The 72,089-nt window shown below is 47.5% G+C and overlaps 1 protein-coding gene across 3 annotated transcripts; it reads left to right on the plus strand.

The window, feature by feature from the left end:
- The first annotated feature begins 13,287 nt into the window (after nucleotides 1–13,287).
- On the plus strand, nucleotides 13,288–33,686 carry LOC149355657 (uncharacterized). 3 transcript variants are annotated; one of them, XM_089583971.1, is made up of 6 exons: nucleotides 13,288–15,673; nucleotides 16,566–16,647; nucleotides 17,219–17,293; nucleotides 21,543–21,673; nucleotides 29,623–29,731; nucleotides 33,619–33,686. In XM_089583971.1, exons 1-6 carry the CDS (start codon nucleotides 15,658–15,660, stop codon nucleotides 33,662–33,664), a joined length of 459 nt encoding a protein of 152 aa, XP_089440097.1. In that variant the 5' UTR covers nucleotides 13,288–15,657; the 3' UTR covers nucleotides 33,665–33,686. The 3 variants fall into 3 exon arrangements, with proteins under 3 accessions (XP_089440097.1, XP_089440099.1, XP_089440098.1); XM_089583973.1 differs by having other exon boundaries at nucleotides 13,289–15,673; nucleotides 33,614–33,686; XM_089583972.1 differs by having other exon boundaries at nucleotides 13,289–15,673; nucleotides 16,569–16,647.
- The last annotated feature ends 38,403 nt before the right edge of the window (nucleotides 33,687–72,089 follow it).

Here is a 72,089-nt window from a genome sequence, read left to right on the forward strand (position 1 = left end):
GCCATACTTGACACGAACTAACGTCTTTCGCTGCTCATTCTTTCCGGATGCTATTGAGCACTGGAATAAACTGCCCGCTCACGTTGCTGAGTCTACAGGTGTAGCGGCATTCTTGAATGCACTTGGGGATTCCGTCTAGGCATGGGATTCTTGTAGATGGGCGCGTAACTGATTGTCCAATATTGCTTTTTGTATAGCAGGTGGTTCTACAGTGGTGTGAACTGTATTGCGTTTCAATGCTCTCTTGTATTGTATGCTCAAAGAAGCTTGTTCATTCATGGTTATATGTGCATTTCTTTGTCTCTTCACTTTCCCTCCCTGTAATGACCCTCAAATGAGGGTTGACAGTATTCATAAATAAATAAAATAAAATTATGCACTCGCACAGTTTTGACACGTCGTGAAGCCCTTGTTTCACGTTGAGCGACCAGGTGAAATCAAACAACAAGGACCAAAGCACAAGGAGACCGAGTGTGAGTACCTCAGCTCTTCAGAGCTCCCTTGCTTCGCCCTGTTTGCGTTACACTTGCATTCGAATACATTGAAGTTGTTTCGTACTGCTCTGCGGTGAAATTGCATCCGCAGTTACGATTTCCTTTCAATATCCCCTGCTGCGAAAGGCTGCATAAAGCGGTGGAAGCCACCTCCGCTTCTCGTAAATTCATGCCTCTTGATTCCCCATTGCAGAAGATAATAGCTCATGCGTCTGAAGAGTTGTCTGGCTCGAGAGCGTGTCATGACAGGCCTCTCGAGGTACTCCTTTGAAGTCATTGTTATTCTATGTTTAAAAAATCCCTCTCGTGCTTTTTTTTGCTGTTGTTGCCATCTTCGCACCACCGTTTTGAGAGATTTTCTTTTTTCACGTGGTTTTCATTCTGCCGCCGTACTGGAGTTGCTGTGATATCACAGCAGCAGTGGTGGGAATTTAGTTATTTTTTCTTAGCACTTTATGCAGGGCTTCAATAGTTATTTAAGACATTGTTTCGCCAGAAAATGCGCATTTTGCTAATTACCATGCAACCCTTAAGCTAGAGAGTCGCTTTCGATTTTTCTGGGTGATTATCTACCCCAACACGCCCACAGTGGTGAAGCATGCCACTATCGACTATGCCGCCATGATCGGAGCAGGCACAGGTACGGGATGCGTGCTGTAAGACATTATCGGCAACCGAATCCTTCTGCTACTAAGCGTGTGGCATGTGCTACGGTTATATTGGCAGGACAACCATAGACGAGATTCTTGTGCTGCCAATGGACGCCGTCATTTTCAGGGCAATGGCGAGATGCGGTGGGGATGTTTGATGAGGGGCTGACGGACTGCAGAAACATCGCGGCCACGCATGCATGATGTCTAAAACGTACTGACTTTATGGCGGTGAGAAACATCGCTTAGGCTCTGTACGTCACTGTAATGTTAGAGCACACATCAGTCGACTTTTGCACGATCTCAAATGAAATCGATATTTGGGAAATGAAATGCGTAGTTTCACACTTGTCGCGATTGTCCCGGCGATCTCTGCCCGTTCACGCAATCGTTGCCGCCTTGGATTGCTTTATGGGCCAAAGTTTCTAAGACAATTGCAAGATTTGAAGTGCTTCTAACTACCCTTCTGATTATCAGGCTACCCAGCCGATGGGCCTCAAATATCAGGAATATGGGCAGTGACCGATATCAAATTATCTGTAGCTTAGCGTGGCAGCCACGCTCCGTTTCGGTGGTGAAAGAAGACGACGACTACCCTGAGGTCTGAAGCTGGCTCGCTGATAGAACGCTGGGCCAGGACTGTTCCCAGACGCCTCAAGAGACTCGGATTCAACTGAGCCCTAAACTCCTTTACTGTGGCTTCTGCGAATCAGAGATTGTAACTGGCGATGCATCTAAAGACGGCGCACAGAAAACACGCAAAACACAGGGATAACGGGCAGCACAAAAGCGCACTAGCAACTGAAGCTTGGTCGAAAAACACTTCTCACTCGGTAAGCATGCGCCAGGAAATTCAGCACGTGCCAACAATATAAAACCCAAACAAAAACGTGACGTTGCTGTACGATAGACAAACTTACTGAAAGAAGATAAAAAATTTAAAAAAATGTAAGACAAGAATAAATACATGAACGTATTCCCCTGTGTTGACCGAAGCACATAATCAGCACTGGTGATGAACAACAGCGATAAAAGTATTTGTTGATCAGCACCTCGGCGACACAAACAAAATTCACCGCCACACAGATGCCCCTGCTGCCTGAAAAAAGCTTCGAAGAGTCGCCCACGCGCACAGGTTATGGCGTCGTGTCGGGAACATTTCTGCGAGGGTAAAAGTTTCTTCATCTCATCTGTATTTCAAGCCTCCAATCATGCGTCAAAATTATGCCCCTCAGTATAGGTTCCTCAGTCGGTCAACGTGTATCGTCGCACTGTAACATAAAAAATAAGCTACCTTTGATTCTGCGCAAGCTTATCTTTTATACGACCAGCATGAATCTTCCTGCAAGCTGAAATCCTCCCTCATGCTTTAAGTCCCCTACATCTTTCGCCTCTACGCCTTTCAATGTGCGCACGACGATGAAATATATCACTTCGCAGTATTTGTCTATCCAGATTTTTTGATGCCATTTTTTTCTTTCTGATCGTTTTCAGCAATTTTTTTTATGCGTCCAGGTAATCCCCTGCGCAAGATAATCCACTGAGTTGTGCGCACACTGTTCCAGTACAGTTCCATTCAGTGCCTTGCAGCGGATCAGGCGGGGCGAGCTCGTGTCTATCGAATCACCTGCTCGTATTTTTGAGTAGGTATGTCTCAGTATGACGGGAGTGTTCAGTGTCTGATGACATTTATTTCTTCCAGGGGTGCCATCGTAAATCTGAGAGTGCGAACTCTGACTACAAAGGAAATAACGGCAACACTTCGCCTCTCCACCGCTTACCATATTTCTGCGAGACATGAGTGCAGTTTACCGTTTCTTTGCCATTGGTACCTGAAAGAACGATGGTTGATCCTTGGAGGCACTATATTTCCAACCCTATTGTTAGCTCTAAAAATAACCGAAGACAAGGTATAGTCCTTGCAAGCCAATGTGGCTGAGCGCATGGTAGGGAACATAATGTGGCGAAGCACTCTGAAGAAAATTAACTTGTTCCCCCTGAGCTTATTAACAATGCATCCTACTGGCATTAATGTCTGCAACAAAGAAAATGCATTTCATTTTAATTTCCAATTCCGAAATTAGATTGAAATATTTGGGCACCGTTCAACAAAAAAGGGCTGAGGCTTAACTTGGTTAAGCCTGGAGAATACGAAGCATCATCGTGTCGCGTAATTTGGAGGCGCACAACCACAGCGACGGCGCGAGGTGGGCCCCCGTTTCTCAACTGCCGTGACGTCATCGTGTCACGTGGTGTGGCATCATCGTGTCACGTGATTTGGAGGCGCACAACCACAGCGACGGCGCGAGGTTGGCCCGCGTTTCTCCACTGTCGTGACGTCATCGTGTCACATGGTGTGACGTCATGTATCACGTGATTTGGAGGCGCACAACCACAGCGACGGCGCGAGGTGGGCCCCCGTTTCTCCACTGTCGCGACGTCATCGTGTCACGTGCTGTGACGTCATGTATCACGTTATTTGGAGGCGCACAACCACAGCGACGGCGCGAAGTGGGCCCCCGTTTCTCTACTGTCGTGACGTCATCGTGTCACGTGGTGTGACGTCATGTATCACGAGATTTGGAGGCGCATAACCACGGTGAAGGGCTGAAGTGGTAGCTAAAGTAGTATGCTTCGCATAAAATGCATCATATCAGTTGTCGGAACGGAATCGAGTTATTACATCTGATTTCAGATCAAGACGAAGTGACTGACTTAGTGGGGGCATGGTCCGAAACGTCACCGGCAATCTTATGTAATGTACTGGAGAGGAGTTATTATAAGGTCCTGCTAGTTATTTTTATCTCTCGTTGTCGAATCCTTAATGCCTTTATGAAAGTACTGCTTTTCCGAGACAAGGTCACTAGGAAGTATATACAACGAGACATGAATTTTATTAATTTTTATGGATTAAGACACCCGAACAGGAGTTCTTTGCGGGGGTGCCTCGGAGTGGGCAGTGTATGACCTGCCCAAAGTTGATCTCTGTGTGAAAACGACCACTGTAAAAAATGCGCAAGGAAAAATCTAGCTCTAAACAAATGCTGAAACTTATCAGCTCTTTCAAAGAGAACAGTAATGGCAGCCAAAGACTCGATCAGTTCCAGCGTAGCGAGTGGGGATCCTCGATGCGAGTGCTTAACTATTTCTTGCTTATTTCTGTTGCTATATCCATCATAAGGCTCATTTTCGTTCTCTGAAAATAGTTCTATGCTGCGATTCACCACAAGCGCAACCTTGAGAGATCTGATAATGTGCAGGCTACATGTGAGAGAATAATGGCGTTTGCGTCGGTTGGGTGCGTTCCCAGCTAGCGTATTCGAGGCCCTCGTAGCTGCTTTCAAAGAGACGTCACTATCTCGGAGTTTCTAAACACACGCTTCTAATTTCCCTACAAAGAGGAGGGCTTTCCCTTTAAACTAGGACGCTCTTCATTTGCAGCCTATCCACACACGATCACAAGTACAACGACAGCTTCTCTGCTACGGTTGGGGTTGTCCCACGAGAGCACGACCAGGTGCTTTGCACGCTGTCTCGCACGCAACGCGAGAAAATGTTTTTCGGCCACTCGTGTGACGCGCAAACATTTCGCGCCAAGTGTACTTCACAAAAATTCACTTTTTCAAAATATTCTATTTTCATTCACTGCAGGTGTTCACGTGGCGTAAGCTGCAGAAAAAAGGTCATCGCAGATTTTCATCGTACGCACGGGTGGTGTACTTAACCAGTTGCCATCCACCGGCACAGCTACCCACATATGTCCTAACAGGAAGTGTCATGGACTTTCAGTCGGAATCTGATCTCGACGAAGTGACACATGGTGAGGAGGAGTGGCGAGGGGAAGTCGCGTGCACCATTTGCAGCCTAGAGAATGCTCACGCTCAAAGAAAGGTTCACTGGAGATCACTTTTTACAGTAGAGACAAGATTGAAATATATTACAAATCATTCACAATTGTGCAAGACAGAGCGACGCACACAGTGCAGTACTCTAGAAAGCCTAGAGCACAAAGAGATATTACAACAGCACACCAGTAAATCAGTAAGGCGAAAAAACAAACAAACATTAGTAACCGTGTTCTGCGAAATTCTGAGGACCGAAGGATGGGGGAAGACGAGCGCATTTTCTCTCGCTCGTTCGTGGCTGGCGCACTGATTTGTGGCCGCAGAAGTCGTGCGTTAGCGCTTTCTTGTAAGCGACCGAACTACATGTATACGCAGTTCATACGTGTATGCTGAGTTTTTTAGCAGCTTAATTTTTAGCAGTGTTTAGTAGTATATTTACAGAAACATCGAGCTTAGCAACTCTTTTTGTGGTCGCAATTTCGAAAGTTGCACCGTCTTTTCTTTTCGTTCTTCAGGGGTCTATAGTGGGTTCCTTGCCCCACTCAACATTCTCCTCCGTGGATACTGATCTCTGATGTTGCACAAAATATTAGCTTTGAATTCCGCACTGTTGGATGTGCTTTTGTGCGGTGCCTTCAATGCTTTATATAAGACTCTCAAGAATATTTATAGCCTCACTGGAAATTGCGGTCATAGATAATATATTGACACATGCCTTCCTTAGAAGACGAGGAAGAACGCAACGGGCCATTGGAGAAAGACGAAGTGACTCTGCTCCGTCTCGTGCTGACCTGACTGGCTGCCGGTGTTCCTCGGCGCAGGAGACTTCTTTGTAACGTTGCGTTACAAATATGGTGGAGGTCCGGAGTACGCTTCCAGCGCATAATCTACCTCTCACTACGGAGCTTACTCCGGTACATCAGCGCCTCGGCCGCCGCCTACGTGGAGAACCCCCGGAATTTGGACCCCTTCCGGCCGCTACCAGGTCGACGCAGCCTCGGGCCCCTGTAACACCTGCGGCAATGACATCTGAGAGTAGGCTTCCCGCAAACATCCTCGGCCATCAGCCGCGAACACCACCGTCTTTTCATGGAGACGTGTTCGAGGACGCCGAGGACTGGCTTGAGGCCTTCGAGCGTGTGGCACGTTATAACGGGTGGACCGATGAGCGTAAGCTCCACAACGTCTACTTTGCTCTTGAAGAGTCGGCGCGGACATGGTTTGAAAACCACGAGGCTTCCTTTCCATCCTGGGAAGCCTTCTGTCGTGACTTGAAGACCACTTTTCCAAGCGCCGACCGCCGGGAGCGAGCAGAAGCTGCGCTGCACTGGCGCAACCAGCGCCAAAACGGGAGCGTGCGCATGTTTTATGAGGACATGACGCGTCGTTTCAAGCGCGCAGACCCCCAGATGCCAGAAGACAAGAAGCTGCGCCACCTGATGCGAGGCGTGAAGCAAGAACTTTTCGCAGGACTAGTGCGCAGCCCACTGCGCACTGTTGCGGAATTCATCAGTGAGGCTACCACCATGGAGACGACGCTGCAACACCAGGCTCGTCAATACAATCGCGACGTGAACATCATTGGGTCCGACGCACTACCTATGCAGGGCGGAAGCGATATGGATGCATTACGCAACCTCGTCCGTTCTGTCGTGCGAGAAGAACTGCAAGCACTCCGGATGCCTTGCAACACGACGTCCTTTCCATCACTAGCTGAAGTCGTCCGGGACGAGGTGCGTATGGCAGCTGAGCGAGTTCCTGACGTTTCCTACCAGCTCGACGCGACACCCAGCTACGCGTCCGTCCTACGTAGGGCTCCCACGCAAGACCACAGTACCAATACCGCAGCTCCAGGAATGGAGCCGCAGGGTCCTCCTCGCTACACCCCTGCGCCAACCTATCAGCGACCCCGTAAGAGTCAAGTATGGCGGGCCCGCGACCGTCGGCCCCTCTGCTTCCATTGCGGTGAAGCAGGTCACCTCTACCGGGCGTGCCCGTACCGCCGCGTCGGCCTGCGGGGTTTCGCACCGGATGACCCCTGCCCTCAAAATGGCGAGCGGCCTACTGAAATCGCAAGCCACCTTGCTGCGCAACACCATCCTGTTACGTCCGGCTACCGAGAGCGTCGGTCTACGTCCCCAACAATTTACCGTTCCTCAAGTCCGAGCTATCCCCGACGCCGACGCTCTCCCAGCCCTCGCCGGGAAAACTAATGTCAGTGGCCTTCGGAGGCAGGGTCGCTGCTGTCGGGAAATGTGAAGATCCTCCGTCCTCGTCACGCTGACTCGACGAGATTTCGCTGGGGTCAGGTAGCAACAGCATCCGACGGGCTACCTTCGACCGATACGACGACATTCCGCTTGGGACAGGTGGCGACAGCGTCCGACACACTACCTCCGATTTGCGCGTAAAGATTGATGGAGCCGATATAACTGCGTTACTAGACACCGGTGCAGATTACTCGGTAATGAGCCACGGCCTCGCCCGCGAATTGAAGAAAGTTTTGACGCACTGGTCCGGCCCGAAAATTCGCACGGCGGGGAGTCACTTGATTACCCCTGTAGGCAAGTGCACAGCGCGTGTCGGCATCCGGGGTTTTGTGCATGTCGGAGAATTCGTCGTACTTCGCGAGTGTTCGAAAGACTTGATCCTTGGCCTAGACTTCCTGCAGACTAACGGCGCTGTCATTCACCTGAAAGAAGCGCGTGTGACGTTCTAGACGAAACGGGCCGTGGAGCACATTGGAATCGAGGATCCGGAACTCAACGTTCTGCGTATTGTCGACGATGACGTGAGGGTGTCAGCACGGTCTAGTGTGCTTGTTCTTGTGCTTCATGACTTGTTTCACGACTACGAGGGCATCGTGGATGGGCACCTCCCGCTACTTCTCGAGAAGGAGATAGCCGTTGCTCGAGGACTCGTTCAACTCCATAACGGTTGTGCTACTGTCCTCCTGACGAATTTTGCTAAGGAGATGCGGCACCTCGCCAAGGAAACGGCTGTTGCCTTCCTTCACGACGTTACTGCCTCGCCTCGTTTATGCACCGGCGGGGCCAACCCTCAAGAGGAGGCTACATCTTGCCGTCTCCTTCAAGCCGTTAAAATTAGCCCGGACTTGACGCCCCATCAAAGGAATCTTCTTTCGGCTCTTGACTGATTTCGCAGACTGCTTCGCCACTGGCTCCAAGGTCGGTCGTACTCCTGTCGCCAAGCACCACATCATAACCGATGAGGCCACGTTACCGGTATGCCAACGCCCGTACCGGGTTTCTCCTAAGGAACGTGAAGCCATTCAAACGCAAGTGAATGAGATGCTTGCGCACGACGTAATCCAGCCTTCGACGAGCCCATGGGCGTCGCCAGTATTCCTCGTCAAGAAGAAAGATGGCACCCTGAGATTCTGTGTCGATTACCGGAAACTAAACAACGTGACCAAAAAGGACGTCTATCCGCTCCCTAGGATTGATGATGCCCTCGACCGTCTACGCGATGCCAGGTACTTCTCCTCATTAGACCTCAAAAGCGGATACTGGCAAATCGAGGTGGATCAGAGAGACCGAGAGAAGACTGCATTTGTGACGCCCGACGGCCTATACGAGTTTAAGGTGCATCCGTTTGGTCTTTGCTCTGCGCCGGCCACGTTCCAACGTATGATGGACACGGTTTTATCAGGTCTGAAGTGGCAGTCGTCCTTAGTGTACTTTGATGATGTCGTTTTCTCGCCTACTTTCGAGCAACACCTGGACCGGTTGCGCATTGTGCTTCAAGCACTCAAAGGCGCACAATTAACGATCAAGCCGGAGAAATGCCATTTCGCTTTCAAAGAACTTCGCTTTTTCGGCCATGTTGTCAGTGCACAGGGCGTTCTCCCTGATCCCGACAAGACTACCGTAGTGTCAAGTTTTCCACGTCCCAGCGATAAAAATGCACTTCGGCGATTTCTGGGCCTTTGCTCTTACTACCGACGCTTCGTCCAAGATTTCTCCAAGATAGCTGAACCATTGACAGCACTAACCAGAGAAGACATACCCTTCCTGTGGGGAGGCGATCAAGAACAAGCTTTCCAGGAGCTCCGAAGCCGCCTCCACAGGCCCCCCCATACTCGCCCATTTCGATGAAAACGCAGCAACTGACGTCCACACTGATGCCAGCAACGTTGGTCTTGGGGCTGTACTTATCCAGTGGCAAGATGACGTAGAACGAGTTATAGCTTACGCGAGTCGAACACTATCCCGATCGGAGGCGAACTATTCAACGACCGAGAAGGAGTGTCTTGCGGTAATCTGGGCCATAAGCAAGTTTCGACCATACCTGTACGGACGACCCTTCCGTATTGTCAGCGACCATCATTCGCTGTGCTGGCTGGCCAGCCTCAAAGACCCGTCTGGACGCTTGGCTCGATGGAGCCTTCGTCTTCAAGAGTATGATGTTACCGTTGTTTATAAGTCGGGACTTAAACACCAAGACGCAGATTGCTTATCACGCGCGCCCTTAGACTCCGCTGCAGTGGAAGACGCCGACGATTTTCCCTTTATTGGGGCCATTACTCAATCCCATATGGCTGACCTTCAACGCAAGGACCAGGAGCTGGCGCCGCTCATCGAGTATCTAGAAGGCCGCGGTGGTCGGGTACCGCCTGTTTTTCGTCGTGGCTTGCAGTCATACTTTACGAAGTGGGGTTCTCTACAAGCGCAATTTTGAAAGATCACAAGAGACATTCCTGCTCGTAGTACCTATGAACCAGACATCTTGAGTGCTTTTCACGACGAATCATCCGCCGGCCACTTGGGAGTTAGTCGCACGTTTGCCAGAATTCGGGCGAAGTATTATTGGCCGAAATTATTACCTTCAGTACGATCCTATGTTAAAACCTGCCGTGACTGTCAACGTCGAAAATCTCCCCCCATGAAACCAGCCGGATTTCTTCAACCTATTGCTCCACCGAAAGCTCCTTTCCAACAAGTGGGAATGGATCTTCTTGGCCCTTTTCCAAAGTCAAGTAATGAAAAGTGTTGGATTGTTGTCGCGACGGATTACCTGACCCGGTATTCTGAGACCGCGTCGCTGACAAATGGAACTGCCACCGAAGTCGCCGCATTCTTTGTTCACGACATCGTATTGCGCCATGGCGCCCCGGCTATTATTATTACCGACCGTGGGGCAGCTTTTACGGCCCGCCTGACTAAGGCAGTGCTGAATCTTACACACACTAGCCATAGACGGGCCACGGCGTACCACCCGCTGACTAACGGCCTGGTGGAACGGCTAAACAGAACTCTGGCCGATATGCTGTCCATGTACGTGAATATAGCGCATAAGACCTGGGATCAAATTCTCCCATACGCCACTTTCGCATACAATACGGCACTTCAAGAGACGACGCGGATTACTCCCTTCGAGCTTGTCTTCGGCCGACGAGTGACCACTCTCCTGGATACGATCTTGCCCGTATACCCCGACTGCGAAAATGAACTTGATATGGACGTCGCTAGTTTTGCTCAGTGTGCAGAAGCGCGGCAGCTGGCACGACAGCGCATATGCCTACCCGATCAAAACGCACGACAGAATTTTTTGTCGCGTATCTGTCGCGCGACAAAATTTTGTGTCGCGCGACAAGCTCTCTTGTAGTGCATTGTGTCGTGCGACAGGGGCTCGTGTCGTGGGTTCTTTGTCGCGACAAAAGTGTTTGTAGTGGGTTCTGTCGCACGACAGTCATCATTCCTGTATTTTGTAGTGTGCAGAAGGTGCCTGTCGCAGGATTTGTCGCGCGACAGGTTTCTGTCGTAGGTGCTGTCGTGCTTCAGGGAGGGTCGTGCCGCGCGACAGGGCCTGCGTGCCTCGACAGAGTTGCCTGTCGCGGGTTCAGTCGCGCGACACTACAGCCTGTCGAGGTATCTGTCTTGCGACAGATACCTGTCGTGGGTCTGTCTTGCGACAGATACCTGTCGTGGGTTCTGTCTTGGGACAAATATCTGTCGTGGGTTCTGTCTTGGGACAAATATCTGTGGAGGCAAGTGTCGTGTTAGAGGTTGCAGTCGATGGTAATTGTGGTTTTCTACAGAAATCTCGAATTTCTGTAGCGCCATCGTGGGATAGTGATAGGCGGACATTCACCAATTTCGTGTTAAATCGCTTGCACTTTGGCGAGCCACGAAGACGATGCGACTTGCTTTGATCGATTGGCGACGATCATCGAGGGAATTAAATGAAGTGTTAATTCACAAACGCGACTCGAGTTTGCAACTCGCTTCCCTACCTAGCTACCGGCCGCACGAAAATTGGCGGGGATGAGAGGCGCCGCTCGCAATCAATCTTCCCTTCAGTTCGCACATGACAGTGTGAGCGAAAGAAGACCATGCTCAAGAGAAAGCATATGCACCAGCGAGAATGCTAGCGGTGCCTGTGAATGAGGCAGTGCTTGCGCATGCTGCGAGCCACGCGAGCGTCTTCATTCCATCCGGCGCGAGCATGACGAATAGCGCTACTGAAGGTCAGTGTACTCGTGGCTGCTGTGACCTGTGCGTCTCGCAACATACTGTACCCACTACCACATGCGGAGAAAAGGCTAAGGTCACATATACGCGTCGCTTAACGTCACGTAATGAGAGTAACCTGATGGCGAAAAAGCTGGAAGATTACTCGCAGTAATCGTCCTGCTATCACAAAGGCAGCATGTATGTTACGCACGCATGACCTGTTGCCTGTATAAATGATCAAGGCGACTCCCATATCAAGTTTCCACGTTTCAGTTTTTAGCCGCGCATGCTGCAAGATCATCATAAAATATGAAAAAATATATATATATTCTTACGTACGACTTCGTTCATTGCTTCCATTGAAAATTTCATGACAGTGACACAACCATCTCGCTAAATATAGAGACAGCGTACGAATCCTAAGGCCTAGTACAGCCATGAGCGTGTTTGAACACGGACGCCTAGAAAGGGCGCGCGCGTGGACCGTTGCGTCGCGCCTGCGCTGTAATTTCCCGGAGGAGCAAGAACCCGAATATTTGCCAGTCGACGTGGCGTTACCCCGCGACGCCAAGGATTGGGTGGCGAGTTCTGCGACATGAAGTCGCGCCGCAAGAATTCGGTCAGTGAGTGACTTCGAATCCCCATGAGGATGTATTAGTTCGGGGCTCCCCCTCCGTGACCAAGGGGCTTAATTAACTCGCGCGAACTCTGTGACTCCCTACTGTAAACGTGCGTTTAATGTCCATTCACACTCGCAATAGCAAAGGTCATGCGGCCAGCAGTCGCTTGCGATCGGGCAGCAGCTCCACGACACTTCCTCACACCTACAAGAGTGACCTGCAGCTCGCCTGCTCGTTTGATTCTCACGTGAAATGAGAAGTCTTGGGACTGACGTCAGTCGATCGCGCGCTTTGGTTCAGTCTCCTGCGCCCTCGCGCCTCGTCCTCTAGAGTGTTCTGGTCCCTCACGCTCGGTCCACTAAAGTGTTCTGGTCCCTCGCTATTAACAGTGTGCTACGACAACCTGAGCGAAGAGTAGAATGTCGGGGCGGTTTTGACGTGCGCCACTGCCATGCTAGCGTACGGGCGCTCTTCTCGGGACCGGCCTGCCAGCCTGGAAGCCGGCGTCAGAAAAATTCACTGGTATTGTTTGTTCACGTCTATTTACTAAGCTCTGGGATAGAGTATCGTTAGCCAATATCGAGTTGTTGGTAGAAGCGGTAACAGCAAAACAAATTTTCTCCCACAGCCGCTTCTGCTGCCCATTGCAGCTCGCCTGGCTTCTGCTAGCTCTGCTCCTGAAGGGGTCGCGGAAACCGAGCTTATTTCACTATGACGCGGGGCTCACAGTAAAATGGTGGCGAGGGTAGCACCTCAGTGCTAGCCAGTTCCGAATCGCACTCAGCTTAGGCGTCGATGTGCAATCGGCTAAGCTTAGCGACGACAAGGGTAGCTAGAGAGCAGCGCGCAGTTCGTCGGCCGGCGCGCCCGCGGGCGGCGTCGTTGCCGAAAGCTCGGCTCGCTCAATGATTGGCTCAGTAGCTCGCGAACTGAGCAGGCAAGGCTGGAAAATCGAGCAGCGAGCGTCTGTCCTGCGACTGAGCGAGACTTTATTCTCACGTTTGCATGCAGCATAGGTGAACAAATTTAGCACACATATATGCATCGAATATCTGCTGCCTTACAGCGTTTATTAAACTCGTCCTCGACGTCACCGTTAGCGCGGAAACCGCGCATATCTTTATTTCACTACGAGACATGGTTCACAGTACAACGTACAGTGAAGAGAGTAGCACCTCAGCGCTATAGCCAGTTCGAAAGCACTCTCAGCTCTGGCATCGATATGAAACCTGCCAGGCTTAGCGACGAATACGACATCCAGGGAGCAGTGCAAACTTGTCGCCCGGCGCGCTCGCGGGCAGTGTCATTTCTGAAAGCTCAGCTCCCGCAATGCTCAGCAGCCAGCGACTTGGGCTCGCAAGGCTGGAAAACTGAGCAGCTAGCGGCTGGACTGCGACTGAGCCCACGTTTGCAGCACAGGTAAACAACTTTTAGCTCACATACAGTAAAAGCTCGTTAATTCGACACTGATGGGACCGCGAAAAATTGTCGAATTATCCGAATGTCGAATTTTCGAATGAACAACAAAAAACAATGTTTGCCGCAACAGGACGTATACCTTTATTTGGCAAGGAAATCTGTAATCACCGTCTGCTTTTTCGAGCGAATTTGAGCGACTACGATAGCTCTAACAGCTGCCAGGTGCTCCGCGGCACACGCGCCGTCAGGGATTTGTTCACAGAAGTCCTCCCGCACAGACAAGGCTTCTGCGGCTCCTTTCACCGTGCACTTCGGCATTTGGGACAACTGCTCACAATCGTAAATCGTCGTCGTTGTCAGCGCCTGTCACTTTAATTATTTCATCCTCGGTCAGCTGACAGGACACAAAGGCGAGGCGCGCAGGCCCTGCGCGCTACCCACCCGAAAGCAGCGCGGGGAGGAGGTGGGGAGGAGGTGAAGGGAGCGCGGCTCCCCGCTTATCTGTTTTTTCAGCCAGCGTTCGCGGGGACGGCGTTGTTGCTGGGACGCGCGTCTTATCTTTTCTCTTTATCTTTCCTCTGATCTTTTAACTCTCCTCTATCTGCACATGGCAGCGGTGGTGGCTCGGCTGAGCCAGTAGGCAATCCCTTGCAATTTCCTTTCACCCTTCTCTCAGTCGCAACAAAACAGCAACAACAAGCAGCGCAGTAAACACGCTGACAAAGCGCGCATTTACCAAAAAAGGCGCCGTAAATAACCGCGATCGTAGCGACTGCTGCGACACAACAAAGCACAAAAAAAAAGACGCCAGCCGCTTCGGCCGCCGCTAACTCGCTTCCTCGGATGGATGGATGGATGGATGATAATATGACCATACGGATGGCCTATCAGCCGTACAGTAGCGCCGCTCATGGCAGTTTTTTTTTTCTTTTTGCTCTCGGCAAACCGGCTTGGCGGGCTGCGGAGTGAAGTCGAATTAACCGACGCACGGCAAAATTTGTTCGAATTAACGAGAGTTTCGCCCCATAGACTCCTATGTATAATTGTAGGGACCTCGCGCGCGCGTCGAATTATCCGATTTTCCGAATTAACGGGGGTCGAATTAACGAGCTTTCACTGTATACGCTTGGGAAACCGGCTTCGTTGCGGCCACCTTAAGGTGATTCTTACGCTCGTCATCGAGGCCATCGTCACCGCTCGTGACGCACTGGCTGAGAACTACAATTCGAGTGCGTGCTAAAACAAGCTGCTCGTATTTCGCGGAACAATCTGAACTCGAAAACACAGTTGCTTCTATCGGCTTCCATGTGGGCTCTTGCTCAATTGTGAAAGTACACGCGAGCAAGATGCGGCGAGTGCGAGCCGCTGTTGCATATCAGCTAAAGTGTGACGCAACTATCGGCGTAGTTTCGCAAAGCAGTTGATATCAAAGTTATCCGCTTGTACGGGTCACAGTTAAGCCCTCAGTTTCGTGTAAATCTCCGTCGAGCATGCCCGCGTCAGTCAAAGTAATGCATCGCAGCTGCTCTCAGTCCTACCGCTCACGTCCAACATATCCTTGATATGCACCAGCTTGAGGTACGGTGCATTTCTTTGCCCGTTTTGTCGCAATTAAGAGATTTTAGCTGGCAGCAAACGAAATTTCATTCCGTCAACAGCGTCGTCTGCGCCGTCGTCTGCTCCATCGTCTGCTAGAACATCCGGGGCACCCTGGGTGATGGGATCACAGGATCGCAGCTTCTACAAAAGTATTTAAAAGCGCTTTAGTGTTCGCACTTAATAAAAAAATAAATTTAAAACAATTGAAATATTTTTCTTCTGAACATAATTCAAATATTAGTAGTAAAAAAGCGCATTTGAGTTGCAGTTTTTCAACGACGCAAAAACAAGGGCAAAGCCGCTGACGCCGGCGCCATGTCAGTGCGTGCGTTGCCTCACGTTTTGTGTTATTTGGATTTTCATGGCATTGTTTGAGTGCTTGTGCGGCGGACATGTGTGAAGAACAGAAGTGTGTTTTGGAAGCCAACGACGAGTATTACGCCCAGTCAACATCGGTGAGTTTGGACGGGCAAAGCCGTGAAGAAAGGCAGCGCTACGACGTCTTGTCATCTGGAAAGGCAATGAAGACGACGGCGCGGTTTTACTAAGCCTGGATGAGCTGCATGATTGGTGAGTACCGTCACCGCTTCTCTATTACTGATCTGTATTCACACGCGTTATTAGTGTGCGGCTATATAGGGATGGCAGTGGAGGCAGTCTGCGTGCGGTTGCCTCAGCTATAATGCGTTGCCTGAAAAGAACGGACGTATAGCCTGCGTGACAAGTCTTGCTTCATAGTCTGCGTTTAGTACTCAGGTGCCGTGGTAAATAAAAATGCCACCAGAGATCACAGCAGAGTTATGCGGTCGCTTGCTAGCGCTGCGAAAAACTACAATGTTTACTACATTCAACTGGCATGGATTTGTACTGCGTAGAAGACGACGATCAGTGCCGCGGGTGAGAGCGCTTTTGCGTGGACAGCTGAAAACAGGCGAGGGAACTGACAACGGGTGATTTTGCTCGCGGCTGGTACCCATCGGATGGATTTGTGCTATTTAGAAGATTATTATGAGCGGCAGTGCTGCGCGATGAAGCACTCGCGCTAGGCGAGCTGCGAACAGACGACGGATGGTTTTGCTCGGTGTTGGTGCTCATCGGATCAGTGCTTACTTCTTAATATTCGTCATGCAAATTATTTTGAAGACAGTGATCGCATGTGGAAGGCTGGCGCATATGTACTAGTCATTTGTAAACTTTTTATCTGTGCTTCCCCATTGGAACAGAATTTGGCAATATTATGTCAGTTAGGTCGTTCTTGTGTCTTCCCTGAACTGTAGGCGTCCATGCTTCCTCTCCTTCAGGGCACTGAACTGTTGGGGATGCAACTGCACACTTATTTGGGATTTCAAGCTTTTTGCTGTATGCCTCGCTTATGCGGCCCGCTTTCAGGTCGTTCGCAATTGGTGATGGTTTGTTATTCATTTTCACTTTCTCTTATTTATTCTTGGTTGACTGCCGGCAGCAGTTCTCCGCGCTCGGAACTGTTCCCAGGCACGGAACCCTACCCACAGACCTCCCTGCACCTCACTCACCAGTGTTCTTCGGTATTTTTTTTTTGCTCTTGCCCCTACTTGCATTACCACTCGACAAATGTTTTGCTGTTTTTATTTGTGTGGAATTTGTTAAATGCACTACTAATTTTCGTATCATGCTCAGTTGTGACGTGAGATATCGGGCTCCTTGGTATTGAATGCATGTCTTTTGCATTTTCTCTTCTCATTTATGCAAGGTAAACTGGTCGACTGGGTGCTATGTTCAATTTAAGAATACATTAGACGCTGGTGCAAGGCACCCTAATAGTAATTAACTAAAGCCTGCGCATGCTATATTCGAATAGTTGGGCTCTTTTCATCATGCATAAGAATAAAGCGGTATTCCAGCCAGCTCATCTTTCAATGTGGTTATGACAGTCATGTAAATGTACTCAAAGAATGTGTATGGGTGTTTCACATACAATCTCCTTATTTATTTTGTCATGGGCCACCTCATTGCTTTTTGTGTTCCTATATTAATACCTCATTTTAGTTTCTGAAGCAGTCGACAGTTTGTTTTGTCGTCATTCATGACATTGTCACTGGCACTGACAGCTGTTGGTTGGGACGTATTTATCTGCAGTTGCCAGCTGCCAGCATCTGCTGGGCCATGCGTGCTTCCTGCCTTCAGCTGTGCCATCCCTCCAAGCCATTCATGGTAATTATCTTTTTCAGTTACGCATACCTTACCTGCCTGTTTTGAAAAATATTTTCAACATAGGCTCACTGCTGTGTTTAAAAATGCATGCAGAACTCTACATGCACTTTACAGCAGTACCTCAGCTTATTACATGAACTGCAAATTTGTACGAAATATAGCCGCACATGTAGCTCTTGACACTGCGCTGTTATTATAAAGTTGAGCCTGCTTCAGGTGCAGTGACTATTCCACACCTGTTGCCTTTTATGCATGTGTGTCCTCTAAAAGGGCCAAAATGTTTGTTTATCTTTTAAAAACGTTGTGCTGTACAATAATACTTTAATGGTATTTAGTGCTTGTACATTGAAATGTCAGTCAGTAAAGTAACATTGTATGATGACACCAAATCTTGTGTGGCATAGCATCCTTGCAGCGTACTTGGCAAGCTCCTGTCAGCGCAGATGTATTGCTGGTTTATTGCTGTGGCATGTGGTTATACTGTACAGTTTGTACCTCTACGTTCTTGACAGTATCCTTGAAAAATTTTAAATTGGTTTTTGAGCCAAGGAAGTGACAGAGTAACTGTCTCACATCTTGATAGGCACCTGAACAATCATGCAAGGGAAGGGATAAAGGAGGGAGTTAAAGAAGAAAAGAGGTGCCGTAGCAGAGGGCTGCAGAATAATTTTGGCCACCTGGGGATCTTTATCCTGCACTGACATCAAACAGCATGCAGTTTAGCCTGTGTTCACTTGGGCCTGCATAAAAAAAAACGAGCAGACCTTCTTAGAACTAACATTTCATTGCACCAGCTACTTTGTAGCTTTGACTGCAGTGACCTGAAATCAACTGTTGTTTACTTTGCACAACCCACATACCCTGAACAAGATGTGATGATGCTAGACGAGGTGACCCTCTCTGCATAGCAGCAGGTTGGTTCAGGAAATGCGAAGACTCATGGAGAACCGCTCAGTTATATTTGATTTCATGTTATTGTAGTATTAATGGTGAGTTGTAGTATAAGTGATGAATTCTTGCAAATGATTGAGGACATCAATACTCAGTGTGAAAATGAGAGCTAAATCAATACTTAATAATCAGGAAAGAGGCCTTTTTATGAAATGCAGTAAGGTACTGGAAGTCGAAACAGAATACACCTCGGCCAGGTCATGCACAGATATAGAGCATTTGAAAGAAATGGTTGGGAGAATAAGAAAGGGGTTTATTGCCTTAGGCATGCACTCAGAAGTTACGAGCAGCACCTTGCAGTATGCTCAAAAAGAAATTTTAAACTGCTTTGCCTTTGCTAAGCTGTCGGAAAAAGTGGGGTACTTTACAAAGGGCTTAAAATTGAGAACAGTGCGGTGAACCACTCAGGAAAATCATAGGGTTAATGATAAGAGATTGGGAGAGAACTGAGTTGGTTGGAAATAAATGCGAATTAAAATCTGAGCGGGAATCATAAATGGACATAGGCAGGACATACATTTTTTAAAGAACCTGGCTATCCTTTTGGATAGTGGAGCGGTTACTCACAGCAGGAAATTGTGCTGTTCTTGCTTTCATTTTATGGACATATGCTTTGTGTCTTACATCTCTTGGCCTGCCATAGGCAGCATATGCTCATAATAAATTTTTACCTGTCTAATTATGTGGCACAGGGAGAATTGAACTATATAACCTCATCAATGCACACCCTCTCTGAAGTGAACTTTGTCAGCCCCGTCAGTCACCACATTGATGCATGTCACCCCAAATGGGAGCCGTCATGGTGGCTGAGTGGTTATTGTGCTTGGCTGCTGACCCGGAAGAGGCAGGTTCGATTCCAGCCAGTTTTGATTCCAGCTGTACTAGTCTCATTTCAATGGAGACGAAATGCTAGAGGCCCAGGTACCGTGTGATGTCAGCACACCTAAAGAATTTTCCAGTCCTCTACAATAGCGCCCTGTATAGCCTGCGCCGCTTTGTGGCATTAAACCCTTTAAAACCAAGTAAAGTAATGAATACATCATTTCCAAAAATTGTTTAAATTTATTATTTTCTAAACGTTAACAATTTTCTGCACCTGTTTTCCTTCGTCTTTCCCTCTTATTTCCTCCCTCATGCTGAGTAACAGGTCAGTGATTTTAAGTAAATATTTTGTTCATTTCATTAGCAAAGTTTCTCTGTCTCTCTCTATTGCTTTGCTTTTTGTATCTGCAGTATAGTATTATGCAGAAATATGTCAAGATTAGATCCAAGAGATATGGTCTAGATTTTAAGTTCTATAGTCAACCACACATTACTTATTACGCTATCAAGGCTTTTTTTTGGCATGTGCTACCTGGTACAGAACTGATGTGGCCTACAGCGGTAAATATTGTTTGAATGTGCATAAATTGAATAGGAAGGCAAATTTCCCATTTGACTATGTAAATAGATTGGGCAATCATGTGCTCACAAAGCTCATAAACTTTTCTGTTTCCAAAACTTTCTGTAAAAGGCACTGACTCACTGAAATACACTACAGTTACTTTTGCCTAATCCTGATATTATTTACTGAAGATTGGTTTGAGGGAAAGTCCACTGAGCTCGAATGAGTGCACGGCAGCTTGTCTTTGTCCAAAGTATTTGGAGAATAATGAATTTTGTTACCTGGCAGAGATAAAGCAAGGATGGCAGTGTTTTGTAATGTCCACAGGGCATTCTTCCAAAGCCCAGTATGCATGTAATTCCTTCATTTTGTGCAACATAAAATGTCTTCCCTTTACACTCATGGTTGAAACAAAATGCTATTTGAATACTTCACCACTCAAAAAATGAAGGCCATTGTGCTGCTCTACAAAATATCAGGCTGCAGCGGTTGTTGCGAGGCAAATTCACCAGGTTGTCATCATCATCAGTCTAACACCCAATGCAGGGCAGAGGCCTCTCCCATGTCTCTCCAATTAACCCTGTCCTTCGCCAGTTGTGGCCACCGTATCCCCACAAACTTCTTAATCTCATCCGCCCGCCTAACTTTCTGCTGCCCCCTGCTACGTTTGCCTTCTCTTGGAATCCACTCTATCACTCTTAAGGACCACTGGTTATCTTGCCTTTGCATTACATCTCCTGCCCAAGCCCATTTCTTCCAAATAACCCACGTTTTTTTCACACCTATTTGTGAGGCTCCGCGTTTTTTTCTCACCTATTCGTCAAGCTGCAAGCCACTTGCACGCTCTACAAACCTATTTAAAGTACATTATCCAGCATTGTTGGCATGGAGTGTGTAGTGCTAAAACAAAAAATAATACAATAGCTGATGATCTGCTAGAGCAACAGAATTCCAAGAGTTTGAGAAGGGCAGTGGGAGAACTAGCAAGGCGGGATAGCGAAATTCGACAAGCAGTGGACAGGGATCCTGCAACTTGTAGAGGACAGGCAAATTGGAGGCTTGTGGAAGGGGCTGTAGTCTTGAGTGCGCCTAGCCGGCCTTGTGATGCATTGTATAGGGCCCTTTGTTTTTGAGTAAAACTGGTTTCTCCTGATTGTTGCATTCCAGAAAGATTCATCAAGATTGGGTTAAACCCAAGTTTCACGTGCAAATGTGCCTGTAAGAAAGTGTAGATTGATAATGCATGAAGCTAAAGAACCACTGGAGAGTAGTGGATACGTCTCGTATTTCTTCGTAGCTATATTGTTTAAACAGTGCTGGCTATTTTAATTCCTTTTTAATGCTTATTGCTTGTCGAGTTGCATAAAATTTTAGGATAAATTGAAAACTGCAGGTAGGTTTAATTACAATAATTATACCCGTATTTCTGAAGCTCTGTTCGAAGAGAGGTCCACATTTTGTGTGCATGCTTTGAATTTGATTATTTTCACACTGCAAAATGGAGGACAGGTCTGCTGTGAGAGTTTTTTTGCAATGAAGCGAGAGCAAGTGGTGCGGAATGCTTGTTACTGTGTCGCCCTGCCAATATTTCTAGAACCCCTGGGACCACTGAGCTTGTGAGTATCTATGACTCAAAAGGTCGGAGCTGATTGCCCATTCCGTGGTTGTCTGTATTAACCGGTGCAAGGCCAAGGGCTCATAGCTAACAAGCATATGACACCATAGAACTAGATGCAGTCAGGCTGGGACTGTGCAGTATGTCAGTGTTAACGAGGTCGTGATAAACGAGGTTTACTCTGCGAAGCTAGTGTGAAATAATAATTGTTCTTATGGAAAATATCGTTTTTTCTTAGTCATTGCAGCAATACAAGCATATCAAATCTGATATCTCTCACTCATCCCTCTATGTTTCAGTTTCAAGGGACCAAGAGTTGCGTGGAAGTCGTGCAAGCCACAAAGTTGCGTGCGGCTTGAGCCAGCAATCAGGAGCAGGCTGGGAATTTGCGAATTGCCAGTGGTATTCGCTCAGTCAAGCAGGCTTTACTGTAAGTACAGTGTTTTCGCCATAGCATTTCTTTGAAAAGTACGCATTGAGCTTGAATAGGACAAGCTGTCGGTCTAGTTGGTCTGATCCTTTGTGGTTGACAGAGCTTAGAAACACAGACTGGGGTCAGAAAGAAAAAATGTGAGGGCACAGGTGCTGACTACAGATTTATTCCAGAATCACCGAAACACTGCATATATAACCAAAACACAGGCGCCAACAGGTGGCAATTTTATGCACTCGTGGCAACAATAAGTGATATGGCCAATAGTGGGAAAACAACACAAACTAGAAACAGAAACCAAGACTATAGAGCAGGGAAGGATGAAACCATAACAAGGTTAAAGGAATAGTTTTAAGCAAGTCATTTTTAAGACCACCAGCACGTGAAACAGTGGAACGGTTTGACCAAAATTTTCAAGTACTGGTCTGATAACACGGAACTAAAACACTACACGCAAACACAGATCAAGGGCAGTGAAATAAAAGTAAAATGGCAAGAAAAAACATGCCGTGAAAAGAAAATGGTGATTGGGCAAGCAAACAAGAATTGGTCTACAAAGGTGAAGTGAGCTAAAAAACTGAAAGAATAAAAGGGGAATAAATGCACATGAGCAACAAAGGTGAAGCCAAGAATTAACATGGCTACAGGAGGAAGATGAGCTACTGTAAAAACGAGAGATAAAATATCAATAAATGAAATGAAATTTAAGCGCACACGAAAAACGCACACAAGAGGAGATACACACAGGACAGGCGCTAACTTCATCTGATTTATTCGCAGGTAAGAGAGCGAAAATATATACATAAAACGAGGCATGCGCAGTAAAGAAACAGATCGTCATATCACAATGCGTGCTCAAGGTATCTGTATTCTGCCTGCAAAAGATTAACTGATGTATCACTCACACAGTCATGCCCCCTCTTCCTGATGTGAAATGCTTCTAATAATTCACGTGCCGTCTTATCACCGCTCCTGCCAAGAATCTTTATCTCCTTCAGCCGCGGCTCGGCTCTGCAGTTCGCACAATGGTCAGCCAAATGTGTCCCTCCACCCCTTAATGCCCGCAAATGTTCCCCCGCCCGGTCATTGACACACCGCCCAGTCTGGCCTATGTAAGCCCTACCGCAGGTCAAAGGTATCTCGTAAACGACACCGGAACAGCAGTCGACATACTTCTTTGAGTGCTTCTTCCTGCAGCCACTCTTCTTTTCCGTGCATGAAATGCGTGAGCAAAGGTAGGCAAGTTTCTTCGGTGCGGAGAACACCACAGGAACGCCGTGTCGGCTTGCCACCTTCTTCACATGATGGGCAACCTTGTGGATATACGGAACCACTACTGGTTTAAACGAGTTCCTTTCTAGTACGTTCGCTTTGGCGAACATGACCTGCTTGGTTTTTCGAAGAAGGGCCTCGGCCACGGAAACAATGACCGCGCAGGGGAACCCAGCCATAAGTAGCCGGCGTACTTGCTTATTAAAGCTACACTGCATAGCACGCGGGCACGACTTCGAGAGAGCAGACCCCAGGCATAGGCCGGCAATAGACCTCTTAACTGTTTTGGAATGAGCGGAATCAAAAGGTAAAAGCTCTTTCTGTGCCCTCGGAGCGTACTCCCAACAAACATGATCAACTCCTATAGTAAAATTGACATCTAAAAACTGCAACGAACCTTGTAAAGGGAGTTCGTGCGTAAATCTCAATCCCCTCCCGTTCTGCTGAAAGCTCTCCAGGATGCTGCCAACTGCTTCGGTGTAAGAAATGTTGTTTAGTTTTTTCAAAACAATAAGAAAATCGTCTACGTACCTAAAAACTTTCAGCACTCCCTTCCCATTAAAGCTTTGCTCAAGGGCGCGGTCAATAAAAGCTAAAAACAGGTTACAAAGCACAGGGGCTACGCAGGACCCAATGCAGATCCCTTGTCTCTGACGATAAAATTTATTCTCAAAAGAGATAAAAGTGACACCTAAATAAAACTCAAGAACGCGCATAAAATTGTCCACTGTAAGACCGCATGAGTTCTGGAACTCCACCTCTCCGCTTTCTTCTATCGCGCTCCTAACATCACCAAACAAAACATCGTGGGGCACAGAATAAAACAGATCTTCCACATCTACCGAGAACATATACCCAACTGCAGAATTACCCTCGAGAAACTGTACAACCTGCAGCGAGTTTTTTACAGTAAAGGGGTCATGGACCTGTAGAGAGCCTAGGTGTTTCTGCAGGTACCTACTGAGGACGTGCCTATGTACCTATGTCGGCGCGGTCATTGTTTCTGTGGCCGAGGCCCTTCTTCAAAAAACCAAGCAGGTCATGTTCGCCAAAGCGAACGTACTAGAAAGGAACTCGTTTAAACCAGTAGTGGTTCCGTATATCCACAAGGTTGCCCATCATGTGAAGAAGGTGGCAAGCCGACACGGCGTTCCTGTGGTGTTCTCCGCACCGAAGAAACTTGCCCACCTTTGCTCACGCATTTCGTGCACGGAAAAGAAGAGTGGCTGCAGGAAGAAGCACTCAAAGAAGTATGTCGACTGCTGTTCCGGTGTCGTTTACGAGATACCTTTGACCTGCGGTAGGGCTTACATAGGCCAGACTGGGCGGTGTGTCAATGACCGGGCGGGGGAACATTTGCGGGCATTAAGGGGTGGAGGGACACATTTGGCTGACCATTGTGCGAACTGCAGAGCCGAGCCGCAGCTGAAGGAGATAAAGATTCTTGGCAGGAGCGGTGATAAGACGGCACGTGAATTATTAGAAGCATTTCACATCAGGAAGAGGGGGCATGACTGTGTGAGTGATACATCAGTTAATCTTCTGCAGGCAGAATACAGATACCTTGAGCACGCATTGTGATATGAGGATCTGTTTCTTTACTGCGCATGCCTCGTTTTATGTATATATTTTCGCTCTCTTACCTGCGAATAAATCAGATGAAGTTAGCGCCTGTCCTGTGTGTATCTCCTCTTGTGTGCGTTTTTCGTGTGCGCTTAAATTTCATTTCATTTATAGCTATGCACCATCTAGCCCAAACAGAAGTTTTGTTAAATTATAAAATATCAAAATGTGAAATTCAATTAGTATTAAAGATAAAAGCAAACAAAAACGCGAAAATAGAGGAGTTGGCAGAAAAGTCAAGGCATGCAAGATGTTTTTAAAACCAGGGCTAGGTCAAACATCCTGAAGAAAGGCAATCTTTTTTTCTGAGGGTGTTCTTGCCCATTAATCCTCGAGCCTCAGAATCCCGGCGGCTCCCACCAGTTCATGTCGGCTTATTCTGGTGCTTTTTTAACACAATGGCACTTTTTCGAACATGGGTGGCATGGCTTTTTTCGGTCACAGTTTTGGCAATGGACTTGCAGATTTAGGACGTGCTTGTAGGCCAGTTGGTTGGAAATCGTTAGAAAAACCGCAAAACAGAATGGGACAAAGGCAGGCAAAACACAAGGCGGTACGACAACTGAACATTTATTGAAGAAATGAGTGCTCATATGGATCAGTTGCGCATGTAATCTGCAAACAATCATTGCAAAAACAACCTAGGGAGGGAAACAAATTCCAATTCTTTCTGAAAAATGGACACAGAAGGCGTGCTATCCCACCTATCTGGCTTCGACCTCAGGATGGCAACAGCCTTGAGAATTTCTTTCCAACTGGCCCTTTATTCATCCAATAATAGTGTGCAGTTCAGTTTAGGTTAAGTCTTTACAACTGGGACAGTGGACAGGCAGGCAAGGTCGTCCGGGCCTACCCAAGAAATGCTAATACTCTTGCAAGGGAGTGTTTCACCATCTACCAATTTGGCCGGTATAAAATCGACCACAGCTGAGAGGAATCGTGTACACCACCCCCGTTGCACATGGCATGAGGCATTCAAAAAGTACCGCCAACGGGCATGTTGTACGAGATTCCCCTCACCTGTGGCCAGTTTTATATCGTCCAAAGTGGTAGATGTTTACACATTTGTTTGCAAGAGTATGCGTGTTCCTTGAGTAGACCCGGAGGCATTTGCCGTCCCACTCACTGTCTCATTGTAGACTGCTATCCCAAACTGAACTGCACACAGATTATTGGATGAAGAAAGAAGCAGTTGGAAAGAGAAATTGTCGAGGCTGTTGCCATCTTGAGGTCAGAGCCAGATAAGTGTGTCAGCACGCCTACTGTGTTCATTTTTCAGGAAAATTAGCGTTTCTGTCTGTGTTTCCCCCGGTTGTTTTTGTTTCGTTTTTGAGCAGGTGATTGTCATATTTGCTCAGCTCTATGGTTGCCATTGAATTTTTTTGCCTCTTTACGATTGTTTGCAGATTACACACGTGACTTGTCTATATAAGCACTGCTGTTCAATAAATTTTCAGTTGTCAGTACGGCCTTGTGTTGTCACCTGCCTCTGTGTGATAGTTTTGTGGTTTTGCTCTTTCCGACTGGCAGATTCCCGAGAAATGTACCCGATAAATCAATCTTATGCTCCCTTATCCTTTCATTGATGCCAATGTATACCTTGCCGCAAGACAAAAGGATTGATTAAATGCCCTCCGCGCATGGCGCTAAGGGTTTTCTGTGCTGCGTGGTGCAGCGTCTTTTTTTTTCATTTAGGATTCCGCAACTGCAATAGGTGCTAGGGGGTCAGAAAAGGCAATGTCTACTCCTGCTTTCTCTCCGATTTTCTTAAGGTTCTGTGAAATTTACCTTTAGAAAATTCGAGAGATAGAGTAGATGCTTTTTTTGCTGCCGCCCCCCCCCCCCATCACCTATCACACCTCTCTAGGATCGTCAATGAAAAAGAAAAAAGAAACAGGCTGCACTGCATTGCACAGAAACCCTTAGTGGCATGCACAAGAAGTGCTTTCTCAATCCCTTTTTCTTGCTGCAAGGTATACATTGGCATCAATGGAAGGCTAAGAGAGCATTACACTGATTTATCGGGTACATCTCTTAGGTACCTGCAAGTCCACTGCTGATAATGGGACGCAAAAAAGCCATGCTGCCCAAAGTTCGAGAAAGCCACTGTGTTAATAGAGCCCTGTAATAAGCTGACGCAATGCAATGGTGGAAGCCGCAGAGATTTTCAGGCTCCGGGGTGAATGTAAAGAACACGCTTGGTTTCACTCGGAGGATTGCCTTTCTTTGTGGACGTACTTGATCTAGCCCTGGTTCTACATGTGTGTTACATGCCTTGCCTCTTCTGCCAACTTCCCTCTTTTGGTGTTTTTCCTTGATTTTTGCCTTCATACTGGTTATTGAATTTCACTTTTTTATATTTTATCTCTCGGCTTCACTGTACGTCATCTTCCACTTTTAACCATCTTAATTGTTGGCTTCACCTTTGTGGCTCATGCGCGTTTTTATTCCCCTTTTATCCTTTTAATTTTTAGCACACTTCACCTTCGCTTGTTGCTTAATTCTCGTTTGCTTACCCAATCGCCATTTTGCTTCTATTGCGTGTTTTTTCTTGCCATTTCTCCTTCATTTTTTTTTTCACTGGGCTTGGTCTGTGTTTGTGTATAAGGTTTTTTAGTTCCATTTTATCAGACCAGTTCTTAAATATTCTTTCGGTCAAACCTATCCACTGTTGGCAGTCTTTTAAAAATGACTTGCTTATAAATTTTTCTCTCACCTTGTTCTGGTTTTATCCTGTGCTGTGTCCTCTGGTTTTTGCTTCTAGCTTTTGTTGTTTTTCCACTACTTCTCATACCACTTCTTGTTACCACGAGTGCATAAATCGCTGCGTGTTGGTGCCTGTGGTGTGGGTATTTATGCAGTATGTCGGCAGTTCTGGGAAAAGTTTTAAGTTCAGTGCCTGTGCCATCATCTTTTTTGTTTCTGTCCCTTGTCTGTATGTCTGAGTGCTGTCAACCACAATCGGTGCATTGAGCTGACTGCTCTGCAGCTACCCATGTGTATGCAATGAAGTGGCTTCAAGAATAATGTACACAAAAAAATTGATTCCTTAAAATTTCTGGCATGTTTTTTAGGAAAACATTTGGCATTTAAAGGGCTAAGAGTGCTCTGAAAATCTAAAAATTATGTGCTTCTTGGGGCCTTTCCTCAAATTTCACATCACCTTGTAGCGTGATGCAAGACGTTCAAGTTGTTACCCACAGTTTACTTTTTTGTTGCCCACTTATTGGCTGCCACCTTCTTTGGGAGGCAGTGGCATGGGGTTTGGGAGACAATCTGATTCCTGTGTGTTGGCTGAAGCTGTCTAAGCTTTTGGATGTGGGGAGCAGGTTCACGGTGCCAACTTTTGGCTGTAACTACAGTTTGGCCATGACTGTTAGTCCTTTTCTGTGATGCAGTGTCATTTATGTAATGCATAATTTGATGATGAAGCAGTCTCAGGGGTTGCGGTGCTCAGCTGTTGACTTCAAAGACACAGGATCGATCCTGGCCGCGGCAGTCGCATTCTGATGGAGACAAAATGCTGGAAGCTTGTGTACTGTGCGATGTCAGTGCACGTGAAAGAACCCCATGTGGATGAAATTATCAGAGCCCTTCACTATGGCATCCCTCATAGCCTGAGTCACTTGGGACATTAAACCCCATAAATCCAAACCCATTTTGGTACTTCTCAGCTTCGCCGCTGGCCTGCAGCCTCCCACAAGTTGACGAACGGCAGTTTTTACACCATTCGTAAATGCCTACATAGACGCTACATCATTGGTGGCAAAGGTTGCCAGATGTGCAAGCGTTTCCGGTAGTTTTTCTCTGTTGCTTTCGTCAGGCAGCTTGCAAAAGATGTTTTACTAGGCTAATAAACGGTGAGGTTCTTTGTGTTCTTAAGGTGGTGCAGCGTGATAAAACAGACACATAATAGCCATGCCATGCTTTTTTGTAGCCAAAGGCAATTTTTCGCCTTATTCTCATCATCATTTGCCTTTCATGCTTCCTCGAGGGACGGCAGTTGGAAGAAGGTCTCTAGAGCAGCTCCTTGTCTGAAGAAATGCCGAGTGGCATTCTTCAATCCTAACTGCCCATCAAATGGAAGAGCAGTTGTTTTCTCCACTCCACAGAGTGGAGACGGAGTATCGAGTTGAGGCGCACTTCTGAATTCGGCGGTTAGCCTTTCATAGGCAGCAGATATGCGCAATAAACTTTATTTGCTGTTAATCTTCCAGTTAAACACCAAATCCTCCTCATTCCTCATCAGTGCACACACTGTGTAAGGAACTTTGTCACTCCATTTGTCACCACTTTGATGTATGCCATCCCTAATTCAGGGGCTGTATAATTTTTGAAATTTTGTTGAAATTGCTTGAAAACCTTTGCAATTTCCTGCACCTCTCTTTTTCCCCCAAGTCCCAAACCTACGCAGAGTGCAAGTGGGTTTTTAAACTCCAGCTAAATTTTGTTATTCATCAAAGGGCTTTTCTCTCTACTGCTTTGCTGGATGTATCTGAAGTATAATATTATGCACCAGTGTGTGAAGCTTTGCTCCCAGAGCTATTAGCCCGAGGTAGTAATTTTAGAGCATTGCGTTGCGTTCTCAGCCTGGTTGCGTTTTGAGCCTGAGTTGTGCTGATTCCACGGATAGAACCCAAGTTGGCAGCCTCCAATGCAGCAGTGTATCCCAGTAGTTGCCATGGGAGCCGAGGTGGTTAGATAATGGAATAAAATAATAGCAGGTGGCAGTGTGATGCTCGAGCACCACAGCTCGAAACTAAACTATATCGATCAGTATATGTATATCTGTCTGGCAGGCATTAAAGTCTGGCTGCTTAGTCACGACATTCCTGTAAAATTAGTGGGTGAACCGTTTTGCATGAATGTACCAGATGGTGTCATACGATTCAGCCTGTCGTGCAGCATAAACTTACTAGTTAAGTTAGAGCCTTTCTTGCAGCACGGATTCGAACTGACAACCTATATTAGGTGTATTAATGCTCATTATTCGATCTGCTCATTTTTTATATTCAACCACACTAACATTACTTATTACCCCATCTGTGCAGATTCCTTCTGGCACTATTTGAAGTTGAAGGGTTGCTCGGCTGAGGATCTCCAAAAGTACCACAAGAAGGTGACGCGCTACCTGGCACAGAAGTGCTGTGGCCTGCGGCGGTAAATATCTGTTCAAGCCAATAGTCTCTTGTTATATGCATGAATAGATTGGGTAAGCTCATGTGCTTACAAAACTCGTAACTTGACTGTATTTCCTAACTGTCTGTATGGTACACTTAGGCACTGGAATAACCTGCAAATCGCACTGGAATTTGCCTACTATAGTGAGATACTGCTTTACCCAAGTTCTGCTTAAGGATAGTCTGCTACTGAGATGACGCACAGAAGATTATATTTATGAACCAGACTGTTAACAGCACTTATGGACCACATTAGCAGACTGTTCTGAGACCGCACACAGCCAGGCTTTTCAGCGTGGAAGAGGCGGCTTTAGACAAGGCAGGCGAGCGCTCTGTTGCTGCACATTAAGTAGCTGTCGGATGAATCTCGAAAAAATATGAACGACGCGCCAGGAATATGACTACTACAACCCTTCGGAGATGTGCAGTGCACAGTATACGGCCATGCCAGCGACATGTCTTTCTGTTCAAACTTTCTCTAAAACCGCTGTCACTACGCAGAAGCAGGTTGCAGTATCTGTACTAAGAATCTCTTAGTGAAGCAGCGCAACGGCACAAGGCCAAGGGAAGAAGGGGACAAAAACAGCGCTGAACTGACAACAAATGTTTATTCCGGATGCTAACAGCATATATATACTCTTTTGCACCTTAGAAAAAACAAAGAAACAGAGAGCAGCAGAAAGTATCAATCCCAGTCATTATGCGCATGCAGCTGTATCGCGTGTACATCGATCATTTGAAATCGGGAAGTTGTGCTCTTTCACCGAGATGGCAACGGAAGGAGTGCTGATACAATTCACACCCAGCTTCATGATCTCAGATGCCTCAATAATCTCTCGTGTAAGCTTATCCTTGTGTTTGGTAACAACTTGGCTGTTTTTGAATTCTGGGTAACATGAACAGTCACGACAGTGAGTACCTATGTGGCGGGCCGTGTTCTTGACATTGTTTGCGTGCTCTTTAAGTCTTTCATTAAGACACCGGCCAGTTTGGCCGATGTATGACCCACCACACTTCAACGGGACTGAGTACACCACGTTGTCTTGGCATGGCACATACTTCATCCTGTGGTTTTTCTTGCAATTATGACCAGATTCCGATCTTTTATCCGGGCGATTAACTCTCGCACACAAGCCACTCAGTCTGACAGGAGCCGAAAAAACAACATCTACTCCTGCCTTTTTGCCTATTCTCTTCAAATTGTGGGACACAACATGAACATAAGGTATTACTGCCAGATTTTTTTGCTTGGAATGGGGGACAGCTTTGCCCTCCTTCAGCTTTTTCAATATCCCTTCTGCTACTGATGCCAGAATATGAAGGGGGTATTTTGCGTCTGTTAGCCTATCAACCTGATTGGAGAAACTAAATTCAAACTTGTGTGGGCAGGATTTTTGCATGGCATTTTGAAAGCATGACGCCACAATGCCTCTTTTAACAAGCTTCGAATGGGCTGAGCTGTATGGAAGTAAGGGCTTTTTACCCCTAGGATCAAATGCCCAGCATACATGGAAATCAGTAAAATATAAGGTCAGATCAAGGAACTTAAAGCGATCATTCACAGCCACTTCATGCGTAATTTCCAGCGGCGAAAGCACTTCACAGAATATCGCGCACAGGTCATTCACTTCCGCAGCGAAGCTAGCCGGGTCACAATCTAGTAAAATTAGGTAATCATCTACATATCGGAACACTCTTGCAACTGTTGAGCTCATGAGTGATTGTTCGAGTGCCCTGTCAAGCTTAGCAAGGAACATGTCACTTAGCAATGGAGCGATGCAAGATCCTATGCAGATCCCATTCTTTTGAATAAAAACAGTTCAAAAGAATGGGATCTGCATAGGATCTTGCATCGCTCCATTGCTAAGTGACATGTTCCTTGCTAAGCTTGACAGGGCACTCGAACAATCACTCATGAGCTCAACACTTGCAAGAGTGTTCCGATATGTAGATGATTACCTAATTTTACTAGATTGTGACCCGGCTAGCTTCGCTGCGGAAGTGAATGACCTGTGCGCGATATTCTGTGAAGTGCTTTCGCCGCTGGAAATTACGCATGAAGTGGCTGTGAATGATCGCTTTAAGTTCCTTGATCTGACCTTATATTTTACTGATTTCCATGTATGCTGGGCATTTGATCCTAGGGGTAAAAAGCCCTTACTTCCATACAGCTCAGCCCATTCGAAGCTTGTTAAAAGAGGCATTGTGGCGTCATGCTTTCAAAATGCCATGCAAAAATCCTGCCCACACAAGTTTGAATTTAGTTTCTCCAATCAGGTTGATAGGCTAACAGACGCAAAATACCCCCTTCATATTCTGGCATCAGTAGCAGAAGGGATATTGAAAAAGCTGAAGGAGGGCAAAGCTGTCCCCCATTCCAAGCAAAAAAATCTGGCAGTAATACCTTATGTTCATGTTGTGTCCCACAATTTGAAGAGAATAGGCAAAAAGGCAGGAGTAGATGTTGTTTTTTCGGCTCCTGTCAGACTGAGTGGCTTGTGTGCGAGAGTTAATCGCCCGGATAAAAGATCGGAATCTGGTCATAATTGCAAGAAAAACCACAGGATGAAGTATGTGCCATGCCAAGACAACGTGGTGTACTCAGTCCCGTTGAAGTGTGGTGGGTCATACATCGGCCAAACTGGCCGGTGTCTTAATGAAAAACTTGAAGAGCACGCAAACAATGTCAAGAACGCGGCCCGCCACATAGGTACTCACTGTCGTGACTGTTCATGTTACCCAGAATTCAAAAACAGCCAAGTTGTTACCAAACACAAGGATAAGCTTACACGAGAGATTATTGAGGCATCTGAGATCATGAAGCTGGGTGTGAATTGTATCAGCACTCCTTCCGTTGCCATCTCGGTGAAAGAGCACAACTTCCTGATTTCAAATGATCGATGTACACGCGATACAGCTGCATGCGCACAATGACTGGGATTGATACTTTCTGCTGCTCTCTGTTTCTTTGTTTTTTCTAAGGTGCAAAAGAGTATATATATGCTGTTAGCATCCGGAATAAACATTTGTTGTCAGTTCAGCGCTGTTTGTCCCCTTCTTCCCTTGGCCTTGTGCCGTTGCGCTGCTTCACTAAGATATGTCAGACTAACTCGCCCACCAGTTCATGTTGTACTAAGAATTCGTATCTTAAAGGAAAAAAGAAAGCGCAATGTCCACCTTTGGCACGATTTCTGCAGTGATGTGCGTTCTGCCGGCTGACAGTACACCGCTTGCTTGGTGTTGTAGGCCTAACATGTGCTTTACTCAAGGTGTAGCGAGAAGCGCTTTTGAACTAGCCACCAGCGATCACAGAAATGTCTACTCTTTTTACCGCCTCTACAATAACTTTATGGTAGTATGAACGTGCAGTTTTTATTCCCGCAACGTCTTCGTAAGTGAAGCGCGCGGAAAAACGGGCCAGGCGGACCGCCTCGCACTGATAGATGCGGGTTGCATGCACGGACTCATTCTGAGCCGTTGGCAGAACAGTCATTACAGGCCATGATGCACTTGGTCACACGTTGCATGCACGTCTGCATCTTGATTTCTATCTGGAAACAGCTTGGTTGACGTCACTTCTGTCAGTAAAGTGCTCTGCATGCCAATGTCTCTCCCATTCCAGACGGTTCCCGCCAGCCATCGTATGAAGCGGCGTGTGCATATTCTTCAGTTGTATAATTGAGGCTTTAATGCATTATTCCTATGGGTTTACGTCGGGCCCGTGCCAATTTGATGTTAAATGTGGATCGTTGCATGAAAGGGGAATGCATAATCAAGATTCCACTGTATGACTTTTGTAACATTTGCATGCATTTGTTGTGTATGCATACTATATATATCACTGTTCTTTTTCTTCACCTAGGACAGTCTGAACAAGAGAGACCTGCTGAAGAAAAATTCTGTATATATGTAAATAAATAGTCGATTTGCTCCAAGTGAGGCGTTTTTATACCTGGCTGTACCGCAGGAATGCATCGAATGTTCAGAGTCAGACTGCTGCTCTGTAGCTGCATATTAATTGACAAATAAAGCGTACTTGGTAATGACTACAGGAATACAACACACTACACAAATGCACTACAGAAGGCAGACTACAGAGATACGACACTACAGAATTACGTCACTACAGAAGACAGACTACAGAAATACTACACTACAGAAAGACTACAGAAATACTACACTACAGAAGACAGACTACAGAAATACTACACTACAGAAGACAGACTACAGAAGTACGACACTACAGACTACAGAGGACAGACTACAGAAATACTACATGCCCAAAATACGACAGACTACAGAAGTTTTCTGTCGTAAATTCCTGTAGTGCGTTTTGACTGGGTACAACAGCAACTAGACGCTGATCGCTACAACCAGGGACGGCGCTTCGTTTCCTACGAGCCTGGAGACTATGTATGGATTTGGACACCCGTTCGCCATCGCGGACTGTCTGAAAAATTACTGCGCCGGTACTTCGGACCATAGCGTGTCCTCCGCCGCATCAGTGACGTTACTTACGAAGTAGAATCTGCCACCCGAGACCCCTCAAGCCGCAGACGACGCAAGCTCACTGACGTTGTACACGTCGTCCGAATGAAACCCTACCACGGCCCCCCTGCTGACCGATCTGGAGACGGATAGTGCCCCGTTTTGTGTTGTGCTCCTCCTGTACCAACCTACCCCACTATCTGTCATCCCGTAGCTCACCAGTATGCTCCTAGTCGGCCGCATCGAGGCGATGCTGCAAACAAGGGGGGCAATGACACATGCCTTCCTTAGAAGATAAGGAAGAACGCAACGGGCCATTGGAGAAAGACGAAGTGACTCTGCTCCGTCTCGTGCTGACCTGACTGGCTGCCGGTGTTCCTCGGCGCAGGAGACTTCTTTGTAACGTTACGTTACAATATCTTCTCTTGGCATATCATAGTTTAGCGAAAACTAATTAGAGATCGAGTATGCACTATCAGCGTCAATTGAAACGCGAACAAGCCAATTGAAACGCGAACAGCACAACTCGCAGATATTATACTAGGGAGGCAAAATACATGAGCAGTTGATTTTGCCATTGAAGCCGAAAAGACCGCTCTTCTTAAATGTTAATAGCCCACCACTGTATTTCACCTCGAGCCTCTAATATGCTTGATTTATTGTGCTCGCGTTTCAGTTGTTTTGTTCGCATCTTTTTGACGCTGATAGTACTTTCACCCAGTTCAGTCCAACCAGTCGCGCTTCCGTCGTTCGTTGACACACATATTCACAAAGCTGAGGACTGCAATTGTAGACAAAACGCAAACTTGAGAGCACTTTTTTCTTAAGATGATGTTGTGCAAATACTTTAACTGCAACTGACCTGTTTACGCAGAAAAAATATGCTTGCCCTTTAGCTGGTATACCATTCAATGGTTAACACCAAAATAAACTTGACACACAGTTTAGAACTCAAACAATTCACGCGTATTCATTGTGTACGCTTCCTTCTTTGCTTCTTCTTGCGTGAGTGGTGATAATTTCTGTGGTTTATATATTCACTCGTGCACTGTATTTTCGGCCTGTGACTCACATTGTGAGCGTGCACATCAATTTTATGGGGGGGGGGCCTTGCCTGCCAATTTTTTTTGCATTGCTTCTATGTTCGTCTTATTTCATACAAATTTTAGAAGTCACTTAGTTTTGTGTAAAGCCTTTAGACATATTGATCTGCTCAGGTACAATACTGATTTGGAAAGTGGCAACCTGTTTTATGAGGTGTGTGATTAGAGTGAAGTGCAAGTGCATTCCTTATAAGTGCACCGCCGTGTTTCCACAGTAGTTAAAGTGGTCGGCTGGGACTTCAAGCACGGCAATGTTAGTCGCATTTCGATGGAGGCGGAATGCTACAGACCGTAGGGATGCGAGATGTCAGCTCACGTTAATAAGACCCAGGCGATCGAACTTATCTGTAGACCTTCACTACGGCGTCCCTCATAACTTGAGTCGCGTCGGGACGTCAGCTTCATCAAACAAAACGAAACATGTACTTTGAAACGATGCAACCAGTTCACGGTCTACATTTAAAGAGTAGCCAGAAAATAGGGCGAGGGCGTTGTAATGACCATCGTCATCATCAGCCTGACTACACACACTGCAGGGCAAAGGCCTCTCCCATGTCTCCCCAATTAACCCTGTCCTTTGCCAACTGCGCCCACCGTATCCCCGGAAACTTCTTAATCTCGTCCGCCCACCTAACTTTCTGCCGCGCCCTGCTACTCTTGCCTTCTCTTGGAAGACACTCTGTTACCCTTAAGGACCAGCGGTTATCTTGCCTTCGCATTACATGCCCTGCCCAAGCCCACTTCTTCTTCTTGATTTCGACGAGGATGTCATTAACCCGCGTTTGTTCCCTCACCCGCTCTGCCCGCTCCCGGTCTCTTAGCGTTACACCTATCATTTCTCTTTCAATAGCTCGCCGCATATATGCCCATAACTTGACAACGCAGTGATTGGCATATATAAAGCCTAAAGTTACACAGAGTGCGCAAACATCTGACCCCACAACGATATGGTGTTTGCTTTACGCACAACCGGTCGAAAAAGCTGGCCACTTCCGAATGTTATCGAAGTGCATTTGCTAGCCAGGCAACACAAATTGGATCAATGGCTGTCCGCACAATGCGACTTAAGATTCAAAGTCCTCGCTTAAAAATTCTTCTAATTGTTTCGTTAGTCGCCGGCGTGGTGCATTTTCTCAGAATGCACGTGTGCCGTATGTTCGTTAGCATCAGTTTGTTTCAGTGCAATGATCCGAATAACATGGCATTCTTGAATTGCACGAAAACGTTGCCGAACGAGAAGGTACGAAAATATCCGACTCTCCCTAACGTACACTTGTTACCAACTTTGATTTCAGAGGCAGTATCCAGTCCCGAGAACCTTCCCATGAATCCTTTTCTACCATCGCCGTCGACCTCTGGGCTCGGAAATGCGGCCCATACAAATTGGGACGACCTTCCTATAAATTCTCTTCTACCATCGCCGTCGACCTCTGAGCTCGGAAATGCGGCTCATACCAATTTTAAATGACCTTCCTATGAATTCTCTTCTACCATCGCCATCGACCTCTGAGCTTGGAAATGCGGCCCATACAAATTGGAACGACCTTCCTATGAATTCTCTTCTACCATCGCCGTCGACCTCTGAGCTCGGAAATGCGGCCCATACAAGTTGGGAGTTGGGTCCTCCACTGGGTACGAGTGAAGAAAATCCTGTCTGGTATGAGAACGCTGACATAAGAGGACTTCCGCTGAGATGCAACTTCTGCCCACACACTAATGCGAACTTTGCCGATGCTTCGAGACACCTAGAATCGCACGAACCAGAAGAGGAATTTAAATGCTCCCTGTGCTCAACGGTGTTTTCTACGCCGTCCCATCTTAAGACACATGAACTCCCACACTGGGGAAAAACCACACAAGTGCGAGCAGTGCCTTTTTGCAACAGATAGAGGGGACACGCTAAATATGCACAAGCGTACGCACACAGGAGAAAAACCCTACAAATGTGAAGTGTGCCCTTATTGGGCGAATGAAAGGGAACTTCGGCCGTCACATTCGCACGCATATCAGTGCAGAGGTCTTTAACTGTACTCTATGTACATTCGTGGGTTCAAGCACTGAGAGCCTCAAAGAACACATGTCCGGACACAAGCAGTGAATTCTTCATAAATACGCGCATGTGAATGTCGATGCCTAATGGTGGCACATGTTTCGTCACAGAAATAATTATCCACTTTTTGAGGACAAGTTCGAGCTGTTATGTTTATTGTGTGGCATACATCCGGAATTTTTGTGCATAATTTTGTACAGACTTTTGCAGCTTCGAGTCATTAACGTTCACTGCTCACCGTTGCATGTTCTTATTAATTCGTCCTTTTAGCAGTAGGCACAGTGCATCTGTTGCTTCAGGTTTTACGTGGACAGCCAGATGGTGCGTCTTCTGTGTAATGTCAATACCAATAAAGTGGAGACTGCGAATACAATGTCGTTCACCGTAAGCTCTTCCTTGCTTTAAAGTGCAACTTGTCGAAAAAGCATGAAAGTTGATCATAGGTACATAAAAAAACGCTCTTTTATAGACTACCTTTTATAAGCCGAAGACAACTGGCAAATCCGTCGCATCCTCTTAGCTTTTCGCATTACAATTTCCACAGCATTTTCAGCCTGCGCTCTATGGATTTACAAGTGTTGTTCATTTACAGTTAATCATTTTGTCTTTTATTCCAATCTCAGGAACGTCTTAGCAACTTCCATGAATCTTTGATAGAATGCGGATGTCAATCGGTTATCTTTACGCGTGCTTAGCTGTCTGCATTATACCATCGCTTACAGCATGCGGTTGCGTAACGAAGTTGAAGAACAAAACATCAAACATTTCGTGTATCTCATGTTTCCCCAAATAAAATGTTTGCCAAGCCGCTACGCAGTATACATGCATCTCTGCCGTTCCCTAGCCTGGTTAGATGGTTACATCACCAGTAGAAAAATTGGAGGCTTATCAAGGTTAAGCCCAGTGGATGCGAAGCATGTCCTTAGCGTTTGGAGGCATCTTGACCGCATACACGCCCTGCGCAAAGACGCTGGCGCGGTTGCGGGCACAGAGACTGACGCGACGACGGGCGCGCGCCGCCTCATCCCTGGGGTGACGTCACATATCACGTGATGCAGCGATGGTGGCGCCGCCGCCGCGTCGCGCGCGACGGCGCGAACCGAAGCGTGGAGGCCTCCACCAGGCGACGTCCGACGGCGCGATATGGGGCCCCATCTGCAGCCGGTGTGACGTCATCACGTGACGTCACATCATGTGATCTCACTTCAAGGTCAATGGTGGCCACCGCCGGGAGGCGACCGACAGCGCGATATGAGGCCCCATCTGCAGCCAGTGTGACGTCATCGCGTGACGTCATGTCACGTGACCTACTTGAAGGTCACTTGAAGGTCAATGGTGGCCACCGCCGGACGTCGCGCGAAGGCCCGAAACCTACGTTAATATGCTTCGCATAAAACATACGCACTACCGTATCTCCCTCTCTTAGCGAAAGATAGAGAACGCTTAGACGGCCTCATTGGGAGCAGTACGCGCACAGCTTTACGCCTTCCCCCATGCACTTTCATAGAGCGCCTTCTTCGACTAGGAATACATAACACTTTCGAGGAACTCTGTGAGCCCACCAAAACGGCACAGCTAGCCAGACTCAAATGCCCCGCTGCAGGACGAGTTCTGCTGCAGTCTCTTCGCATATCGCCTGTCGGCATTATACCCGGCACTGACACAATCCCCACTCCCATAAAAGCTGCAGTTCAGATACCCCTTCCCTAAACACATGCACCCGGAGCGCGATCAAATGCGCAGGGAGACCCGGGCATTAGCGCTACACAGAGGTTACGGAGAGGATCCCAATGTGGCATATACTAATGCCTCGCTCTACGCATCAGACGCACAGGCAGCTATAGTGACTGTTCGGAGTGACTGCCACCCCATCACGCCAGGAACCTTTCTTACCTCATCCATAATCATGGCTGAGGAAACGGCTATCGCTCTAGCCTTCTCTTTTTCAGCCGCCACCAAAACTATTTCCGATTCGCAAACAGCAATCCTAAATTACAGCACTGGTCGTATCTCTCGGCAAGCCAGCACCATACTCCGACGCTGGAATCCCTCCAGAACCATAACGCTCATCTGGGCGCCAGCACATGCCGGACGAGGAGGCGCATGCCCTCGCCCAAGATCTTACCCTTCGTACGGGAGAGCACACCACCTCCTCCATCGAAGGGGAGTGTCTGTTAAATTTCAGTGGCATCCTACAACACTATCGCTCCAACAGACAGACATACGCACCTCCTCACCCTTCGCTATCAACCACGCAATCAACTTTCTGCCACAGGCTCCAAACTCGCACACTCCCGTACCTGATAGTCATGCACGGACGTTTCCCAGACCCATTCTCCTCCTCCTGTCGAGTATGCGGCAAACCAGGAGACTTTCTGCATGTACAGCTCGCCTGTTCTACTTACCCGCACCTCCCCCCCCCCCCTCCCCCAGAGGTGGCACTCACTTACTGTGGAACAGCTGATGTCCAGTTCAGCACTCCAAGACCAACGAGTCACCATCACCAGTGACTCTAACAGGCTGGCCTTCAAGGGTCTGGCACACCATTTGTAAGGGAGGAACCCGCTGTGTGGGCCCCTCTCGCAGGCCATGAGGGGGATCCTGCCCCCCACCTGTAATTTTTCATGGACAATAAAGTTTACACCACCACCACCTTCCTCTTCAAGCACAGGAGCTTACAGAACATTGGCTGTTTGCTCGCTCAGCAATATAAAAATTGGATGTGGCTTAGCTTGGGCGAAAGGAATATCCGTACTTACGCCATGGTTCAGCTGGTTGTGTAGCTGGTGGTGGTGCTTCGGTTTAGACTTGTGGCGATGCATCGGTTATACAATCCAATCCAATCCAGTCCAGTCCAGTCCAGTCCAATCCAGTCAGGCCGCCGTTCATGTGCACCGCCGTGGCACACGGACGGCGCGAGATGGTCGCCCAGCTCTTCGGCGTGACGTAACAACACCTGTGGCGCTCCTGGAGGAGAGAGTGGGAGTGAGGCCGCCGTTCATGTGCCCAGCCGTCGCACAAGGACAGCTCGAGATGGTCGCCCAGCTCTTCGGCGTGACGTCACAACACCTGTGGCGCGCCTGGCGGAGAGAGCGGGAGTTAGGCCGCTGTTCATGTGCACCGCCGTCACACACGGACGGTGGTGGTGGTGGTGTAAAACATTTCTTTGTACTATATACAGAGGTACTGCTTGGACCGTGCCTGAAGGGCCCGGCCCTCACAATCACTAGGAGGGATCCCAAGTCCGCGACCCCTGTGGCCTCCGCGGCGGCCCGGGCTCTTGTCACCAGGGCTCGTTGGTCCTGGAGAGGTGAGCAGCCGAGCGCGGCTTCGGCCGCTTATCTGATTTTTTCAGCCGCGTCCGCTCCGGCGGACGCAGTTGTTGCTGCGACGCGCGTCTTTTCTTGCCTTTTTCTCTTTCCTCTGATCTCTTACCTCTCCTCTATCTGCACGTGGCAGCGGTGGTGGCTTGTCTAGAGCCAGTAGCAGGCCCGTGCAATTTCCTTTTCATCCTTCTCTCAGTCACAACAACAACAACAACAACAGCAGGGCAGCCTCCCAGTCCTCTCGGGTGGGGTGGGGGTGGGGTGGGAAAGCAGGATTCGCCGGGCATGCCCACACCATGTGATACGTGTCCGGAAACACTTCCCCACAGTGTGGACACTCGCCCGAAAAGGCCGAATTGAAATGTTTGAGCACTGCCGGGCACAGTACCGTGTTGGTGTAGAGGCGAAGTAGCCAACGCTCCTCTGACTTATTGAGGCCTTTACAGGGGGGTGGGTATCGGCCGTGAGCGTTTTGATACAGGGGAGAGATCTCCCGAAAAGTAATAGCCGGATTAAAATTAGTAGCCGGATCAGGCGGCGAGAGAGGCGATGCCCGGTGGTTAAGCGCGCGGGCGGTAGTGTCCGCTATATTATTTCCCTCTATCCCCGCATGTGCTGGGGCCCAGATGATGGTGCGCCTGGTTGGGAAATCCCGGTACTCACATCTGTGTAAAATTTGGAAAGCACGATCTGGAATTTGGCCTTGTTCAAAATTTCGGCAAGCTTCTCTTGAGTCGGTGATAATGACTCGGGACGCTGGATCCGCAGCTGCAAGTGCTATAGAAACTTCCTCCGCGAATGTAATGTTGGGGGCACGGAAGGTGAGGCCCTGAACTGGGTTGTTTTCGTGGACAACGGCAGCCGTGTACCAAACCCCATGGTGTGGACCTGCCGCGTCCGTGTAAAATACCCCTGGTCGAGCACCATACTGCTTGGAAATTGCCTCCGCTCGCGCGAGGCGGCGGCCATCATGGGCATCTTTTGTCATGTTATTGGGGAGGGAGTGCGAAGCGCCAGGCCTCGGGCATGGATACCCGCTTCTCCTCTTGGGTTGTGTAATTGATGTGGAGGCGGGTCAGTAGGCGGCTACCCGCACGTGTTTTGCTTAACCGCAAGTATTGATTGCTGAGATGAGCCTCGCGCAGCTCCCCAAAGGTGTTCGTCATCCTCAGGCCGAGGAGACGTTGGTTGGATGTTGCAATTGGGAGGTCGAGAGCTCTCTTATAGATTTTTCGGGGAATCACTTCGAAAGCGATCTCATCGCATTTGCGCAGGCGGAGGTACGGTGCCGAATACAGGATTCGACTGGATACGAATGCATTGGCCAGCCGCAGGGCGTCTTTGCATCGCAACCCCCCTCGTTTGTTTGATACCCGGCGGACCATACGGCCCACCTGATCCCCCACCTTGTGGAGTTTCTTCAGCGTGGTGTCAATCTTGCGGCTCTTTTGTATGTAGAGTCCCAATACTCTGATTTCATCGTGTTCAGGTATCGGGCCACTAAGTAGGAAGAGGGCAATTTTGGATGTGCACCTTGGATTGGGACGCATGTGCACGAATTCCGATTTGCTCAGGGAGCACTCAAGGCCGCAGCGGTGTGCATAATCGTCCACAATAGCCGCCGCTTGCTGCAGGTTGGCCTCGATTTTACCAAACGAACCGTGTGTTGCCCAGAGGGTGATGTCGTCCGCGTACAGGGAATGCTGCACACCCGGGAGCTCACCCAGCAGGGTAGGGAACTTCATCATGGCCAGATTAAAGAGAAGAGGCTAGAGGACTGCTCCCTGTGGAGTCCCTCGCGTACCAAGTTGGTACGGGCCATGTTCACTGTCTTGGAGTCGGATATATGATTGCCGATCTGTGAGGAATTGCTTGATGTATTGGAATGTGTTGTACCCACAGTTCACTTGGGACAGGTGGGAGAGGATGATATCATGGGTAACATTGTCGAAAGCCCCCCGGAAGTCCAATGCGAGGACCACCTTGTCATCGCTAGTGTGCTCGACGGGATCAAGAATCTCTCTATGAAGTTGCAGCAGCACATCTTGTGCGGACCGGTGTGGGCGGAACCCGTACATGGTGTCTGCAAAGGCGCTGTGCCCTGCAAAGGTAGGTGGATAGTCTGTCACGGACCATGGTCTCCAACTTCCCCACACAAGAAATGAGAGATATGGGCCGGAGGTTGTCAGTGTTGAGAGGTTTGCCTGGTTTGGGTATGAATGTGATGAGAGCCGCCTTCCAATCCACTGGGAGAGGCGTACCTCCCGTCCAGATGGCATTGAAGTATTCGAGCAGCCGCTCGTAGGCCGGTTCGAGTAGGTTAGCGAGAAGTTTCACAGTTACCTTGTCCCTGCCCGGGGCTGTCCCTCGTTTCATTTTGGCCAGGGCCGCTTTGAGGTCGTGAAGCTGGAAAGTTCGATCCAGCTCTGCGTTCTCAGAACCTGCATACGAGTACGCCGGACCACGCGAATCCTGGTCTGTGTACAGATATTTGTCTCGGAGCGCGTCAGCCAGTTTGTGTCTCCGTTGAAGGTGTGAATTGCTCGTTGAAGATGTTTTTGTGTTTCGGTGCGGGTTTGGGTCGGATCAATGAGGGCACGGAAAAGGCGCCACGTGCTCCGGCTCGACATTTGCCCGAGCAGCGGTGTTGCATCGGTCTACCCAGTTCGAGGCGGCGAGTTGGGCCGCATACTCTGCCGCTTGTTGGGTGAGTTCCGCGATGCGGATTTTGAGTTGCCGATTGTACTTCTGCCGGCGCCATCGGCGGACGAGGATGTGCCGGGCCTCCCAGTGGTGAAGGAGGTGGTTGTCCACCGCCGGGTTCGCCTCTGAGAGCTGAACGTGGTGTTCGGTATCTTTGAGTTGGCAGAAGAGGTGTTGTGACCATGTAGTGTAACCTTGATCCGCTATAGGGGTAGGGTTAGTGTAGTTGGATCTGAATTTGGTCCAGTCTGGAAGGGTTGCTTTAGTGTGAGGTCTTGTAAGGGGTTTGGTGCGGATTGTGGTCGCAAGAATGCAGTGGTCGCTACCCAGGGTTTCCTCGGTGTTGTGCCATTCTGCATATCTAATATTTTTGGTAAATGTGAGATCTGGGCACGTGTCGCGTGCCACGGAGTTCCCAATGCGAGTGGGTTGTGCAGGGTCCGTGTGAAGAGTAAGGCCCAACGTTGACGCAAGTTCCGCCAGCTTGCGTCCTCGTTTTTCTTCACGTATATATCCCCATAAGGGGCTAGGGGCATTAAAGTCCCCAACGATTATGAGGGGGTCCCTGTTCGCCACCTTTAACGCCCGAGTGAATAAGTCCAGAAATGTGACGTTTGGAAGTTTTGGAGAGCTGTAAACGTTGAGCACGTGTAATGGGGGGGTCTTGTTTGCGTAGCGGAAGGATCGTCACCATCGCATACGAGAAAATCGCCTTGTAATCCAGGTCCACCGGGGAGGCCGTATAATTTTTATGTAAGCAGAGGCAGCTCTGCGCATCCTGCTGATACACTGAGTAATTTGTGAGGGTGGCTGCGTCCCCCGGCTCTTGGAGGGCCACTACAGCAGGAGGACTGGGGAACGTTGTTAGGAAAAGCCGTAGGTCGGACCGCTTAGTACGGGCCTTGAAACCTCTGCAGTTCCACTGTAAAATTTGGAGAGGGGCCGAATTGCTGCGTGAGTACCATCGCGGTTTATTAATGTCCGCCATGATTATGATTAGAATTTATGCTTACTAGGAAGGGGCCCGCCTCTGAGCCGGGTGCCCCAATGACAGCAGGTTGCGTCACGCTGGGCAGGTTGAGGGCGGGCTCCTGTTCCTCATGTGCGACTTTTGGTCTACCAGCCTTAATATTGGGGCTCCTTATACGCTTGAGTTGGCCGGAGCGCCAGGTAGTTACAGTTTGTTTCGTCATATGTGCGGGTATAATGGTAGGAATTTTGTCTAGAGCCGCCTTGATGGTGACTGCGATTTGCATTTCTAAGGCGGAGAATGCGGAGTTCATCTGGGCCTCCAGTGTGCTAACCCTCGCCTCAAGCGCAGACTGCGCGGTTTTAGTCTGCGCGTTCGCCGGTGTGTCGCTATCCATCTCCTCCACCGCGGGGGGAGTGGGCCTCTAGGTTAGAAAATTTTGGCGCGCCTCAGTGAGGGCAAGACGCTTCTCTAGGTTAGCGATTTCCTCTTTGAGGGCGGAAATTTGGGATTGCTCGGCCGTTTTTGTCGGCGGTTTGGAAGGGGGGGGGGGGATGAGGAGGGACTGCCCTGCCCTTGCTGCTCACCTGGGATCCCTGGATGACGGCTTGCGCCCATGTCCGCGAAGAGCCTGGTGGGGGGGTACTCGTTCGTTTCTCCACGTCGGCTTGGGGTGGTGGTGGTATTGACTTAGGCAACTCCGGCTTGTCGGTAGATGGACCGCCTGGCTTTCCAGGAGATGGACCGCCTGGCTTGCCGGTAGATGGAGCGCCTGGATTGCCGGTAGATGTACCGCCTGGCTTGCCGGTAGACGGACCGCCTGGCTTGCTCGGGGGCTGGTTGGCTCCCTTGTCCTTGGCTTGGCGGGGCCGCCGTTTCCGGCGTTTACGGCGGCCCTTCTTGTGCGTCGGTCCCTGCTCCAGGTGCAGGGGCTGGGGGGTTCGATACATTGCAACGCACCCGCGGGCACCCGTGGTATGGGCTCCGCCGCAGAGAGAGCATTTGGAACGCACTCGTGAGAGACCCGCACCCCCTCAAAGAGCTCGGCTTGTTGGCCGCACACACCACATTTGCCCGGTCTTGGGCCGGGGCAGGCGTCCATACGGTGACCGACAACACCGCAGTGACCGCAGGCCGGGATGGTGCGCTGATATTCACGGACTTGGATGAGCATACACTCGTAATGTACGTAGCGCGGCTTCAGCTTTCCGGAAAATGTTATTCGCGCCTTGTTTGACGTGCCGAATTTGCGTATCTCCAGAATCTCGCCATGGCGCCACTCGAGACTTGAGCGGAGGGATTCCGCTGTATCTGTATTGCGTACTGTTACCACGCCGTAACAGACGTTACCACCGTCTTGCCTTAGGTGGCCTGTAAGTTGGACTTTCTTATTTTGCAGATTTATCTCGAAGTCCCCGATAAGTTTATGTTGAATTTCGGGTTTTGAAGTGTAAATTAGGATTAAATTTTGGTCGCGTACCGGAAGAATTGTGAAAAATTGTGAGCAGTCCGGTCCGAGGTAGGTTATGAACGCCCGCCCGTATCTGTTCTTTTCGAATACCTCTTGCAATGATACTCGAGTTCGCGGCTTGAGGAGTACCACGAAGTCTTCGGGTGTCGGTTTTGGTAATGGCTGCGGCCTCCAGGTCGTAAGAGGCCGGCCCGCTGTGCGTTGAGCGGAGTTGTCGGAGCTGGCGCCGGCGGCGGGAGCGGCACGGGAGGCCGCGTCGACGGACGCCGCTTTTAGGGCACGGCCCTGCTCTCGGCGAGCTACCGCGGCAGCGAGCGTGGCGCTCTTGAAGCTTGCTGCTGTTGTCTCACCCACGTTATGGGGATGAACGGTGGTCCACGCCATCGCCTCCGAGTCATATCCCATGGCTGGTGGCTTGTGGGAAGGCCATATTATCGCGGAGCAGGGGCTCCGCTGCGCCGGGCGTTGGCGCCGCTGTCAGGCCTAGCGGCGCCATCCAGCGTGGTCGAAACTTCGCTTTGCCAGGATTTGTAAAAGGGGATCTCACCTCGGAAAAAATGATATCCGCCGATCCCCTGTGACTTCCGGAGCACGGTGGTGCAGGTCTTGCTGGCCCGGGGCGGAAAAAATCCGGGGCTCCAGCCAAGAATCGGCAGAGCCGATGCGCACCTGCTGAACGCTCGGCGCGCGTCCCACGCTCTCCCACAAGGACGGCGCGAGATCATCGCCCAGCTCTTCGGCGTGACGTCACACAGAGGTCATGCGAAAGGTCATTTCATGTGCACCGCCGTTGCACCGCAAATGCTTGAAAGTGAAAGTAGTATTGCGTTCGCAATAAAACTTCAAGCACTCTTTCACACGCATGTCAGTGAGGTCCCCAGCGCCGACAGCGTCAAATTAATCATTTTCAAGAGAGAGAGAGAAAGAAACTTTATTTCAACAGGAATTCGGAGCACGACCCCAATGCACTAAAGTGTGTATGTTCCTAAGGTCCATAACACTGGCAGTCCGGCCGGTGGCGATGGCCTGCACGGCCGGGTCCTCCGAGCGCAGAGGGTTTCCCAGTCATCCCAGGTCTTGAGGTTCTCTAGGTCCCGCGGGGGAGGGTCCGCCGGGCAGAGGGAAAGGATGTGGAGGGAAGAAGCGAAGGGTTCTGGGCATAGGGCACATGCGGGAGTGGGAAAGGATGGATGATAGTGGGCTAGGTTAAGGGGGGAGGGGAGAGTGTCTCTAGTGTGCGCCAGAGTGTTGCGTGTTTGTTATCTAGGGAGGGGTGGGGCAATCATTTTCAAGCATTCCTTTTGTTTGCAGAAGCAAGCAAGGGCCGTTCTCAAGAGGCGCAAGTCAAAATTTTACTTTTTCAGAGCGTAGCTCTTTGGCGCCCGTTTCTGCGTTCGCGGCTTCGCCGTCGCCGTTGTCCGCTTGTGAGGGGAAAAGGTCCCCCAGCAGGTTCGAGCGTCCTCCGAGGTGGGGCCCCGGCTCCAAACATCTGGTTCTCAACTAATGTTGAAGCTTTTTGGAGCTTTCTGAAGGAGAACGTCAGTGATGGTGGCCGGAGACTAAAAAAGTTCAGCACAGCGGGTGGGAATCCTCGATGCAAATGCTTAACTATTTATTTCTTTTCTCTGTTGCTATACTCGTGATAAGGCTCTTTCCCTCTAACTGCAAATACTCTTTCTCCGCGATTCTCCACCAGCGCAACTCTGGAAGACTGGAGAATGTGAAGGCTGCATATTCGTGAATGATGGTGCTAACATATGACGGTGCAAGCCTGGGATACGTTCCCAGGCAAGCGCGCTGGTGGAAAGACTGCCCCCGTGGATGTTTTCAAAGCGGCGTCAGTCTGTCGGAGTTAGTGAATGCATGCTTCTTTTTCGCCTATAAAGTCGGAGGCTTTCTTTTTGGACAAGAACGCGCTCGCTTTGCAGCCTTTCTACACACGATCAGAAGTACCTCTACAATGACAGATGTTCTGCTGTGGTTGCGGTGGACCCAAGCTTTTCCTTTAAGAGAGAAGGTTATTCTTATGAAATTTGCGTGACTTTTCCCCTTTTGACTAAGTAATTCCGGGGTCACAAAACACCAGACCCGAAAAAGATTATTTTACCTCAACTATCGCGTATAAGCAGGACTCGGAACCGTAAGCTCAGACATAAACGCGGGAACAGGACCAGGTGATTGGCAGGCTGTCTCGCAGGCAACGCGTGAAAATGTTTTTCAGGAACTGGAGTGCCGCGTAAACCTTTCGTGGCCAGCTGTACGTCGAAAAAATTGTCCTTTTTTAAAATAATTCATTTTCATTTTTTGCAGGTTTTCACAGAGCGTAACCTGATAACAAGATACGGTGGCAGATTTTCACCATTAGCACGGGTGGTGTTCTTAACCAGCCACCCAGAGTCCGGAATAGCTGTCCCCCACAGGACCGAACAGGTAGTGGCATTGAGTTTAAGCAGGAATCTAACCAACAAGTGACAAACGGTGAGGAGGGTCCGTGAGGGAAGCGGGAGGTTACTTTCGCCGTTTCCAGCCTAGAGATTAAGTTACTGTTCTGTTCTAAGCAGCAGACAGACGCTTCGGTGGCAGCAACACAAAAAGCTCTTTATTCGAGGCAGCAGCGTTCTTTTATAGGAAACGCTGCATGCCGGTCAGGCACACGTCATTTCTGGTACAATGTTATCAGACCGTCTGGCTGATACAGAACATTCCTTCCTCCTTAATCAAAGCTACACGCGTTTCTTTCCGTGTTCATAACTGGAGGTTTGATAGCGATCAGGAGGACGTCTTGTGCGATTAATTCTTCGCAAATTAGCCTCTTCGGGTGTAGCCGTGGTTGATGCGGTGGAACTTGAAGGTTGCGCTGCCATGTGTCTTGCTTCAGGCTGCGATGCCGGTTCCTCATTTGAAGTGGCGTCATCTAAGCGAACATCCTCAAGCTTGTCCGCAGGGGGACCACTAATCACGGAGCCAGCAGGGGAATCTTTTTCCGAGGGAGCTGATGGCAAGTCTCGCTGAACAGCGGCACTTGGAGTGGATTCAGGATGCGCTTCTTTTGCGACTTCCGGATGGAGTGATGACTTTGCACCCGATATCCAGATGGGTCTCAAGTGGTCGATATGCACAAAACGAAACTGGTCACCGACTTTGACTACAAACGTAGAGTCACTTACACGTTGCATTACGACCGCTTCATCCCATGGCAGGGTTTCCCCTCTCGTAGTCTTGACGAGAACTGCATCACCGGCTTCCATCTGCGGGTCGATTCCTCGGCCCTCGTTGCGATGAGTGGCGTCTCTGGCTTGGCGGCTGCGCATGTCCTGCACAAAACTTGGCTTCAGGAGCGAAAGCTTCACTCGGGGTTGTCGTTTCAAGAACAGCTCAGCCGGCGTTCTTCCTGTTACGGAGTTCGGGGTGTTCCTGTAAGCAAGCAAGAAGTCGTTAAGTCGTTGGTGCAGAGTTCTGTTCTGCCCTGTTTGGTTATCGTGAAGCACTTGCTTGATTGGTTTATGGTTTGGTTTATGCGGTTTAACGTCCCAAAGCGACTAAGGCTATGAGAGACGCCGTAGTGAAGGGCTCCGGAAATTTCGACCACCTGTGGTTCTTTAACGTGCACTGACATCGCACAGTACACGGGCCTCTACAATTTCTCCTCCAAAGAAATTCTAGCCGCCGCGGCCGGGATCGAACCCGCGTCTCTTGGGTCAGCAGCCGAGCACCATAACCGCTGAGCCACCGCGGTGGCGGTCAACTAGCCTTTATGCTGCCCCGTTCGATGAAGCGTGGTAGGGTGGCGTACGCGTGTGGCGAATCCCGTGAGAAGAGGTGGAATTGGAGAACTCCTGCGCAGTAACCTGAGGTTCACCTCTGATCAGTTCCTCCGGGTAGCCATACGCTGCAAATATCTCCATGAGACAGTCGATCGTTTTCGACGTCGTCGTAGTGCGGAGGCATTTTACTTCTATCCACTTTGAGTAACAGTCTACTAGAAGGAACAAGTTCTAGCCATCCTTCATGGCGAAATCGACATGGACTCTCTGCCAAACACGAGTTGGATAAGTTCATGAATGCAATGGCCCTGGTGCCTTCGCAGGCATGGTCGTTTGGCACACTGTACATGACGGACAGTGTCTTCAATGTTCTTGTCAATCAACGGCCACCAAACAAACGACCCAGCAAGCATTTTGATTCTTTGCATTCCAAGGTGTTCTTCATGTAGCAATGTTAATACTGCTTATCGAAGTTCGTCCGGAATGATCACTCGCTGGCCCCACGTGATGCAGCCTTGCTCATACGATAGTTCGTTTCGACGAACGTAAAAGAGCTGAAATTTATCATCGCGGCGCGCGGGCCAGCCAGATAACGTGAACTGCACGACTTTGGAAAGAAGGCGATTCCTTTTAGTCGCAGCAGCAACCTGGCTCGCAGTGAGAGGCGTTGACTCAAACACTGCAAGCCATTCTTCAGTGTCGTCTTTATGCTTGACCAGAAGTGGAAGCCTTGAAAGGGCGTCGGCAACTTCCATGTTTTTGCCGTTCCTGTAGCGCAGTGTGTACTGATAAGCTGCTAAGGTGATAGCCCAGCGCTGAATCCTATCTGCAGCCAAAGAAGGAATTGGTTTTTCTGATGCCAAGATCCCCAACAGTGGTTGGTGGTCTGTATACGGCATGTATTTGCGCCCGTACAGGTATCTATGAAACCTGCTCAGACCGAAAATTAATGCTAGGGCTTCCTTCTAACCTTGCGCATAGTTGCGCTCCGCTACACTCAATGTTCTGGAGGCAAATTAAATGGGTCTTTCCGAACCGTCAGGCATGACGTGAAAAATTACTGCCCCAAGACCGTAGGCCGACGCGTCGTAGCTTAAACCGATTGGATTTTTCACGTCGTAAAAAGTCAGAACTTAACTGTCTACGAGACGCTGCTTGGCTTCCACGAATGATCTTGAACATTCGTCCGTCCACGCCCAACTCGTGTCTTTTTTTAGCAGATCGTACATTGGTGCAGCTACTGTGGCTAAATCTTTGATGAATTTGGCGTAGAAATTCAGCAGACCCAAGAAGCCTCGTAGCTCAGTTACGGTGCTTGGCTGAGGCGCTTCCGTGATGGCTTTTATCTTTGTTGATGTTGGAAAAATGCCATCAGCTGTCACTTTGTGTCCAAGATAAACGACGGACTGCTTGAAAAATTCACATTTCTGTTCAATTACTACGATATTGTGCTTTTCCAGTCGTTGAAGTACCTTTTCCACAGTTTCTTGACAGTCGTCTATATTGTCGCCTACGACGACGACGTCGTCGATATAGCAACCCACTTTTGGAATCCCTTTTAAGACTTCGTCCATTAACGACTGAAAGATAGCAGGTGCGCTAGAGATGCCGAATGATAGGCGCTGAAACTGGAATAATCCGAGATGAGTGTTTACGGTTAACAGTGTTTTGCTTTCCTCAGCAAGCGGCACTTGCTGATAAGCTTGTGATAGATGCAGAACGCAAAATATTTTACCTCTTGCGAGCTTCGAATACAAATCTTCCGGCAATGGCAAAGGGTAATGGTCAGTTTTTGGAACAGGATTAACCGTGACTTTGTAGTCGCCGCATAACCTTAAACCTGCGCCGCCTTTCTTCGCGACCACTACCAGAGGCGTTGCCCAGTCACTTTTCGTGACCCTCTTTAGTATTCCGGCTTGCTCGAGCTTTTCCAGCTCCTTTGCAACTTCCTCTTTGATGGCAAATGGTATTGGCCGTGCTTTTAAGAACACTGGTTGAGCCCCTTCCTTTACAAAGATGCGAGCTTCGAAGTTTTTGACGACTCCCGGGGTGCTCTTGAAAATTCTCGGGATACTTTTTCCGTAAGGGTTCTACCCTCTGCTCCAATGACTTATCCGTGGACAGCTGTATACTGCTTTCCAGTTTATCTGCAGTTTTTCCAGCCAGTCTCTTCCCATGAGAGCGGGCATCGGCGTTCCGTTTCCCTTCACTACCACAACAGGCAAAGAGATTTCGCTTGCGTCCTGCTTGACTAAGACGTTTGCTTTTCCAATTACCTTCAGCTTTTCTCCGGTGTAAGTGCGCAACGACACATTGGATTCTACACATGCGGGAAACACTACTTATAGAACTGCTCTGGTACGATCGTGACCGCTGCACCTGTGTCAATTATCATCGAAACAGACTTCCCTTCAATGTTCAGGTCGACGCTGTAGCCCCTCAAACTTTTTCCCGAGAAGAACAACACAGTCTGACAACTCAAGTCTTCGGATTCGTCGTCCGTGTTGTCAACGTATCTGAGAGCTTTTGCTTTGGCTCTGCTTTTGCAGACGGCTTGCAAATGCCCTTTTTTGTTACAATTTCTGCAGGTGTGGTAGCGATACCAACATTTTTCTCCCGCCTGACGCTTTCCGCAATGCTTGCAAGCACTTCGCCGCTCTTCCTCGCGTTTACCTTTTGGCCATGCAACCGTCCTCGATTTCTTTTCCTTATCACGGCGACGTTCGCCCTGAATGACGTTCACGCTGCACGGTTTTGTGTCAAACTCATGCATTTGCTTCGCCTGTTGTGCCGCTAGCTCTTTTTCAAGCGCCGTTTGGCACGCCAGCTCGAACGTCAAGTCAGGCTGTTCAAAAAGAGCCCGTTGCGTTTCCTCGTCACGCAAACCAGCTACAAGCCTGTCCCTTAAGGCATGATTTAAAAACGTGCCGAAATTGCAATCGCTTGCAAGATGCTTCAGTTCAGTGATGAAATCTTTGACGCTTTCATTTTCTTGCTGTATTCGGCGATTAAATTTACAACGTTCTTCGATAATTGAATGAGCTGGGCTGAAATGAGCTTCCAGAAGCTGTTTAATTTCTTCGAACGTCTTCTGAGAAGGCAAACGAGGCACAATTATCTTCTTTAGCTCTTCGTATTCTTGCGCACCGAGTACGTTCAGAAACAACTTCAGTTTCTTGTCTGCAGAGACATCATTTATGTCTACGAAGTTCTCTAAGCGTTCAAAATACGAGCGTATGTTGTCGATTTTCGGGTTGAATTCGGGCATTCTGGCGAGCTTAGGACCATGTCCAGGTTCTGCCATAATGAGCAAATTTCACTTTTCTGCGTTCCTGCGCTCCTCCGGCGTTCTTGGGCTCCTCCGGCGTTCTAGCGTTACTCCTGGCCGCCGATGAAATCGTGGTTGCAAGGGCTCCGTGTCGCCTTGCACCGTAGGCGGTTCAGCCTCGTGACTGCTGCTGGCCGGCGGCGGTTTACTGCGCACCGGATCCCATCCTCGTCGCGAGATGTTCTGTTCTAAGCAGCAGACAGACGCTTCGGTAGCAGCAACGCAAAAAGCTCTTTATTGTGTTGTTGTTGTTGTGACTGAGAGAAAGATGAAAAGGAAATAGCACGGGCCTGCCTAATGGCCACCACCGCTGCCACGTGCAGATAGAGGAGAGTTATAAGATCAGAGGAAAGAGAAAAAGGAAAGAAAAGACGCGCGTCGCAGCAACAACTGCGTCCGCCGGAGCGGACGGTGCTGAAAAAAAAATCTGTGGCTTAGCTTGGTTAAGCCCGGTAATTGCGAAAGCAATATCCGTACGTACGCCATGGTACAGCTGGTAGTGTAGCTGGTGGTGGTGATTGTGGTTAGACTTGTGGTGATGCATCGGTTATACCCTATTGTGCGTTTCTATCGTAAAGACTTTCAAAAATTTTCCCGCCTCAACCGCTCGCTCGTTTGCTGTGAAACTGCGCGCAGAGCTTGCGCAATATGGTAACTTTTGTATCGTGGCAAGTTTTACAACGGTACTTACTTAGTTGAGCTGTGCATGATGCGAAATCGTGGTTGTCTGCGTAGGGATCGCCGAACCAAAACCCTCAGACGTCGTTTTTTCGCTGAAAGGCGGCAGTGGCGCCATCTGTTTTCAGCAGTTAGAAGCGTCACGACAAGGTGCCGACGTAGCCGAGGTAAGCGTTGCATGAAGCGCGTGCCTACACTGTACGCGTGCCCTTTGAACATGCCGTTTTTTTCGGCTAACTGAGCGAAAGGAAATATCAGAACAACTGATTTAACGAGGCTTTACCTTTCAGATGATATTATTTGCAAAATCGCCTCGGCATCTTGTCGTGACGCTTTTCACTGCTGAAAACAGATGGCGCCACTGCCGCCTATGACCGCTGCTGTTCATGCTTTACGTGATAAATATGGAAAGAAGGCTAGAAGAAAGTAATATAGGTTATAATCTGTCGTACATATTAGGCGGAAATGTAGTTGAGCAGCGACTCCCGGGTTTAATGTATGCGGAGGATGTTGTACTGTTAGCAGATAGCCAGGAAGATTTACAAACTTTGGTTAATTGCTGTGGAGACGAAGGAGACGCTCTAGGATTCAGTTTTAGCGCAACTAAATCAGGTGTGATTGTTTTTAACGATACAACTGACCAGGTGCTTACAATACGAGGCCACGAAATACCCAAAGTGGCCGCATACAAATACCTCGGGATATGGCTAAACGAAGGGCAGATATACACGGAAAAGCACGAACAGGCTCTTAGGGCAAAAGGACGAAGAGACGCCGGGATAATGAAACATAGGGCATTATGGGGGTACAACAAATATGAAGTACTAAGAGGTATTTGGAAAGGAATAATGGTGCCGGGACTTACTTTCGGCAATGCGGTTCTGTGCTTAAGGGCAGAAGTTCAGTCGAGATTAGACGTAAATCAGAGAGCTCTTGGAAGATTAGCACTAGGTGCTCAGGTAAAACCACAAACGAGGCAGTACAAGGGGATATGGGCTGGGCATCGTTCGAAGCACGGGAAGCTAAGAGTAAAATGCTATATGAAGAACGCCCGAGGAAATTGGACGATAACAGGTGGGCAGCTAAGGTATTTAAATATTTATACAGAAAGAGCGTTGAGTCACAGTGGCGGAAAAGGACTAGAAAACTAAACAGTAAGTATGCAGGTCACGAGGACGGAGAAAGAAAGAGCATTAAACGACAGGTTAAAAACGCGGAAGTTAAAAATTGGATGCATTCAATGGAAAAGAAACATAGTGTAGAACTATATCAATGCTGGAAAAGGCAGATCAGGAAAGAATTTTTCTGTGATAACTCAAGAGGCAGTGCCCTACTTTTTGAAGCTAGGTCAGGGTGTCTTAGAACGCGCAGCTACAAAAAGAAATTTAACGACGAAGATGACACATGTGCAGTGTGTGGTAGATCTGTGGAAACAATTGAACACCTCATAATCAAATGTGACGGTATCCAACCGGATGTCGATGCAGGCGCAGTCACTCTTCCTGAGGCCCTAGGGTTTAAAGATAACAATGGTCATGTAAATAAATCTGCAGTGGAAGTCAGCAAAAAGCGATTGGAGGATTGGTTGCTGAAAAGCAGAGATGTGGCATAGGGTTAGAATTGTAGGAAACCGTAGGTAAAGATGGTGGCCATTCTTAATGAGAATTGCCAACACAATAAACAAAAAAATAAAGAAAAGCTGAGCATGGTGGCAATTGCCACCACCCTGTTTCAAAGGGGCCGCTCCTATCCATCCATCCATCCACCCACCCATCCACCCATCCACCCACCCGTCCGTCCGTCCGTCCGTCCGTCCGTCCGTCCGTCCGTCTGCGGCGTCTGCGGGTTTTGGTTTGAAGATCTCTACGCAGACAACTACGATTTCGTATCATGCACGGCTCAACTAAGTAACTACCGTTGTAAAACTTGCTACGATACAAAAGTTACCGTATTGCACAAGCTCTGTGTGCAGTTTCACCTCAAACGATCGAGCGGTTGAGGCGGGAAAATTTTTGCAAGTCTTTACGATAAAAACGCACAATACGGTGCAACCCAATCCAATTCAATCCAATGCTATACAATCCAAATGCTATCCAAACCAATCCAATCCAATCCAATAGAATTCATTCCAATCCAATCTAATCCAATTCATTCCACTCCACTCCAATGCAATCCACTCCAATCCAATGCAATCCACTCCACTCCAATGCAATCCAATCCAATTCAATCTAATCAAATCCAATGTAATGTAATCTAATGTAATCTAATCCAATCCAATCCAGTCCAGTTCAATACAATTCAATCCAATGCAATTCAATCCCCTCCAATCCAATCCACTCCAATGCAATCCATTCCAATCCAATCCACTTCAATCCACTCGAATCCAATCCAGTCCAGTCCAATCCAATCTAATCCAATCTAATTCAATCTATTTCAATGTAATGCAATGAAGGTGAAATGAAGGTCAATGGTGGTCATCGCCACGGCGCGATGGTGGCCACCGGCCGCGGCACGATGGTGGTCACCGGCCGCGGCACGCAACGGCGTGAAAGTGCAAGTAGTATTGCTCTCACAATAAAACAGATAAGCGGCCAAAGCCGCGCTCGCCGAAGCGAGGACATATCTACTAGGCTATGTGAATCATTTCTGGTACAATGTTATCAGACCGACTGGCTGATACAGAAGAGTCACTCTAAAAGAAAAGTTCACTGGACCATGCTTTTTACAACAGTGACGCTTTTCAGGAATTTTACCAATTGCTCATAATTCTGCAAAACAGCGACGTACACGAAGCAGTACTCGAGAAAGGCTAGAGTAAAAACAGATATTGCAGCAATGCACTGGTAAACTAGATAGGCAAAGAAACAAACACAAAAATTGTGAACCATTTTTTGCGGCATTCTAACGACCGGAGGACGCGGAGGTGGCCATGCTGAATACTTGTAAGTGCTTGTACTTTCGTCGCATTTGATACGAATTTTGGAAGTCCCTTAGTTTTCTGTGGATTCAGAAGCAATACAAATTTCACAATTCAACAGAAAGTGATTACCTGAATTATGAAATGTTTAATTAGAATGAGGTGCAAGGGCCTTCCTTATAAGTGTGCCGCCGAGGTTGCACTGTAAATATATGGCGATCGGCTGCGGCGTCGATAACGGCGTTGTCTGTCGCATTTCAATGGAGCGAAATACTCCAGGCCCTTGAACTGTGCGATGTCCATTGCAAGTCAAAAAACCCCAGGTGATCGAAATTACCCAGAGCCCTAATGTGCGGCGTGCCTCGTAACGTAAGTTTCTTCTGAACGTAAATCCCATAAAACAAAACGAAACTTATGTGCTTCGAAACGATGTAACCAGTGTAAGGTCTAAAAGTAAAGGGCGGCCAGAAAATACGCCAAGCGCGTTGTGGGGAGCATATATGCAGTCTAGAACAAAACACAGTGCACAAACACCACACCCCGCCACAGATATCGTAGTTGCTTTGCGCAAATGGGGTCAGAACTGCTGTCCACTTCCGTGTGCTGTCAGAGCTGCCTTTATAAGCCAGGCAGCACAAAGCGCATCAACGATTGTGCGCACATCGAGGCCTAAGATTCAAACCCTTCCTTGAAAATTATTCGGATAGTTTAAGCAGTCGTCGATGTTGTGTATTTTGTCAGCATTTTGTTGCGAAGCACTGTGCGTTTTTTAGCACCAGTTTGTATGAGTGCAACGAGCCTAATGGTATGGCATTCTTGAACCGTTGCACGAGAACGTTCCCGAACAAGTAGGTACGAAAGTAACCGTTTCTTCCTTACGTACACTTTTTATAAACTTTATTTCCAGGTGCTGTTTCCAGTCCCGAATACCCTCCCGCAAATCCTGTTCTACTACCGTCGTCGACCTCTGAGCTCGGAAATGTGACCCATACAAATTTGAAGGACAAGGGGTCTTCGCTGGCTACTGGTGAAGAAAATTCTGTCCGGTGTCAAAACCCTGAAGGAAGAGGAGGGCCGTTGCGATGCAACCTCTGTCCGTACACTTCTGCGAACTTTGCCGACGTTGTGAGACACATCGAATTGCACGCGACTGAGAAGAAATTTAAATGCCCCCCGTGCCCAGCGGTGCTTGAGGCGTCCTACAAACTTAAAATGCCTATGACATCCGCCAACACCGAGGAAAAGCCACACAAGTGCGACCAGTGCCGTTTTTCAGCTGCTTTACCTAGCAAGCTACTTCGACACAAGCGTACGCAATCAGGCGAAAAACCCTACACATGTGAAGTGTGCCCATATTCCGCGAATCAGAAAGGCCACTAAACCTTCACATTCGTGCGCATATAAGTGCAGGGGTCTTTAATTGTACTCTATGTACATTCGTGGGTTCAAGCACTGAGAGCTTCAAAGAGCACATGTCCGGGCACAGGGAGTGAATTCTTAATAAATACGCGCATGTGACAACAAATGTTTAATAGTGGCACATGTTTCTCCACAGAAAAAATTACATACCTTTTGAGCACAAGTGCAAGCTATTATGTTTAATGTATGGCGGACATCCGGTATTCTTCTACAGACGTTTGCAGATTTAAGCCGCTAACATTCACCGCTTACTGTTGCATGTTCTTATTAATTCGAATTATTTTAGCAGTAGACCCAGCATCAGGTGCTTCGGTTTTTTCGTGGACAGTCAGGTGGTGTGCCTTGTTGGTGATGTTGATGCCACTAAAGTAGAGACTGCGGATACCACGATCATTCAGTGTAAGCTCTTTCTTGCTTCAAAGCACAACTAGTCGAAAAAAACATGAAAGTTGACTACAGCTAATAAACACCCTCGGTGATACGCCGAACCATTTGTTTGGAGACGGCCTTTTAGTCTAAGTTAAATGGCAAATTCGTTGCCATACTTTTACTTGCCGCGTTAAAACTCCCACTACATTCTCGACCTGCGCTACATGGATTTACAACGGGGCTTCTCATCTACAGTTAAAAATTTTGTCTATTTCATTCCAATCTAAGGAACATCTTAGCAACTTCCTTGAATCTTTGATACAATGTGGATTTCAGTCGCTAACCTTCGAGCAATTCCCACGGTCTAGCTAGCATATCATCGGCTAGCGCATGCGGTAAGGACACGAAGTTTTAGATCAAATCAACAAACATTTCGGACACCTCATGTTGAACCGAATAAAACGTTTGGCAAGCCGCTACGCAGTCGACATGCATCTTTCAGCCGCCGCCGATCCTGGTTTGATTTTTCTATCAAATAAGACGAATAAATGACAACTCCTTAATTCTACCAAGGAATGCTAACTGTATTGCAGCGTTAAATATCTTTCTTGCCAGACCAGCGTTATTTATCGAACACTCTTCCTAGAATGCTGAAAACTTCATAATCGTGGAGCATTGGCACCTTTCTCGATACTGGCGCCTGCGTTCATGCGTATCATTCACGAGTGCGTCAGGTGCACTGCGTGCTGAGGCGACTCTAATGTGGAAAAGGAAGGCAGTGAAAAAAAATACTGGACAAGTACGAGGGAAGCAAACACGGACTGCTGAAAATTGTTAACTGATGTCCTATTTTTTGTAATCAGATATCACAGATATATATAGATATAAATATGCTCAAATGGCAGAAATTCTCGAAAGGCAGCAACAAAGCAACAGACTAAAGCTACAGCAATAAACAAATCAGAGTGCATGTCGAACCGCCCTTTACCGAAAACGCCTGTTACCGAAAACGTCGAAAACGCCTGTACCCAGAGGAAATGACTCGCAACCAGTGATAGGCAGTATCGAAGGTACAGCCTTTGTCAAAAGTTTAGACCCCAGGGGGTTTGCCTCTAAGCACTATTGTGGCGTTCCTGCAGCACTTGTGGAAGTCCTATGCATCGGAGGGAGCAGGACCAAAAATCTTCTTACCTTCAGGAGATTTGGGACGCTGAGGTTGCATTACGAGCAAAGCAATGCAGCCCAGAAGCAACCCCCTGGGCTATAAACCTTTGACAAAGGCTGTACATGTAGTTTCGATACTATCCTTCAGCTTATTTTGTTCATCTGTATTACCTAACGCTTGCCAGATATGGAAGCATTGGAGATATGGAAGCATTGGAGTTATTGGTTTGCAGAATACATTTTGAGTGTATCCTATATTTTAGTGAGGCTCGATCCTCAAAGCACACTGTGTGGCATATTTTGAGGTGGCTGTAAGCCAGATTTCCGGCCGGCATCGCTCGCTCAAGAGGGAGCACCCTGAAAAAAAGCTATGGAGTACAAGTATGAAGAGAAGATGCGAAGGCTGTAAGCCACGTCTTTCTTCTCTCTTCCTGCGTTCGTTGTTTGGTAGATATACGACGCATACATTTCCTTCTGCACACTTTATGACGGAAGGGTCCAGAAGACAGGCTGAAGGTTTTAACATTACAAAAAAAGTGCAGTCAGAGCAATTGCAGGTGCTACATACTTAGCACCTACGAGTACTCTATTTGCAAAATACCGCATTATGGATACAAGGGTTATTCATTAGTACCGTATAATTCATCAGTACAAATCTCAGGTCCATTGTGACACAACATTTTTTGCAGACCTTGCGAATCTACGGGAAAATACCGCTGTTCACAACACAAGACACTACGAATATTGGTACGTACCTTGTCCACGCACAAATTACTGTTTTCAAACTCTCAGGTATGTGTTGCCGTCCTTCCTTAATAGAACCACTTTCACTAATCTATCCATCCTTTCTGTTTCATATAACGCTGTCAGAAATATCTTCTTACGAAAGAATGAATAATATCCAACTGTAAAATAAACAAAGTATCCATGGGCTGTGATTAAACTATCATTTGCCTGTGTGTAACAGTACAGAGACTATTCTGGTGATCTGTTATGAATACATTGTGCATATTTGTTACTTTACGCATTTTCTTGTTATTGTTTTACTGCTGTCTGTCATCGCTGTGCCAAACCGCTCCGGGAGATGAGAGCTTTGTCAAGCCGCGTGCGCGGCTTTTTTTGCTTTCACCTCACCCATTGTACATGACTGAAATAAATGAACTGAACTGAACTGAACTGTTGTGGTAGAAACAATACCTCTTCACCCCTATTTCTAGTTGCGATCGTTGCCTGTAGAAATAGTTTGGTTTGGTTTATTGGGGTTAAACATCCCAAAGCAACTAAGGCTATGAGCGACGCCGTAGTAACAAACAAAAAGCATTATAAACAGCTTCAAGTTTATTATTACGCATTCAGGTTCTTACAGGGAAGGGTCCTAACTTAGGTAATGATATTCGTAGAAGTGTTAACATTGGTGACTTCAATAGTGCTTAGAAGAATCCATGATACGCTTTCTTGTAGCTCCATCAGAAATCGATTGAGCTTTTAAATATATCTACGTCACAATTCTATTCCTCAGAGCGTCGAGTGTCGGTATTGAACGCAGCTTTTTTTTAAGTATCATGACTAGCACTGCACTGAAAGAATATCCGTGTTGGACGAAAGAATGGCCAGCAGCGCATTTCATCAATGAAAATAACTAATCTCCACTTGTGCCGACCCCTCTACATGATATAGGGATAAAATACCGCAGCTATGAAAAGAAGACCGGCACATTCAGGCTATCAGTATACAGCCCGTTGTTTAACAGGGGCCCGGCAATCTGTTTTCTATAATATTCCAGACATAAAAATATCGATTTTATCAAACACTTGACTTATCCTAACAAAATCATTTTATCTTAAATGATTTTGTTTTTTTTTGTAAAAAGTCGAAGGCGTCAGGCTTTTTCGTTCAGCGAAGTTACAGCGTCGCCCTTTGGCCACCCAATTTCAAGTTGCACTTCGTCATTAGTTCCAAAGCTAGAGCTGCTGGCAGCTGCTTTTTGAACGGAATCGAGTTATCAGCATGGAAGATAACTTTGCTAACCACATGACATGCAACTAATCTCAGAGTTCTGAACCAATCGGTCTGCTGCATTTTTAGAGATGGGCGTTATACTGAGCTCCGGAAAAGCTGCGATCAAGGTTGGCATACACGCTTCCCCGCCTTTATGTTCACGTGGATCCCACTTGGTGGCGTCACATGAAATGCAAAGTAGCGTGGGCGTGGTCATTTGCAGTGCCAGGAGGGTGGCGCATTCGAACAGGTTCGCTTTTGCAGACGTGCTAGCCGGACTATAGCTATTACGCACTCGCGCAGTTTTGACACGTCGTGAAGCCCTTGTTTCACGTTGAACGACCAGGTGAGATAAAACAACAAGGATCAAAGCTCAAGGAGACCGAGTGAGAGTACCTCAGCTCTTCAGAGCTCGCTTGCTTCGCCTTGTTTGCGTTACACTTGCATCCGAATACATTGAAGTTGTTTCGTACTGCTCTGCGGTGAAATTGCATCCGCAGTTACGATTTCCTTTCAATATCCCCTGCTGCGAAAGGCTGCATAAAGCGGTGGAAGCCACCTCCGCTTCTCGTAAATTTATGCCTCTTGATTCCCTGTTGCAGAAGATAATAGCTCAAGCGTCTGAAGAATTGTCTGGCTCGGGAGCATGTCATTATGACAGGCCTCTAAAGGTACTCCTTTGGAGTCATTGTTATGCGATGTTTAAAAATTTCCTCTCGTACTTTTTTTTGTTGTTGTTGCCATCTCTGCGCCATCGTTTTCGGAGATTTTCTTTTCTCACGTGGTTTTCATTCTGGCGCCGTAATGGAGGAGCTGTGATATCACTGTAGCAGTGATGTGATTGTAATTATTTTTTTCTTAGCACTTCATACACGACTTGCGTAGTTACGGAAGAGGATGTTTTGTCGGAAAATGCACATTTGGTAATTACCACGCAACCCTTAAGCTAGAGAATCGGTTTCGATTTTTCTGGGTTATTATCTACCCCAACACGCCCACAGTTGTGAAGCATGCCACTATCGACTATGAAGCCGTGATCGGAGCAGGCACAGGTACGGGATGCGTGCTTTAAGACGTTATCAGCAACCGAATCTTTTTGCTACTACGCGTGTGGCATGTGCCACGGATATATTGGCAGGACAGCCGTAGAGGAGATTCTTGTGCTGCCAATGGACGCCGTCATTTTCAGGGCAATGGCGAGATTCGGTGCGGATGTTTGATGAGGGGCTGAGGGGCTGCAGAAACATCGCGGCCGCGCGTGCATGATGTCTAAAACGTACTGACTTTATGGCGGTGAGAAACATCGCTTGGGCTCTGTACGCCGCTGTAATGTTAGAGCACACAGCAGTCGACTTTTGCACGATCTGAAATGAAATCGATATTTGGGAAATGGAATCCATAGTTTCACACTTCTCGAAATTGTTCCGGCGATCTCCGCCCGTTCACGCAATCGTTGCCGCCTTGGGTTGCTTTATTGGCAAGAGTTTTTAAGACAAATTGCAAGATTTCAAGTGCGTCTAACTACCTTACTGATCATCAGGCAGCCCAGCCTATTGCCCTCGAATATCAGGTATATGGGCAGTGACGGATGTAAAATTATCGGTAGTGTAGCGTGGCAGCCGCGCTCCGTTTCGGTCGTGAAAGAAGACGAAGACTACCCTGAGGTCTGAAGCTCTCTTGCTGATGGAACGCTGGGCCAGGACTGTTCCCAGACGCCTCAAGAGATCCGGATTCAATTGAGCCCTAACCTCCTTTACTGTGGTTTCTGCGAACCAGAGATTGTAACTGGCGATGCATCCAAAAACGGCGCACAGAAAACACCCAAACACAGGGAGAACGGACAGGACAAAAGCGCACTAGCAAACTGAAGCTTGGTCGAAAAACACTTCTCACTCGATAAGCATACGCCAGGAAATTCAGCACGCGTCAACAATATAAAACCCAAACAAAAACGTGACGTTGCTGTGCGATAGACAAACGGACTAAACGAAAATAAAAAATTTAAAAAAATGTAAGACAAGAATAAATACAAGCACGTATTCCCCTGTGTTGACCGAAGCACATAATCGGCACCGGCGATGAACAACAGCTATAAAAGTATTTGTTGATCAGCACCTCGGCGACACAAACAAAATTCAAATCCACACAGATGCCCCTTCTGCCTGAAACAAGCTTCGCAGAGTCGCCCACGCGCTCAGGTTACGGCGTCGTGCCGGGATCATTTCTGCGAGGGTAAAAGCTTCTTCATCTTATCTGTATTTCAAGCCTTCTATCATGCTTCAGAATTATGCCCCTCAGGATAGGTTCTTCAGTCGGTCAACGTGTATCGTCGCACAGTAACATAAAAAATAAGCTATGATTCTGCGCAAGCTTGTTTCATACGAACAGGATGAATCTTCCTGCAAGCTGGAATCCTTCCGCATGCTTTAAGTCTCCTACATCTTTCGCCTCTACGCCTTTCAATGTGGGCGTGACGATGAAATATATCATTTTATAGGTTCTTGCTATCTAGATTTTTTCTTGCCGCTTTTTCTGTCGGATTGGTTTCACTAATTTTTTTATCCTTCCAGATAATCCCCTGCGCAAGATAATCCACGTGGTGGTACGCACACTGTTCCAGTGCCGTTCCATTCCGTGCCCTGCAGCGGATCAGGCGGGGCGAGCTCGTCTCCGTAGAAGTTTCTGTCGGATCCCCTGCTCCTATTTTTGAGTAGGTATGTCTCAGTATGACGGGAGTTTTCAGTGTATGATGACATTTAAGCAATTCTTCCAGGGGTGCCATTGTAAATCTGAGAATGCGGACTCTGTGAATACAAAGGAAACAACGGAAGCACTTCGCCTCTCCACCGCTTACCATATTTCTGCGAGACATGAGTGCAGGTTATCCTTTCTTTGCCATGGGTACCTGAAGGAATGATGGTTGATCCTTGTAGGCACTATATTTCCGACCCTATTGTTATCTCCAAAAATATCCTTAGAGAAGGTATAGTCCTTGCAAGCCAATAATGTGGCTGAGCGCATCGTGGGGAACATAATGTGGCGAAGCACTCTGAAGAAAATTAATTTGTTCCGCCTGAGCTTATTCACAATACATCCTTAATGGCATTAATGTCTGCAACAAATAAAATGCATTTCATTTTAATTTCTAATTCTTAAATTAGATTGAAAGTTTTCGGCGGCGTTCAACAAAATTGCATCGTTGTCGGAATGTAATCGAGTTATTACATCTGATTTCAGATCAAGACGAAGTGACTGACTTAGTTAGGACATGGTCCGAAACGTCGCCGGCAATCTTATGAAATGTAATCAAGAGAAGCTATTATAAGCCTCTGCTAGTTATTTTTATCTCTCGTTGTCGAATCATTAATGCCTTTATGAAAGTACTGCTTTTCGGAGACAAGGTCACTAGGAAGTATATACAACGAGACATGAATTTTATTAATGTTTATGGATTAAGACACCCGAACAGGAGTTCTTTGCGGGGGTGCCTCGGAGTGGGCAGTGTATGACCTGCCCAAAGTTGATCTCTGTGTGAAAACGACCACTGTAACAAATGCGCAAGGAAAAATCTAGCTCTAAACAAATGCTGAAGCTTATCAGCTCTTTCAAAGAGAGCAGTAATGGCAGCCAAAGACTCGATCAGCTCCAGCGTAGCGGGTGGGGTTCCTCGATGGGAGTGCTGAACTATTTCTTGCTTATTTCTGTTGCTATATCCATCATAAGACTCATTTTCGTGCTCTGAAAATACTTCTATGCTGCGGTTCACCACAAGCGCAACCTTGAGAGACTGGAGAATGTGCAGGCTACATGTGAGAGACTAATGGCGTTTGCGTCGGTTGGGTGCGTTCCCGGCTAGCGTACTCGAGGCCCGCGTAGCTGCTTTCAAAAAGACGTCACTGTCTCGGAGTTTCTAACTGCACTTTTCTATTTTCCATACAAAGACGAGGGCTTTCCCTTTAAACATTGACGCTCTTGCTTTGCAGCCCAACTACACACTATCAAAAGTACGACAGCTTCTCTGCTACGGTTGCGGTTGTCCCATGGTTGTCCTTTAAAAGAAGAGATTTTTTTCATGAAATCGGCTTGGTTTGTCTTTTTGTGACTAAGTACTACCGGGGTAACAAAACGCCAGGCCCGAAATATGTTGTTTTATCTCAACTATCCGGTATAAGCAATGCACAGAACCGTAAGCTGAGGCATAAACACGGGAGCACGACCAGGTGCTTTGCACGCTGTCTCGCACGCAACGTCAGAAAATGTTTTTCGACCACTCGTGTGACGCGTAAACATTTCGCGCCAACTGTACTTCGCAAAAATTCTTTTTTTCAAAATATTCTATTTTCATTCTCTGCAGGTGTTCACGGGGCGTACGCTGAAGACAAAAGGTCATCGCAGATTTTCACCATACGCACGGGTGTTCTACTTAACCAGCTGCCATTAGACCGGAACAGCTACCCACATAGGTCCTAACAGGAAGTGTCATGGACTTTCAGTTGGAATATTGCCTCTACGAATTGACAAATGGTGAGCAGGAATGGCGAGGGGAGGTCGCGTGCACCATTTGCAGCCTGGAGAATGCTCACACTCAAAGAAAGGTTCACTGGACATCTCTTTTTACAGTAGAGACAAGATTCAAATACATTACAAATCATTCACAATTGTGCAAAACAGAGCGACACTCACAGTGCAGTACTCGAGAAAGTCTAGAGCACAAAGAGATATTGGAACACTGCACCAGTAAATCCGTGAGGCGGAGAAACGAAAACAAACATTAGTAACCATGCTCTGCGAAATTCTGACGACCGAAGGATCGCGGAAGACTAGCGCATTTTCTCTCGCTCGTTCGAGGCTGGCGGACCAGAGTTGTGGCCGCAGAAGTCGTGCGGTAGCGCTTTCTTGTAAGCAACGGAACCACTTGTATACGGAGTTCATACGTGAATGCGGAGTTTTTTTGTGGCTTAATTTTTAGCAGTGTTTAGTTGTATATTTACAGAAGCATGGAGCTTAGAAAATCTTTTTCTAATCAGAATTCCGAGAGCTGCACCATCTGTCTTTTCGTTTCTCAAGGGGTCTATAGTGCGTTCCTTGCCACACTAAACATTCCCAGCCGTGGATACTGATCTGATATTGCACAAAATATAAGCTGTGAATTCCGCACTGCTGGATGTCCTTTTGTGCGGTGCCTTCAATGTTTTATATAAAAGTCTCAAGAATATTTATAACCTCACGAGAAATTGCGGTCTTGGATATTATATCTTCTCTGGGCATATCGCAGTTTAGCGAAAACTTACTAGAGATCGGGCATGTACGTCCAAACAGTTAAGTTCAACCAGCCGCACCACTAGCACTTCCGTCATTCATTGGGACACATGTGAGGCCTGCAATTGTGGACAAAACACAAACTTGAGAGCCCTTTTTTCTTAGGATGATGATGTGCAAATACTTTAACTGCAACTGACCTGTTTATGCAGAAAATATACGCTTGCCCTTTAGCTTCTATGCCATTCACTGGTTAAGACCAAAATAACTTCACAAATATTTTAAAACACCGACAAAATAAAGTGCATTCTTTGTGCACGCTTCCTTGTTTGCTTCACCGTCCATTATTGGTGATAATTTGCATAGTTTTTATAACCAGTCGCGCACTGTAATTTCTGGCTCTTACTCATATCCTGAGTGTGCACATTTCCTTTCATGGGGGAGGGGACCTCGACTCTTAACTTTTTTTTTTCATTTCTGTGCTTGTATATTCGTCGCATTTCATACGAATTTCGGACGTCACTCAGTTTTGTGTAAAGTTCTTAGACATGTTGATCTGCTCATGTACAATAGTAATTTGGAAAGTGGCAATCTGAATTATGGAGTGTTTCATTAGAATTAGGTGCAAGTGCCTGCCTTATCACTGAGCGACCGCGGTTGCACGTTAGTTACGGTGCTCAGCAGCGGCTTCGATCACGGCGGTGTTGGTCGCATTTCGATGAACGAGGAATGCTACAGACCGTAGGGCTGCGTGATGTCAGTGCACGTTAAGCCCCACGTGATCGAACTTACCCATAGTCCTTCACTACGGGGTTCCCCATAACTTGACTCTAACTGGGACATAAACCTCATCAAACAACACGAAACTTATGTGCTTCGAAACATTTCAACCAGTGTATGGTCTAAATTCAAAGAGTGGCCTGAAAATAAAGTTAGGGCGTTGTAATAATAATCAGCACGACCACGCCCCCAACAGGGCAAAGGCCTCTCCCATGTCTCCCCATTAACCCTGTCCTTCGCCAACTGCACCCACCGTATCCCCGAAAATTTCTTCATCTCATCCGCCCACCTAACATTCTGCCGCCCCCTGCCACGCTTGCCTTCTCTTGGAATCCACTTCGTTACACTTAAGGAAAAGCGGTTATCTTGCCGACGCATTACATGCCCTGCCAAAGCCCATTTCTTCCTGTTTAGTAAAGCAGAAATTTGGGCAAGTTGTTGCGTATTCATTTTTGAAACAGCGCAACAAAGACAGGACGTGGAAACTGAGGGGTAAAGACAAGCAGGCGCTGACTAACAACTGGGCTTATTGAAAAAAAAACACAAATATATAGACAGAGTTAGGAAAGATTAATCGCCACTATAGTAAACTCATGCCACATGGGACGCTAGATACCCAATCTCCCCTTCGGAAAGTGTGTTTTTTTGTGTGTTTGTGTGCTGTTAGTCAGCGCCTGTTGTTAGTCAGCGTCTGTTTGTCTTTACCCCTCAGTTTCCACGTCCTGTCTTTGTTGCGCTGTTTCAAAAATGAACCAATTTCTCCCTTTTGATTTCGACTAGGATGTCATTAACCTGCTTTTATTCCCTCACCGAATCCTGCCGTTCCCGATGTCTTAGCGTTACACTTATCATTTTTCTGTCCATAGCTAGCTGCATATATGCTCATCACTGGATAACGCAGTGATGGGTGTATATAATGCTTAAAGCTACACAGAGTGCGCAAACATCAGGCGCCACCGCGATATGGTGGTTGCTTTACGCACAAACGGGTTTTAAAAGCTTTAAAAGCGCTCGCGCAATTAAAAGAACTTGCTTTCAGCCGTAAACTTGCCCGTCTTTCACTTTTTCATAAACTTTATCATCTCCCACTGCTGTGTCAAGATTTCTTTCAGGAACCTGCCGCCAATTTTCCACGCCGCGATCATTCTTTTAAATTAAAGCGCCCGCCATGCCGCACATTCCTTTTTACAAAATCATTCATACCACGCACGATCATCGAATGCAACCGCTTACAGTCCAATATTGCTACCGAATTTAACACATTTAAATTTCAAGAATTGATCTCCGCTTTGGGTACCATCTACCGACATCGACAGTTCTAGTAGTGTCTACCTTTGCCATCCCATATGCTATGATGCGCATGTTACTCTATGTAGTTAGATTTAGTAATTCACCTGTTGTTGTTATTCGACCCGGTATATTTCTTGTCCGTATATGATATTTATTTGCATGACTGCGTATAATAATTTCTTTTATTGCGGGTTTTTTCCGTGTCACATTGTGTCTTTTCTATTTCCTACGCCCCCTTTCGTAGTACACTCGAAAGATGGCCTTTAAGGGTATTTTCAATAAATGAATAAATATATAAAAAGGTAGTCCACTTCCGTGTGCTATCGAGGCACATTTTCAACCCAGGCAACACGAATTGAATCAACGACTATATCCCAGGCAGCACAACAACATTGGCCGAACGTCGCGCAAGTGTTGGCAAAACTTGGCACGAACATCGGTCCTACACTGGCATTTGGGCCGAGCGCTACCACTTTACACATTGGCCTTACTTTCATGCCAGTTTTGGGCCAACGCACGGCCGATCAAGCGGCCAACGCAGTCCCGATGTTCGTTCTGCAGCATGGACCAGCAAAGGTCTCATACTGGCATCCAACTTTCACACATTGGTAGCCAACTTTCAAACATTGGTAGCCAGCTTTCGAATAATGGTTTCCAGCTTTCGAATAATGGTTTCCAGCTTTCGAATAGTGGTTTCCAGCTTTCGAATAGTGGTTTCCAGCTTTCGAATATTGGCATCCAGATTTCGAATATTGGCATCCAGATTTCGAATAATGGTTTCCAGCTTTCGAATAATGGCATCCAGCTTTCGAACGCTGGCACATGCAATTAGCCCACTCGCCAATGACCGGCACTGTGGATGGATGTACATACATACCATTCTGCCTAGCAAATATTCATTAATGAGGGTGCGAAAGAGTTCCAGAAAAAAGACCCGTTTATTGCTTTGATTTACAAGAATCACGCTTCTAGCGCACACAGGATGGTTTGCGCTACCACCAGCCACCGTGGGGAGTAAAGAAAAGGGGCCCAAGAGCATGGTGGCAGAGGCTGTGGGAAAACAATTTATTTTCAAGTTTGGTGAGTGCCGATCAGGTTGGCCAAAGCATCTCGGCAAGCTGCAGCGGCACGGCTAAGGCATCCATAAAGCGCTCAACGGAGCTGTCCTCCAGTGAACTGATCAGTCATATCCGAAGTAATCGTTGCACTCCAATTGCAAGGGGGCTGCTGGACTGCATTTAAACAAATTCCTCGTCCAGTTCTTGCACGATGGCCTCACGAAGCGCCAAGCCTGCAAAGAGATGCATGATGTCATGGTAAGTTGAATTATGGCCATCACAGAACAAAAACAAAAATGATTAAATAACACCGAATTTTGTGAAACACAGTCATCGTGAAGACACTAGCAACATATTTTACAGGATAATTTTTAATTTATTCTTAAGAACCAGCACCACATTAGTTGCACAAAGTGGAATTTAATTTACTAAACTTCCCTTATACCAAATGGTTTAATTTAGTTTAATGCGTCGTGTCGCACTCCCAGTAAATATACTCAATGCGAGATAAGCAAATTAATGTGATATTGAAAACAGATTAATGTATTATTTTGTTTTAATATCATAACTCGTATCTCTAAATTGCGAGGTAATTTTTTATTCCAGTAAATATGCACAGGTTGTAGCGTCTCTTCCACATGGACGTCAAAACAACATTTTTGATTAGTTTTATATAATGGGGTTAAAAATGCGGCTTGCGATTTTTGACGAAATACGCTGAACGCAAGGAACTCAGGGCACCTTTGTTTTACCTTAGTTGCTTCGCATGCATGCTATAGTTGGATTCGAAACTGCAACTTGAAAACCACACAAAAATACTAGTCTGATAGTCCAGAGTAATGCCCTTTTTCATTGCGAGAGAACTTGGGCAAAAGCTTTAACCAGTAATTGCGGATTTTCTATTGAGTCTGCAAGAGTAGAAGGGAAAAAGTACGGAAGTATTACACATATCCTTACCAACTAGTCTGCAGTGGAAAATTAATTAAGCGGTTCTGATTTCCGTCGTGCATAAGCGGTAAAGGACATATTCCCGAATGCATCCTATCTCAAGTCATATGAGTTCAAACCCGCTGTTAGCCAAAGTAGTGAATCTTTAGTGAGTTCATCTCACCAAAGACGAAAAATTAAATTCTCACCATTCGGCCACAATTCCACTGCGCACGACGTCAAGCAAGCCATTTCGCAATGAGAGTGGGTACACAGAATTCGTCCTCGTGCTTTTTGGCTCGCTCTCTTCTCCTGCCGAAAAAATAAAGGCGCATGTAGTCAAAGCAACATTTACTACAAAAACCACTAACTTCCAGACGTATATCAAGATAAAAGAGTTTTAGTACTTACAAAAGATCTTGCAGGCGGTACGAACAGCGTCGGAGCTCTCCTAATATATGAGTGTGGCTTTTCGCGTGCGCAGACGGTGCTAGCTCGAGTGTGCATGCATTTTCGTCGCGTTGGTTGTGCACGTGGTTGAGCTCCGGCGTGCAGTCAAGAATGTCTTATTGTGATGAGTCGCGCGGTTCCAAGACGAGCAGTGGAGACGATGGTGTGTGTGTGTGTGGGGGGGGGGTGGCTGGAGGGGAGAGAGTAATTTTCCTTTACACAGGTTTTGTGGTTCCGAGAAAAGTCCTCGAGCTGAAAGGCGGAGACAGGGAGGTGGAGGAACAGCGAAGCGCGTAGCTGCGCGCGAGGGAAAACAGGTTTGAGAAAGTGACAACCAAAAAGAAAAAATAGCGCTTCGCGGGGTGGGGGGTTAGCCCGCAACCTGGAAAAGGGCACGGCCGGGAGAACAGGTGGGGAGATATTGGACTTGAAGACTTGAAAGAGAGAGGGAAAGTGCCAAAACACGTGAAAAGGGTTTGGAATTTTTGGAGAATGAGTCACATGGCCACAGGCAGTACAGAAAGCAATATCTACAAGAGAGAAGTGGATGGGAAACACGGAAGCGTCAAAGTATTGCTACAAAGCTGCAGCAAAAGCCTGAAAATTTTGAAGTGAAAAACTTGGAGCTTCAAGATGCATTTTGCCAAAACGACTTGAGACACTCGCGTATTTTGTGGGGCCGTATGATGTGGCTTCTGTTAGTTCAAGATAGCTTAAAATGTTACCACATAATAACAAAAATATAAAGCAAAAAAAAAATAACCAAGCAGAATGCACGCTCTTTCATAGTTTCATGTACCGTACATGCGCCAAACAAGCTTGGTTA

The sequence above is a fragment of the Amblyomma mixtum genome, chromosome 3 (genome assembly GCF_055824585.1).
Source record: "Amblyomma mixtum isolate Tamu chromosome 3, ASM5582458v1, whole genome shotgun sequence".
Classification (NCBI taxonomy): domain Eukaryota; kingdom Metazoa; phylum Arthropoda; class Arachnida; order Ixodida; family Ixodidae; genus Amblyomma; species Amblyomma mixtum.

Bases quoted from the DNA above. Each gene is read 5' to 3' on its own strand.
- LOC149355657 (XM_089583971.1), top strand. The intron at 21,674-29,622 runs GTAAGTACAGTG...CCATCTGTGCAG, and splicing joins TCAGTCAAGCAGGCTTTACT to ATTCCTTCTGGCACTATTTG. The intron at 29,732-33,618 runs GTAAATATCTGT...CACCTAGGACAG, and splicing joins AAGTGCTGTGGCCTGCGGCG to TCTGAACAAGAGAGACCTGC.